Genomic DNA, 72,089 nt, shown 5'->3' with positions numbered 1-72,089 from the left:
TCTGTAATGATTCCACCTGCGGCACTAAAAACACGCTCTGACAAAACGCTAGCAGCAGGGCAGGCCAGGACTTCCAAGGCGTAGAGAGCCAATTCATGCCACGTGTCCAGCTTGGATACCCAATAATTGTAAGGCACAGAGGAATGTCGGAGTACAGTTGTTCGATCTGCAAGGTACTCCTTCAGCATCTGGGCAAACTTAGGATTTCTTGTGGCACTACCCCGCACCTCAGGGGCTGTGGTACGTGAGGGGCTGAGAAAACTGTCCCACATCTTAAAGACTGTTCCCCTACCTCTGGCGGATTGGACTTGTGCCTCTCTCGGCTGTACGCCTCGGTTGTCCACTGATTCATGACCTATGCCGCTAGCGTTTTGTGAGGGGAATGCTTTGCCTACTTCCGTGACTATGGCCTTCCGGAACTGCTGCATTTTGGTTGACCTCTCCTCCACGGGAATAAGAGACAAAAAGTTCTCCTTGTAGCGTGGGTCTAACAGTGTTACCAACCAGTAATGATTGTCGGCCAAGATGTTCTTAACGCGAGGGTCACGAGACAGGCAGCTTACCATAAAGTCAGCCATGTGCGCCAGACTCTTAACAGCCAGGACTTCAGTAGCCTGACCAACAAGATGACTGAACATGCTGTCCTCCTCCTCCTCCTCCTCCTCCTCATCTACCCTGTCCTCTGGCCAGCCACGCTGAACCGAGGATATGACTGGTGTGCATGTCATATCCTCAATTTGGCCGGAGAGTTGCTCCATGTCTTCATCCTCCTCCTCGTCATAGTCCTCCACTGCACGTTGTGATGAGACGAGGCTGGGCTGTGTGTTATCATCACCCACACCCACTACTGTTTCTTGCTGCAACTCATCGCGCTCCGCCTGCAATGCATCATGTTTGTTTTTCAGCAGAGACCGTTTTAGAAGGCAGAGTAGCGGTATGGTGACGCTAATAATGGCGTCATCACCACTCACCATCTTGGTGGAGTCCTCAAAGTTTTGGAGGATGGTACATAGGTCTGACATCCATCTCCACTCCTCAGGTGTTATGTGTGGAGTTTGACCCATTTCCCGACGGCTTAGGTGATGCAGGTACTCAACAACTGCCCTCTTCTGCTCACATATCCTGACCAACATGTGCAGAGTTGAATTCCAACGCGTGGGGACATCACACACCAGTCTGTGAGCCGGAAGATGCAAACTGCGCTGAAAGCCGGCAAGGCCGGCTGAAGCAGTAGGTGACTTTCGAAAATGTGCAGACAGGCGGCGAACTTTTACCAGCAGATCAGACAGCTCTGGGTATGACTTTAGAAACCGCTGAACCACGAGGTTGAGCACATGGGCCACGCATGGAACATGTGTCAGCTGGCCTCGCCTCAAAGCCGCCACCAGGTTCCGGCCATTGTCACACACGACCTTTCCTGGCTTTAGGTTCAGAGGTGTGAGCCAGTGATCTGCCTGCTGTTTCAGAGCTGTCCACAGCTCTTCTGCATTGTGGGGTTTGTCACCTATGCAGATTAGCTTCAGCACAGCCTGTTGCCGCTTCGCCGAGGCAGTGCTGCAGTGCTTCCAGCTTGTGACTGGTGTGGAGGGTACAGTGGATGAGGATGCGCAGGAGGAGGAGGAGGCTGAAGAGCATGACATTCCGGAGCTGTAGAGTGTGGGTGAAACACTGACTGAGGTAGGGCCTGCAAACCTTGGTGTGGGAAGGACGTGTTCCGTCCCTCGCTCAGACTGGGTCCCAGCTTCCACAATATTAACCCAGTGTGCCGTCAACGAGATGTAGCGGCCTTGCCCACAAGCACTTGTCCACGTGTCTGTGGTTAGGTGGACCTTGGGTGAAAAAGCGTTGTTCAGGGCACGTGTGATGTTTTGTGACACGTGGTTATGCAACGCGGGGACGGCACACCGGGAGAAATAGTGGCGGCTGGGGACCGAGTAACGTGGGACAGCTGCCGCCATCAGGTCACGGAATGCTTCTGTCTCCACCAGCCTAAAAGGCAACATTTCCAGCGCAAGCAGTCGCGAAATGTTAGCATTTAGAACTGTGGCATGTGGGGTGTTGGCAGTGTATTTGCGCCTGCGTTCAAAGGTTTGCTGAATGGATAACTGAACGCTGCGCTGGGACAAGGACGTGCTTGATGATGGTGTTCTTTCTGCGTAGGCAACTGCAGGTGCAGGAGTGGAGGAGGCTTGTTCGCAGGCAGCATGGACAGGGGATTGGCTCGCATGCACAACCAGCGAAGACGTAGCAGTGACATCAGCAAGCACTGCTCCTCGACTCTGTTGTACTTCCCACAAAGTCGGGTGCTTGGCTGACATGTGCCTGATCATGCTGGTGGTGGTCAGGCTGCTAGTTTTGGTACCCCTGCTGATGCTGGCACGGCAGGTGTTGCAAATGGCCTTTTTTGAATCATCTGGATCCAACTTAAAAAACTGCCAGACTCGGGAAGACCTAACATTTGTACAGGCACCTTGTGTCGTCGTGTTGTTCCGGGGAACGGTTGCCTGACTTCTGCCTGGGGCCACCACCCTGCTTCTTACTGCCTGTTGTGATGCTACGCCTCCCTCCCCCTGTGCACTGCTGTCCTCGCTCTGCATATCCTCCTGCCAGGTTGGGTCAGTTACTGGATCATCCACCACGTCGTCTTCCTCTTCCGCACCCTGCTCCTCCTCCTGACTTCCTGACAATTGTGTCTCATCATCGTCCACCACTTGTTGAGACACGTTGCCAACTTCGTGAGAACGTGGCTGCTCAAATATTTGGCCATCTGTACAGACGATCTCCTCATGACCCACTTCAATATGAGCTGGCGAGAGGCCAGAATGTGTGAATGGAAACGTGAACAGCTCTTCCGAGTGTCCAAGTGTGGGATCATTAATGTCCGAGGAGGACGTGTACTCAGCCTGGTGGTAGGAAGGAGGATCAGGTTCAGAAATGTGCGGTGCAGTATCACGGCTACTGACACTTGACCGTGTGGAAGACAGAGTGTTTGTGGTGGTGCCAATCTGACTGGAAGCATTATCTGCTATCCAACTAACAACCTGTTGACACTGGTCTTGGTTCAAGAGCGGTGTACTGCTGCGGTCCCCAAGAATTTGGGACAGGACGTGCGAGCGACTAGATGTGGCCCTTTGTTGTGGCGAAATTAGAGCTTGCCCACGACCTCAGCCTCTGCTTGCACCACCATCACGTCCACTTCCTTGTTCCTTGCCAATGCCCTTGCGCATTTTGCAATGCTGTGCACTGCTGACGTGTATATTCACTACTTGTGCGTTATATCAAAGTTTGTGGAAATTGCACACAAGTGCACCTGTACGCTGCCACCAACAGGCACACACGTGCGGTTTTAAAAACCAAGCACGGACGCAATAAGAACCTAACAGGTTTTTTTGGGGAGCGACAATTACAGACAAGTCAGACACTATCTGGACTGTTTTACACTGTGTACACCAGCCCCAGATATGATGAAGGCTGGTATACGGTCACCACTACCCTGCCTGCCTGCCTGTATACTGGTACAATAGTCCTGACAAGGACTCTTCTGGTCACTAGCCTGTATTCAGACCTGGCTATACCCTGCCTGTATATAGCAACAATAGTCCTGAGAAGGACTCTGCTACTGTACTCCGACCTGGCTATACCCTGCCTGCCTGTATACAACTAGAATAGTCCTGAGAAGGACTTTTGGTCACACTGTTTGCAGCCCTGCAACTGAAAAAGCTATAAAGGGCCGCAAAGCTTTCCCTGAATCAGCGACACTCTCCCTGCACTCACTGTCTGGATAGCTGTGAGCAGAGCACAGCGCGCCGGCCGGTATAAAGGCTCGGTCACGCTGTGCAGGCCGGCCAATCACTGCAATTCCACAACTAACAGGGCTGTGGCATTGCAGTGGTCTGCCAGCCAATCCCTGCATGAGGGCTGGCTCTCAAAAGAGCGCCAACATGCAGAAATGAAGACCACGAGTACAGCACGAGTATCGCGAGATTACTCGGTCCCCGCCGAGTAGACCGAGTACAGTGATACTCGTGCGAGTACCGAGTAGTAACAAGCATGCTCGCTCATCACTAAATGTAAATTCTTTCCACATTTTTGCAATGTTTTTCACCCATTCTAATAATAAGGGATAAAAGCATAATAAAAAAGCATAAAAACAAACACATAACTGCATCAAGTTCTTCCTGACAACCCCACAGCATTTCCAGCAGGCTTTTCTGCTACAAATACTGAACGTCTGCATATACCCTTGAATTTACTTTTTCTGTTTTCTCCTTCACTTCCATTTACTGTGTGCCCAATCTACACTTACTTCTTAGTTGTGGCACAAGATCTCCTTCTCTACTCCCCTTTCATCTCCTCTTCCCACCATCGCTTCTAAGATTTCTCCCATGCATCCCACATACTCTGGAATGCTCTGCCACAACATACAGTTAGGTCCAGAAATATTTGGACAGTGACACAATTTTCGCGAGTTGGGCTCTGCATGCCACCACATTGGATTTGAAATGAAATCTCGACAACAGAATTCAAGTGCAAATTGTAACGTTTAATTTGAAGATTTGAACAAAAATATCTGATAGAAATTGTAGGAATTGTACACATTTGTTTACAAACACTCCACATTTTAGGAGGTCAAAAGTAATTAGACAAATAAACCAAACCCAAACAAAATATTTTTATTTTCAATATTTTGTTGCGAATCCTTTGGAGGCAATCACTGCCTTAAGTCTGGAACCCATGGACATCACCAAACGCTGGGTTTCCTCCTTCTTAATGCTTTGCCAGGCCTTTACAGCCGCAGCCTTCAGGTCTTGCTTGTTTGTGGGTCTTTCCGTCTTAAGTCTGGATTTGAGCAAGTGAAATGCATGCTCAATTGGGTTAAGATCTGGTGATTGACTTGGCCATTGCAGAATGTTTCACTTTTTTACACTCATGAACTCCTGGGTAGCTTTGGCTGTATGCTTGGGGTCATTGTCCATCTGTACTATGAAGCGCCGTCCGATCAACTATGCGGCATTTGGCTGAATCTGGGCTGAAAGTATATCCCGGTACACTTCAGAATTCATCCGGCTACTCTTGTCTGCTGTTATGTCATCAATAAACACAAGTGACCCAGTGCCATTGAAAGCCATGCATGCCCATGCCATCACGTGGCCTCCACCATGTTTTACAGAGGATGTGGTGTGCCTTGGATCATGTGCCGTTCCCTTTCTTCTCCAAACTTTTTTCTTCCCATCATTCTGGTACAGGTTGATCTTGGTCTCATCTGTCCATAGAATACTTTTCCAGAACTGAGTTGGCTTCATGAGGTGTTTTTCAGCAAATTTAACTCTGGCCTGTCTATTTTTGGAATTGATGAATGGTTTGCATCTAGATGTGAACCCTTTGAATTTACTTTCATGGAGTCTTCTCTTTACTGTTGACTTAGAGACAGATACACCTACTTCACTGAGAGTGTTCTGGACTTCAGTTGATGTTGTGAACGGGTTCTTCTTCACCAAAGAAAGTATGCGGCGATCATCCACCACTGTTGTCATCCGTGGACGCCCAGGCCTTTTTGAGTTCCCAAGCTCACCAGTCAATTCCTTTTTCCTCAGAATGTACCCGACTCTTGATTTTGCTACTCCAAGCATGTCTGCTATCTCTCTGATGGATTTTTTCTTTTTTTTCAGCCTCAGGATGTTCTGCTTCACCTCAATTGAGAGTTCCTTAGACCGCATGTTGTCTGGTCACAGCAACAGCTTCCAAATGCAAAACCACACACCTGTAATCAACCCCAGACCTTTTAACTACTTCATTGATTACAGGTTAACGAGGGAGACGCCTTCAGAGTTAATTGCAGCCCTTAGAGTCCCTTGTCCAATTACTTTTGGTCCCTTGAAAAAGAGGAGGCTATGCATTACAGAGCTATGATTCCTAAACCCTTTCTCCGATTTGGATGTGAAAAATCTCATATTGCAGCTGGGAGTGTGCACTTTCAGCCCATATTATATATATGATTGTATTTCTGAACATGTTTTTGTAAACAGCTAAAATAACAAAACTTGTGTCCCTGTCCAAATATTTCTGGACCTAACTGTATCAGACTCTCACCTGCTTTGACAAACTTCAAAAGGAACCCGAAGACCTACTTCTTCCGACAAGTCTACAACCTGCAGTAACCCTCAGTCCACATAGCGTTGCATGACCACCTCCACCCTCACCTACTGTATCCTCACCCATCCCTTGTAGACTGTGAGCCCACGTGGGCAGCGTCCTCTCTCCTCCTGTACCAGTCTGAGTGAAGAAAATCTGTGATGACGTCAAACAATGCGCACCAATCACCTTTTTTATGGTTTTCATAGTATTAAGCAATTTTGTGTCTTTGGTTAGAAGCCTAATTTGCAGGCAATCAAATATGACATTTTTCAACTTCTTGTGTGAATGAAAAAGCATGAAATTTGGTACAGATGTATTTGAGGCACTCACCCTTTTTTGATCAAAAGCCCTAACAAACTGTTTCATGAGTTTCAATTTTATGTGCAGTAGGGGGAACAACACTTTCTGAGAATTAACAAGTGATTTATTCTTGATATTCTTTTCACTGATTGTAAATTTCTCTCTGGCGCACCCGAGCACCCCAATGCTCGATCGAGTATCGACCATTGGTGAACATGCTTGAATATCATTAAATATAATGTTCATGTCGTCACATAAAATCCAGCAATGATCAATATATTTGATTTTATGGAGAATGGTTCTCATTCATTCATAAGATTAGTTCATATTTACCGAGTAAACAGTAGGAAAGGAAGCTAGTTTATTGTTATTGTGATGCAACACATTTTAGAATTCTCTTTAAATGGCCAATAAAAAGCCTCCATTCTTCAGTTAGAGAACTATCACATTCAGTTGACTCAATAAGTCTTTGAGGTTGATGCAGTACACAAGCTCCTCGTCCATATGGAAATATTTCAGATCTTTCTCTCTATTATGATACATAAATGTGGTACTGGGAACCAGCAGGTTCTTTTCCTTTAGCCCTGAATCAAGTAACTCTGCTGATGACTTTTGCAGAACAAAAGCACTCAAAATTTTCCGTTTTTCTGATTTTTCTCTTTATAGGTATATTTTTGATTGAAGTGTAAAATGCTCTTTTATTCTATAAACTACTGGCAACCTGTCTCCGAATTTCTAAGCAATAAATTTTGTATTTATTTTCTGAAAATGAGAAATGGTCAAAATAACAAAAAAATGCAATGCTTTCAGACCTCAAATAATGTAAACAAAACAAGTTGATAATCATTTAGAAACAACAATACTAATAATGTTTTAACTCAGGAAAAGTTCAGAAATCAATATTTGGTGGTATAACCATGATTATTAATAACAGCTTTCATGCGTCTTGGCATGATTTCCACCAGTCTTTCACACTGCTTTTGGGTGACCTTATGCCCCTCCTGGTGCAAAAATTTAAGCAGTTCTTCTTTGTTTGATGGCTTGTGACTATCCATCTGCCTTTTGATTACATTCTAGAGGTTTTCAATGGGGTTCAGGTCTAGAGAATGGGCTGGCCATGACCGAGTTTTGATGTGGTGGTCCTTCATCCACACATTGATTGACCTAGCTATGTGGCATGGAACATTGTACTGCTGAAAAAAACAGTCCTCAGACTTGGGGAACATTGCCTGAGCAGAAGTAAGCAACTGTTTTTCCAGGATAATCTTGTATGCAACTTGATTCATACATCCTTCGCAAAGTTTATTCTGCCCAATTGGACCATAGAAGACTGGAGTAAGGTGATCTTCTCTCATGAGTCTACTTTTTAGCTTTGCCCAACACCTTGTCATCTAATGGTTAGACGGACACCTGGAGAGGCGTACAAGCCACAGTATCTTGCACCCAATGTGAAATTTGGTGGAGGATCGGTGATAAACTGGGGATACTTCAGCAAGGCTGGAATTGGGCAGATTAAACTGTGCGAAGGACGTATGAATCAAGCCGCATACAAGGTTATCCTGAAAAACAATTGCTTCCTTCTGCTCAGGCAATGTTCCCCAACTCTGAGGACTGTTTTTTCTAGCAGGACAATGTGCCATGCCATATAGCTAGGTCAATCAATGTGTAGATGAAGGACCACCACATCAAAACCCTGACATGGCCAGCCCAATCTCCAGACGTGAACCCCATTGAAAACCTCTGGAATGTAATCAAGAGGAAAATAGATATTCATAACCCATCAAACAAAGAAGAACTGCTTAAATTTTTGCACCAAAAAGCAGTGTGAAAGACTGTTTCCAAGTCTGGTGGAAAGCATGCTAAGACGCATGAAAGCTGTGATTAAAAATCATGGTTATTCCATAAAATATTGATTTCTCAACTCTTCCTGAGTTAAAACACTAGTATTGTTGTTTCTAAGTGATTATGAACTTGTTTTCTTTGCATTATTTGAAGTCTGAAAGCAATGCATTTTTTGTTATGTTGACTATTTCTTATTTTCAGAAAATAACTACATTGCTTGGAAATTCCGAGACATGTTGTCAGTAGTTTATAGAATAAAAGAACAATTTGCATTTCACTCAAAAAAAAACAAAAAACATATAAAGGGAAAAATCAGAGAAACAGAAAATTTTGCAGTGGTCTCTTAATTTTTGCCAGAGCTGTATATGTGTAAATGTCAAGCACACATACCATAGCATCTGAACAAAGTTCCTGATTGGATTGGGTGGCTTTTTAACATATCATGAGCTGGTGACATCCTACCAGTAATCATGAAGCATTAATAATTGGGAAATAAATATCATATTACAAAAGAATTCAACACTTAAACCTTTTATTTGCAGGTGTTTAGCAGGGGCTTACCCCACTCTCTCCACTAAAAATAAATTCACTCTTGTCGGGATTTATATGTTTAGTCTAACATGTTCCATGGAGTTTGAATACCTTTGCAGATTAGTATACTGTAATAATACAGTGGAACCTCGCTTAACGACTAACCCACTTAACGAGAATTTCCCTTAACAAGCAATGCTTTCTGTAAATTTGTAACACGGTTTACGAGAATGCTTTGCTGTACGAGAAAAATTCTCACTGCACACACTTCCGGTTCCGTACATCCACTGCGCTGTAACCCGCACTTGCAGTCCACACAAACACACACAAGCACGCACAAACACACACAAACACACATGCACATACACACACAGTATTATGCTCACCTTACCTTCCGTTCCACCGCCGGCCTCATGGTTCTTGTAGTCCGCCGGCTCAGTGCGACGTCCTCGCGACGAACTACTAGACCCAGGAGGCCGGCGATGGAACGAAAGGTAAGGTGAGCATAATATGTGTACCTTCAGTTCCATCGCCGGTCTCCTGGGTCCTGTAGTTCGTCGCTCCACTCCAGGCTGTACATCGGGAACCATAGCGACGAGGCAGGAACTTCGGCTGTCAGACGCTACTCAAAGGCAGCGTGCTGGCCAATCAGAGGCAAGCGGCTCCTGCCTTTGATGTGAGTGCTCTGGCAGCGGAAGTTCCTCCCTCGTCGTTATGGTAACCCGATACACAGTCCGTACCGGAGAACAGCAAGTCCCAGGAGACCGCCGATGGAACAGAAGGTAAGGTCAGCATAATATGTGCGTGTGCGTGCGTTCTTGTGTGTTTGTGTGTGTTTGTGTGAGTTTGTGCGTGTTTGTATGTGTTTGTACGTGTTTGTGCATGTGTGGAATGACACAATAGGGGACCTGAATGGGACATTTAACAAGTTGTGGAACGAATTGTCTGCATGACAATGATTTCCTATGGGAAATCTTGCTTTGCTGAACGAGTAACTTGGTTAACAAGCACACTCCCAGAACGAATTGTTATCGTTAACCAAGGTTCCACTGTTATATGCAATTATCAGATGTCAAGACAGATCTGAAGACCAGTGCTGGACTAGCTATCTGTCAAATTTTGGTAAATTCCAGTTCTGGCAGTGGGATGGATAGCCAGCAACATTTTTAACTAGATATGTGCCTCGAGATGCAGATTCTATTAAATACTGTGGTAGCTCTCTGTCCGCTACCTACTCCATCAGGTCCCATGCTGCTTCTGGCCTGTGCCTGTAAGAGGTCGGCACAAGCACATGACATCACTGACTGTGTTGAGTAGAAGACTGCAATAATGATAAGCATATCATCCACAGGGCACAATTAATTTTAAAAGAAGGTCCAGTAGGCAGTATTATTTTATAAGGTGGTTTATAAGGCACTATTACATAGTCCAAAAAAAACCAAAACATTTTTTCTCTTGGTGTCTTGGTTGTTAGGTCTGCCCCTGGGATTATTTGAGACGTCAATTCAGAAAATGACATTGGATAGACCACATCAGTTCTAGTTTCTTTAATATCATTGCTAGATCCACCAAGATGAATGGAGAGCATATTGTCATCTCTTTAGTCTTGGAAAAGATAAATGACCAGCATCAATGACTGATTTGTGTAGACTTGAAGACTGTTAATATTATACTTGGTCAACAAAGTGGCTATTTAAAGTACATTTGCTTTTTATGCCTTTGGGTTAGTGGAGTAAAAAATGAACACTGGATGACAAAATGTAATCAATGAACCTTGGTAGCATAAGATAAAATCATTATTTCTATTACAAATATGTTTTTTGCATTATGATTTATTTCACCTTTATACTAGTAGACCTATGCTGTTTTCTAAATATAATAGCTTTCCCTTTTTGGGTGCTTTATCTGCACATTATTGTCTCAACCCATGATGAATCAGTAGCAGCTAAGGTATATAAGCAGGGCCGGCATCAGCACCCAGCACATCTGGGCAAATGCCGAGGCCCTGGACAGCCGGGGGGCCCAGTCGCTTTTGTCAGTTCTGCTGCCCCCGGGCCGGGCCCACTCACCTTCAGTTCTGCTACCCCCAGGCCGAGTTTCGGGGACCGCAGTCCTCGGCAGGAATCTGCGGCTGCCGTCCCTTTAAGGCACGCAGACCACAGTGTTCGCTGCGTCCTCCTGGTTTTAACTTCATCCTGCTCCAGTGCCACAGATGAAGGAGGCGCAGTGCCAGCCAGCGACTCCAGCACAGCGCTTCCCTCCGGCAGTATGTGGGCCCCCTTTCCACTGTCACCTGAGTGGTATATGCTACACCCCTCCCCCCACTCGATCTGTATGTGCCCTCCCCACCCCCCGATTTATGGGCCCCAGTGAGCTGTATGGGCTTCTCCCCCCGAGATGTATGCCCTGCTCCCCCAATGAGCCGTATGTGCTTGTCCCTGGAGATGTGTTCGGGCCCCCCAAAGGCATGTGTGTGGGCCCCCCAGAGCCACGTGTGTGGGCCCCCAAGGGCCGCATGTGTGGGCTCCCAAGAGCCACGTGTGTGGGCCCCCAAGAGCCGCATGTGTGAGCCCCCAAAAGCCGTGTGTATGGGCTCCCAAGAGCCGTGTGTGCACATTTCTCAGCTGACCCATCATAAGCTACAACCCCTGCATTAAAAGGTGATAACTACAACACAGTGTGTCTGTCTGTATGTATGCAGCAGAGCTGTGTGTGTGTCTGTCTGTATCTATGCAGCAGAGCTGTGTGTGTCTGTCTGTATGTATGCAACAGAGCTGTGTCTGTCTGTCTGTATGTATGCGGCAGAGCTGTGTGTGTCTGTCTGTCTGTATCTATGCAACAGAGCTGTGTGTCTGTCTAGCTGTATGCAGCAGAGCTGTATGTGTGTCTGTCTGTATGTATGCAGCAGACCTGTATGTGTGTGTCTGTATGTATGCAGCAGAGCTGTGTGTGCATGTGTCTCTCTGTATGCAGCAGAGCTGTGTATGTCTGTCTGTATATATGCAGCAGAGCAGTGTGTGTCTGTCTGTATGCAGCAGAGCTGTGTGTGTCTGTCTGTATGCAGCAGAGCTGTGTGTCTCTGTCTGTATGCAGCAGAGCTGTGTGTGTCTGTATGCAGCAGAGCTGTGTGTGTCTGTCTGTATGTAGCAGAGCTGTGTGTGTCTGTCTGTATGCAGCAGAGTTGTGTGTGTGTGTGTGTGTGTGTGTCTGTCTGTATGCAGCAGAGCTGTGTATGTGTCTGTCTGTGTGTATGCAACAGAGCTGTGTGTGCAGCAGAGCTTTGTGAATATGTACTGTTTGGGCAGCACAGCAGAGCTGTGTGTGCAGCAGAGATGTGTGTATATATACTCTTTGGGCAGCAGAGATGTGTGTGTGTGTGCAGCAGAGCTGTGTGTATATATTTATATGCAGCAGAGCTGTGTGTGTGTTTGTGTCTGAACATATGCAGCAGAGACGTGTGCAACAGTACTATCAGGGTGTGTGTTTGTGTGTGTGTATAGCAGAGCTGTGTGAGTGTGTATGTATGGACCAGAGCTGTACGTGTGGCCCCCCATAGCCATCTGTGGGGCCCCCCCAGAGCACTATGCAACCCACCCCAGTAATGTGTATACCCCCAGAGCTGTTTGCTACTCCAGTAACATCCCCTCCAAAAATATCCATGCCCCCTGGCCCTGTTATGTATATATTGTAGCCCCCAGCCCCACCTGTGATGTATATTCAAAAGTGTAAGTGTGCACTGTGCACGGCCATGTCTGTTAGTTACGGCCATCATGCAGCACAGCCACATACCCAGGAGGAGCTGGATGGAGACAAGCGGGAATGTGCCTGTATGCATGTATGATGTGTATCTATGTATGTCAATGTACATGACTGTATAGATTTGTTTGTTTATATGTATTTTTGTGTGTTTGTCTCTAAATATGTATATGTACGTGTACGTATCTGTGTATTTGCGTGTATGCGTGTGGATGGGGCCCACTGAGACTCTTCCACCTGGGGCGCACAAAAACCTGGAGCCGGACCTGTATATAAGTGTTTTTAAGTTTATATCCATCATGTACCCATGCCAGCAACTAATCTCTAATTCAGGGGTCTCAAACTCGGCTGGGTGTATGGGCTGCACAGAGCAAAAAAATAATTTGGGGGGCCGCATTCTTTGCAGGACAAAGTGACATTTTTATTGGTACCATATATTTTTTTACATACCTTTGGATCACAGATTTTGAACATTTTTCATTTGTTTATTATAATAAATGTGCACATTCTTTGTTTAAATATATAAAAAAAAATGTTGATGGTAAAAAAAAGTCATGCCTTATTTTGTTTTTTTTTACATTTTATCCCTTTCGTGTAGCTTATAGTGTTACAATTATCACTATATAGAAATTTTGGCCAACATCTTTTAGTAATGTTCCCCATCTTGTTGTATTGTGCCCATCCTTGTCCCCTTGTAGTATTGTGTCCCATCCTAGTCCCCATCCTACAGTAATGTGCTCATCCTTGTCCCCATCCTGTAGTAATGTGTCCAGCCTTGTCCCCATCTTATAGTAATGTCCCCAGCCTTATCCCTATCCTATAGTAATGTTTCTCATCCTTGTCCCCTTGTAGTAATGTCCCTATCCTGTAGTACTGTGCCCATCCTAGTCCCCATCCTATAGTAATGTCCCCAGCCTTGTCCCCATTCTATAGTAATGTCCCCAGCCTTGTCCCCATCCTATAGTCATGTGCCCACCTTGTCCCTATTCTATAGTCATGTGCCCACCTTGTCCCTATTCTATAGTAATGTGATCAGCTTGTCCCTATTCTATAGTAATATGTCCCCATCCTGTAGTAATGAGTGGGGGGGGGGCAGTGGCGGTGGCTGCTGAAAGGGGGCAGGGGCGCTATAACTTACCGATCGCTCTCAGCTTCCACAGACGCTGGAGTGAAGCTGAGGGGGGCGGTCTCGGGCCCCAGATCCACAGTGATTGGAGAGATCGGTCACAAGGCCGATCTCTCCAATCAGAGCTGGGGGTAGGTGAAACTGAGGTCACTCAGCTCCAGCCAATGAGCTATAGCTGCACTGATCATGGCTGGATTTTAATGTCTCAACCATTTTCAATGGCTAAAACATTACAGTGGCTGTGATTGGCTGACAAACGCTGCTCAGCCAATCACTCAAGAAATAACGTCTGGAACACCATTCTGTGTCTGAACTGGGTGCAAAAACCTAAAAAATCTACACTATATGGATTTCTTGATTGATTTGTAGTCTTTCGTTTGTGAACCCGGGCCCACCCAATAGCCAGTCCACATTATACGCATATATAGCCTGGGTCTCAGCTTCCCATACACGGTAAGTTTTTTAACTGCATGAGAGGACACACACAAGCTAGGGACCCCAACGTATATGTTCATGGCAGTAATGCAGATTCCCTTTTTCACATATTCACTCTTACATATAGCTATTGGATTTTTCATGTCAGTAGTCACACAGCAGTTTCTGATTTTCATATATTCCCCTTACATAGTCACTGGTGTGCATACCTTCTCTCCATATAGTATAGATTTTTTAGGTTTTTGCACCCAATTCAGACTCAGAATTGGTGTTCCAGACGTTATTTCTTAATTGATTTGTACTCTTTTGTTTGTGAACCCGGCCCCACCACACCTATTGCCAGTCCACATTATACGCATATATAGCCTGGGTCTCAGCTTCCCATACACTTCCCATAGCTTCCCATTATCAGTTCCATTGTGCTCCATTGTGCTGCTGCTGTCATTGTGCTGTGTGCTGCTGATTCGTATCTGTGTTTTAGTGCATTAGGATCCGCTGCTGCTGCAACTATCCACACCAGCCACCTACCACAATATTTGCTGCTGCTGCAAGTGTCCACATCGGCCGCTGCTACTGCATCCATTCATCCTGAATTAATCCACAACACCGGCTGCTGCTGTTCCTACAACCTCTTTCACTGCCCTTTGTTGGCTACCTAGCAGCTACCTCCTCCAGGCCGGTAATCGCGACCTTCAGTCCAGTGGATCCACTAACCCAGTGCTCGCCCCACAAGCATAACACTAAGCTACTTATGAAAGTACACTTGTGAAGGCCACATGTGTACTTAATTCCGCAAGTCAGTTGCCTACAGTGGTCGCCTGTCTGGCAGTGCTACAGCAGCGCTTCCAAGTGACAGCTCACCGACTGGTGATCAATGTGACCAAGCGCTGAAATACCACATTACAAGTTATCAAGGCTTTGTAAGCAGCAGAGGGCAGTAGTTGAATAACAGCAACAACATGCCCATCAGTATTCCGATCAGCTTCCACACATAAGAACCAAGTGGGTGTGGATGTCTGACATCTGTGAAGTTCTACAGAACTTTGAGGAATCAACCAAGATGGTGAGCAGCATTGACACCATATTCAGCGTAACCATCAAGCTTCTGAGTCTACTCAAACTCTTGGTGCTTGCAATTAAAGAGGAAGCTTTGCAAGTAGAACAGGTGGAGATGGAGAAAGTACACAACGTGCAACATGCATGCATATCCTGACTGCTTGCCCTGGAAATGTTGCCATTTAAGCTTGTGGAACTTAATAGCGGCAGCCTGTCCCGCTGTACTCTATCCCTAGCCAACACTATATTTCCTGGTCTGCCATCTCAATCTACACCAGCATGTGTTCCATAACATCACCCGTGCCCTGACAAATGCAGTTAAATTGCAGCAGCATATCTACAGTGTGTCCATCCATATCCTGTCTACCGCCATTAACTTGAGAACGACAGCAGCTATAGGCATAGAAGTGGTGTCTAGGTATAGTAAAGTAGCCATGCGCTACACAATGAAACCACTTATAGCGCCACCTGGTGGAAAACAAAGGAGTTAGCATTTTTATTTCGAAAACGGAACGAGATAGAGAAAAAAAAGTGAATTACAAAGTTGTAGGGCATCATCAATTCAATACGAATCGACACCTTGCATACAGAAATGCTATTATTAGAACGTGTAAAACTCACAAGGCTGCGGATGTGAAGTGATACCTCATGGAGACCTTCCTACAAGTCATTGGGTATGGTGGCTGTGTGGAGTGGCCTCCACGCTCACCTGACCTGACCCCATTGGACTTCTTTCTGTGAGGTCACATCAAACAGCAGGTGTATGCGACCCCTCCACCAACATTGCAGGACCTACGACGATGTATCACAGATGCTTGTGCAAACGTGTCACCTACCATATTGCACAACATGCAGCAAGATACAGTATGCTGTCCGGAGTCCAGATATGCATTGCAGCTGATGGGGGCCACTTTGAGCATCAAAGTTAAATGAGCGCCATATGCGTGACCAGCATTCAATGTTTTGGGGGGTCATGGGTTTCATATCATAGCATTTCTGTATGGAAGGTGTCGATTCGCATTGAATTGATGATGCCCTACATCTTTGTAATAAACTTTTTTTCTCTATCTCTATCCGCTTTCGAGATAAAAATGCTACCTCCGTTGTTTTCCACCAGGTGGCGCTATAGGTTGTTTAATTGCGTAGTGCATGGCTACTTTCCTATACCTAGACACCACTTCTATGCCTATAGCTGCCGCCGTTCTCAAGTTAATGGCGGTGGACAGGATATGGATGGACACACTGTATACAAGGACTGTGAAGCAATATACCCTGCCTATGTGCCTCTAATCCAAAACTATTCCTCCTGCTGCACTTATCCCCACATTGAATGCAGCTAACAGCAGTATTAATTGAGATTAAAATAGATGTAGGAATGTAAACAACTTTTGGTTTTAGGTTGCAGCAGCAAGGTCTGTAAGGATAGAATCCTGTGCCTATATGAACTCTAATACACTATCCCTTCTCCAGCAGCTAGCCCTACACTAATTGCAGCTAAGGGCAATATTATTTGAGAATAGAATAGATTTAAATTGGCGCTGAAAATGAATTTTGGGTTAACATAGCAGCAGCAATGCTTGTAAGGCTAGAATCCCTGCCTACATGCCTCTAATACTCTATCCCTACTCCAGAAGCTAACCCTCCAATAACTGTAGACTAAGAGCAGTATTAGTGTAGAATAGAATTTATTTCCATTAGCCTTAAAAAGGACTGTTGGTTTAATGTTGCACCAGCAAGTACTGTCCTGATATAAGACACTGTCCCTTCTCCAGCAGAAACTCTACCTACACTATTTCCGGGTACAGTGTGGCGAGCATGCCATCACCGATGACGCTATGCGGCAAGCCAATCACAGTAATGCCAGCAGCCAACATGGCTACAGCACTACCGTGATTGGCAGACTATCCCCGTATGTTTAGTGGCTAAAATAAACCCCACAAAATATTCCAGATGGGGACTTGAGCATCTCGAGCCCCCAATACTCAATCGAGTACCGAGCAGTACCAAGCATGCTTGCCCATCTCTAGTAATCGCAATTATGTCTGTTGTCCGCAACTTGTTTGTGCATTGTAGTTAGAGTAGAGCAGGATGTCATTAAATCTCACACAGGATTAGCCTAGAACAGAAATGTAATGACAGCCTAATTTCACTGCAGAGTGATTACAAGCCATGCCAGCACAGGAGACATAAGTGTCAAAACTGGTGCATTACATTTGAAGTGACTTTGAAAGGCTTTGAAAATACCCAAAACGGACACCATTCTAAAATATGCACCCATAAAACTGCTCATAATCACATCCAAGAATTTTTTTCACCACTTTGGTGCTTCACAGGAACTAGAGCAATGTGGAAGGATGAATTCAAATTGTTACTTTTTCACCCCAAAATTATATTTCAGTCCCAATTTTTTTATTTTCCCAAGAGTAGCAAGAGAAAATGCACTGTAAGATTTATTGTGCAATTTCTCCTGAGTACATAGATATCCCATATGTGGTGGAAATCTACTGTTTGGGAGCACGGCAGGGCTTGGAAGGGAATGAGCACCATTTGGGTTTTAGAGCGCAAAATTGTCTAATATAGATAGAAGATGCGTTGTTGCTTTTAGAGAACCATTGATATGCCTAAACAGTGGAAACCTCGCCCAAGTGACCCCATTTTGCAAACTAGACCCCTCAAGAAATTTATCTGGATGTTTGATGAGCACCTTGAGGTGCTTCACAGAATAATGTTGATCTGTGAAAATGAAAAAAACACTTTTTTACCACACGTTTTTACTCCACACATGGTGTAAAACTACTGTATGAGCGCGCATCAGGGCTTGGAAGGGAAGGTGTGCCATTTGACTTTTTGAACTCAAAATTGTCTGGAATCGTTACCACATGCTATGTCACCATTGCAGAGCCTCTTATGTGCCTAAACAGTAAATAAAAAAAAACACAAGTGACCTTATTTTGGAATTTAGACCCATCAAGGAATTTATCTAGATGATTGGTGAGTTCTTGAACCCCCAGGTGCTTCACGGAATTTTATAATGTTTTGCCGTGAAAATGAAAACATACATTTTTACTATAAAAATGTTGCTTTGACCCCAAATCTACAAGAGAAAAAGGAGAAAATGCATAGTAGAATTTGTTGAGCAAATTCTCCTGAGTACTCCAATACCCTATACGTGGTGTAAAACTACTGTTTGAATGCTCAGCAGGGCTCAGAAAGGAAGGAGCACCATTTGACTTTTTGAACACAGAATAGTCTGGAATCGTTAGCGGACGCCATGTCGCATTTGGTGAGCTCCTGATGGGCCTAAACAGTGGAAACCCCCAAGACATTACTCTATTTTGGCAACTAGAGCCCTCAAGGAATTTATCTAGATGTTTGATGAGCACCTTGAACCCCCAGGTGCTTCACAGAATTTTATAACGTTGAGGCATGAAAATAAAAAATACGGTATATAATTTGACCACAAAAATGTTGCTTTAACCTTACATTTTTCATTTTCACATGAGTAGCTGGAAAAAATGGACTGTACAATGATTTTTGCAATTTCTCCTAAATAAGCTGATACCCCATATGTGGTGGAAAACAATTTTTGAGGCACAGTGCAAAGCTCAAATGGGAAGGAGCGCCATATTGACGTGCAGATTTTGCTGGAATGGTTTGCGGATGCTATGTCACATTGGTAGAGCCCTTGAGGTGCCAGATGAGCAGAAATCCCCCACAAGTAACCCTATTTTATAACTGGTACCCTTCGATGAATTTATCTAGTGCAGTAAGCATATTGACACCATAGGTGTCTCATAAAATGTTATAATATTGGGCGGTGAATAAAAAATCATTACATGTTAACCATTAAATTGTAGTTTTAACCACAGATTTCCAATTCTCAAGAGGGGAATAGGTAAAACAGGTCTCATAATGTGTGACACAATTTCTCCTCAATGTGGCAATACTCCAAGTGTGATTGTACAGTATTGTTTGGCTACACTGCAGGGCTCGGGAGGGCAGGAGCGCCATTTGACTTTTGGAGTACAAAGTTTGCTTAAATAATTTGCGGACTCCATTTTCAGAGCCCCTAAGTGCCAGAACAGCAGAAACCCCCTCAAGTGACCAAATTTTGAAAATTATACCCTTCTGGGAGTTCATCTATGGGTGTAGTAACATGTTAGTCTCTGGAAAACACTCCTGAAGTCAAAAGCAGTGAATGATGCAGAAATAAAAATTATAAATAAGCCGCTGTAGTGCCCAGTACATTGTAGTGCTCATAGATTGTGTCCAGCTTGTGCTTTTGGAGACACCGTAAATTAAGCATATCCTCACTATAACAATACCAGACATATGGATGTTATCTGTGGTTTCGATATATCGCAGTGCTCAGAAGGAAAGGGGGGGATTTGGATTTGGTAGCGCAGATTTTGCTGCATTTTTATTTGGGAGGAGCCATAGCACTTTTCCAAAGCCATTGTACTAACAGTTATGTGGACGTCATCTATATTTCTGTTAACAGATGACAGACCTGAGTGGGGACTTGTTTTTTTGTGGGTTCAGTTGAATGCTACTTGGTGGCAACTTGGGTACAGAACATTTTGGATCAGTTCACATTTATCCTGTGCTCAATGCTGTACACTTAAATTAGAGTTTCCATCTACATAACCAAAATACGTCATTCAGGTGAACCGCCAATGGATTCATTCACTAATGAGGTAGCAGAGTTACTCTGGATTATATTTGGGCTCTGTTCAGTGGCGTCCTTCTTTTCAGAGATGCACACAACTGTTGCTGATCAGTTTTATGCACATCTAAAAAGATGAAAAAAATCAAGATACCAAGCACTAGATGTGCACTACAGCACTAAAAATTCCAAGCTGTACTTATTATTAAAATTTGAGATTTTTGGCAAAAAATTGCAATTTATTAATCTAACACGCCACGTCACGGCAAATCTCATTGGGGCAGTCCTACTCTAAAATATTTTTGTATAAAATGTGCCATACGGCCTCACATATGAAAAGTAGAACTGTTTTTAGCAACACTTACTTGGTGTTTTTCAATCCTGTACCCATGGCTGAATCATGGCTGTGGCCGAGAAAGGCCCAAGCAAATGCTGCTTGAAGTAAATAGCCTGTGGACAGGGCCTGATGGCTGAATGTGAACAGCCACCAATTGCTATCTAAAAAGATGCATAAAAAGACAGACAATCCCGGACCGCAGGGCTGATGGGAGGTCAAAGTAACTTTCTCTTTTTTATTACAGTGAATTTTCCATTGGGAATTTTGTCTGAGTGAGGTTTTTCAGAGATTTACACCTAATCCCCAGTGTAAGCTCGCAGCGAAGAGCACAAGATAAATGTGAGCGCACCTTACTGCAACCTTTGAAAGGCATAATAAACAAATCAAACTAAGTATATGAATTGGCTTTACTACTATTTTTTATATATTTGTCTACCTTACGGTATAAGTGATAAGGTGACTTTATTCCTCAGGTCAGTACGATTACATCGATACCAGATTTACAAGTGCTTCTCATTAAATTAGAATATCATCAAAAAGTTAATTTATTTCAGTTATTCAGTACCAAAAGTGAAACACAAATTTTATATAGAGTCATTACAAACAGATTGATCTATTTCCAATGTTTATTTCTGTTAATGTTGATGATTATGGCTTACAGCCAATGAAAGCCCAAAAGTCATTATCTCAGAAAATTAGAATAACTAACACAAAACACCTGCAAAGGCTTCCTAAGAATCTAAAATGGCTCCTTAGTCTGGTTCAGTAGGCTACACAATCTTGGGGAACACTGCTGACTTAACAGATGTCCAGAAGGCAGTCATTGACATACTCCAGAAGGAGGTTAAGCCACAAAAGGTTATTGCTAAAGAGGCTGGCTGTTCACAGAGTGCTGTATCCAAGCATATTAATGGAAAGTTGAGTGGAAGGCAAAAGTGTGGTAGAAAAAAAGTGCACAAGACACCGGGATAACCACAGCCTTGAAATAATTGTAAAGAAAAAGCCATTTTAAAATTTGGGGGAGATTTACAAGGCGTGGACTGCTGCTGGAGTCAGTGCTTCAAGAGCCACAACACACAGACATATCCAGGACATGGGCTACAAGGGTCGCATTCCTTGTGTCAAACCACTGATAACCAATAAACAACACCAGAAGTGTCTTCTCTGGGCCAAGGAAAAACAGAACTGTACTGTTGCTCAGTGGTCCAAAGTGTTTTCAGATGAAAGTAAATTTTGTATTTCATTTGGAAATCAAGGTCCCAGACTCTGGAGGAAGAGTGGAGAGGCCACAATCCAAGCTGCTTGAGGTCTAGTGTGAAGTTTCCACAATCAGTGATGGTTTGGGGAGCCATGTCATCTGCTGGTGTAGGTCCACTGTGTTTTATCAAGACCAAATTTAGCACAGCCATTTACTAGGAGGTTTTAGAGCACTTAATGCTTCCCTCTGTTGTCAAACGTTTTGGAGATCAAAATTTTATTTTCCAGCAGGACTTGGCCCTGCCAACACTGCCAAAAGTACCAATACCTGGATTAATAACCACAGTATCACTGTGCTTGATTGGCCTGCAAACTCGCCTGACCTAAACCTCATAGACATTCTATGAGGTATTGTCAAGAGGAAGATGAGAGACACCAGATCCAACAATACAGACAAGCTGAAGGCTGCTATCAAAGCAACTTGGGCTTCCAAAACACCAGGCTGATCACCACAGGCTGATCACCTCCATGCCACGCCGCATTGATGCAGTAATTCATGCAAAAGGACCAAGTATTGAGTGCATTTACTGTACACACTTTTCAGTAGGCGCAAACATTTCTGAGTTTAACCCCTTCAGCCCCAAGCCTATTTTGACCCTAAAGACCAGGCCATTTTTTGCAATTCTGACCAGTGTCACTTTATGAGGTTATAACTCTGGAACGCTTCAGCGGATCCCGCTGATTCTGAGATTGTTTTTTTGTGACATATTGGGCTTCATGTTAGTGGTAAATTTAGGCCGATATTTTTTGCGTTTCTTTGTGAAAAAAACGGAAATTTCGCAAAAATTTTGTAATTTTCAAACTTTGAATTTTTATGCTCTAAAACCAACGAGACATATGACACAAAATAATTAATAAATAACATTTCCCACATGTCTACTTTACATCAGAACAATTTTGGGAAAAAAAAAAAAAATTTAAGGAAGTTATAGGGGTTCAAAGTTTATGAGCAATTTCTCATTTTTACAACAAAATTTACAAAGCCACTTTTTTTAGGGCCCACATCACATTTGAAGCGATTTTGAAAGGTCTACATGACACAAAACACCCAAAAGTGACACCATTCCAAAAATGGCACCCCTCAGGCTACTCAAAACCACATTCAAGAAGGTTATTAACCCTTCAGGTGCTTCACAGTAACTAAAGCAATGTGGAAGCAAAAAATGAACATTTTACTTTTTGCAACAAAAATGTTAATTTAGCCTCAAATATTGCATATTCACAAGGGTAGCAGGATTAAATGAACCCCCAAAATTTGTTGGGCAATTTCTACTGAGCACGCAGATACCTCATATGTGGCGAAAAACCACTGTTTGGGCGCACGGCAGGACTCGGAAGGGAAGGAGCGCCATTTGACTTTTTTGAACAGAAAATTAGCTGGAATCGTTAGCCGCACCATGTTGCGTTTGGAGAGCCGCTGAGGTGCCGAAACAGTAGAGCTCCCCCACATGTGACCCTATTTTGGAAACTAGACCCCTCTTGGAATTTATTTAGATGTTTATTGAGCACTTTGAGCCTCTGGGGGCTTCACAAAAGTTAATAGAGTTGAGCCATGAAAATAAAAAAAAATTTTTTTACCACAAAATTGTTACTTCAACCAGGTAGCTTTTTTTTCACAAGGGTATCAGGAAAAATTGCACCATAAAATGTATTGTGCAATTTCTCCTGAGTACACAGACACCTCATATGTGGTGGGGAGTGGGAGGTGAGATTGGGGATAGTTACCCTACAGCAGACCTGGGCAAGTGGCGGCCCGCGGGCCACATCCGGCCCGCCTGCTCTCTGTGACCGGCCCGTCCGTCTTCAGCCGGTGCAGTGGAGCCGGGCTGCAGCGTGCCAAGCAGGGAGAGATCCTGTGCAGGTCTGCACAGTCAGTGCAGGCAGCGGAACGCAGGAGTCTTTCCTCTGTTCCCTGCCGGCACTAATTGTCAGTGACACACGCGCGCGCTCTGACGTTGTCAGTACTGCGCTGCGTGTGTCATTTCAAAAGTTCCCGCCAGGCAGGAGAAGAAGCAGCAGCACAGCAGACGGAATAATTCATCCTGCACTTCAGGACCTGCGATGATGTCACGCCCATGTGACTGTGTGGGAGGAGACACAGCAAAGCAAAGATACTGAATCCTGAAGGAGATGTGGACACATAATGACTGGTAATGAGAAAAGAGGGGACATGAGGGGGAGGGGGCTGCAGGGTGAGTGCATATGAGGGAAGATGGAGTTGCAGGGTGAGTGGCATATGTGGGAAGATGGAGTTGCAGGGTGAGTGGCATATGTGGGAAGATGGAGTTGCAGGGTGAGTGGCATATGAGGGAAGATGGAGTTGCAGGGTGAGTGGCATATGTGGGAAAATGGAGCTGCAGGGTGAGTGGCATATGTGGGAAGATGGAGCTGCAGGGTGAGTGGCATATGTGGGAAGATGGAGTTGCAGGGTGAGTGGCATATGTGGGAAGATGGAGTTGCAGGGTGAGTGGCATATGAGGGAAGATGGAGTTGCAGGGTGAGTGCATATGAGGGAAGATGGAGTTGCAGGGTGAGTGGCATATGAGGGAAGATGGAGTTGCAGGGTGAGTGGCATATGAGGGAAGATGGAGTTGCAGGGTGAGTGGCATATGAGGGAAGATGGAGTTGCAGGGTGAGTGGCATATGAGGGAAGATGGAGTTGCAGGGTGAGTGGCATATGTGGGAAGATGGAGCTGCAGGGTGAGTGGCATATAAGGGCTGCAGACTGACAGAAGGATGTGAAGGGGTGCAGAGTGTTTGAGAGGGGTAAGTTGGGGTACAGGCAGGGTGAGATATGTGGGCAGGGTGTGTGACATATGGGGTGTAGTGTGTGTGATATGGGGGTGCAGGCTGTATGGGGTGTAGTGTGTGTGATATGGGGGTGCAGGCTGTATGGGGAGCAGGGTGTGTGACATATGGGGGTGTAGTATATTACAGGTGTGCTATATGGAGGTGTATATAGTGGTGTAGTATATGGGGGTATAGTGATGTAGTATATTACAGGTGTGCTATATGGAGGTGTAGTATATTACAGGTGTACTATATGGAGGCGTAGTATATTACAGGTGTGCTCTATGGAGGTGTAGTATATTACAGGTGTGCTATATAGGGGTGTAGTGATGTAGTATATTACAGGTGTGCTATATGGAGGTGTAGTATATTACAGGTGTGCTATATGGAGGTGTAGTATATTACAGGTGTAGTATAAGGGGTGTAGTGATGTAGTATATTACAGGTGTATATAGGGGTGTAGTGATGTAGTATATTACAGGTGTACTATATGGAGTTGTAGTATATTACAGGTGTGCTATATGGGGGTGTACTATATTACAGGTGTAGTATATGGGGTGTAGTGATGTAGTATATTACAGGTGTACTATATGGAGGTGTAGTATATTACAGGTGTGCTATATGGAGGTGTAGTATATTACAGGTGTACTATATGGAGGTGTAGTATATTACAGGTATACTATATGGAGGCGTAGTATATTACAGGTGTGCTATATGGAGGTGTAGTATATTACAGGTGTACTATATGGAGGTGTAGTATATTACAGGTGTACTATATGGAGGCGTAGTATATTACAGGTGTGCTATATGGAGGCGTAGTATATTACAGGTGTACTATATGGAGGTGTAGTATATTACAGGTGTACTATATGGAGGTGTAGTATATTACAGGTGTCCTATATGGAGGTGTAGTATATTACAGGTGTACTATATGGAGGTGTAGTATATTACAGGTGTGCTATATGGAGGTGTAGTATATTACAGGTGTACTATATGGAGGTGTAGTATATTACAGGTGTACTATATGGAGGTGTAGTATATTACAGGTGTACTATATGGAGGCGTAGTATATTACAGGTGTACTATATGGAGGCGTAGTATATTTCAGGTGTACTATATGGAGGTGTAGTATATTTCAGGTGTACTATATGGAGGTGTAGTATATTACAGGTGTGCTATATGGAGGTGTATATTACAGGTGTATATAGGGATGTAGTGATGTAGTATATTACAGGTGTATATAGGGGTGTAGTGATGTAGTATATTACAGGTGTACTATATGGAGTTGTAGTATATTACAGGTGTACTATATGGAGTTGTAGTATATTACAGGTGTGCTATATGGGGGTGTACTATATTACAGGTGTAGTATATGGGGTGTAGTGCTGTAGTATATTACAGGTGTAGTATATGGGGTGTAGTGATGTAGTATATTACAGGTGTGCTATATGGAGGTGTAGTATATTACAGGTGTAGTATATGGGGTGTAGTGATGTAGTATATTACAGGTGTATATAGGGGTGTAGTGATGTAGTATATTACAGGTGTACTATATGGAGGTGTAGTATATTACAGGTGTACTATATGGAGTTGTAGTATATTACAGGTGTGCTATATGGAGGTGTACTATATTGCTGGTGTAGTATATGGGGTGTAGTGATGTAGTATATTACAGGTGTAGTATATAGGGGTGTAATGATGTAGTATATCGGAGGTGTATTATATAGTGGTGTAGTATAATACAGGTGTAAATGGGGGTGTAGTATATTACAGGTATATGGAGGGAGTGTAGTATAATACAGGTGTAGTATATAGGGGTGTAGTGGTGTAGTTTATTACAGGTGTAGTATATGGAGGGGGTGTAGTGATGTAGTATATTGGGTAGAACTGAGGTAATTATATTAGTCCGGCCCTCTAAACCAATCCCAATTTCTCATGCGGCCCCATGGGAAAATTAATTGCCCACCCCTGCCCTACAGGATGGATCTAGGCAGCTGGATCACAGGAGATGAAGGAGGCAGCAGATCGGGGAGGGTGAGAGGTGGGGTAGGGAGCGCAGCGCAGATTACGGAGGAGACAGGTGAGCAGAGCACAGATCACGGGGGTGAGAGGTGAGGGAGAGCAGACAGCAGATCACGGGGTTGACAGGTGAGGGAGCACAGATCACGGGGGTGACAGGGGAGTGAGCGCACATCACGGCGGTGACAGGGGAGGGAGCGCACATCACGGGGGTGACAGGGGAGGGAGCGCACATCATGGGGGTGACAGGGGAGGGAGCGCACATCACGGCGGTGACAGGGGAGGGAGCGCACATCACGGCGGTGACAGGGGAGGGAGCGCACATCACGGCGGTGACAGGGGAGGGAGCGCACATCACGGGGGTGACAGGGGAGGGAGCGCACATCACGGGGGTGACAGGGGAGGGAGCGCACATCACAGCGGTGACAGGGGAGGGAGCGCACATCACAGGGGTGACAGGGGAGGGAGAGCACATCACGGGGGTGACAGGGGAGTGGGCAAGTAGCCGATCACGGGGGTGAGAGGTGGGGGGGAGCGGGCAGCACATAACGGAGGAGAGGGGGCGGTGCCGGGCAGCACATAACGGAGAGGGGGCGGGGCCGGGCAGCACATAACGGAGGAGGAAGCGGGCAGCCGATCTCGAGTGGAGGGGGCTGGCAGCACATCACGGAGGTGAGGGGACGAGCAGCCGATCACGAGGGAAAGGGGCCAGGCAGCAGATCGGGGGGGACCGGTGGCACTGTGGCAGATGGAGGGCGGCGGATCGGGAGGTGTGGGGGTGAGGGTGCGTGCATCAGATCGGGTGGCAGATCGCAGAGGGCAGCGGCGGATCGGGAGGTGTGGGGGTGGGGATGCGGGCAGCAGAACGGGTGGCAGATTGCAGAGGGCAGCGGCGGATCGGGAGGTGTGGGGGTGGGGGTGCGGGCAGCAGATCGGGTGGCAGATCGCGGAGGGCAGGGGCGGATCGGGAGGTGTGGGGGTGAGGGTGCAGGCAGCAGATACGAGGGGTGGGGGTGCGGGTGGCAGATCGCGGAGGGCAGCGGCGGCGACGGATCGGGAGGCCGGTTTCATACAGTGCAATGGCAGCGCGGCAACTTCCGGGTCCCATGCTCCGGTCCCATAACAGCATGGGACCGGAGCTTGTCGCCCTGCCATTGCACTGTGTACACTCACTGTGCTGCAGGCCAGGGAACGGGAAGTGAAGCTGATGGGGCGGTCACCGGCAACAGGTCCACTGTGATTGGAGACAGCGGTCACAAGGCCGATCTCTCCAATCAGAGTTACTGGAGCTGGGGGAGGGTGATCCAGTGAGGTCACCCAGCTCCAGCCAATGGCCAGTGCTATAGCTGCACTGGCCAGGGCTGGATTTCAATGTTTCAGTCACTTTAAGTGGCTGTAACATTACAGTGGCTGTGATTGGTTGAGCGGCGTTCGTCAGCCAATCACAGCCTCCGTAGGTCCGGGGAGGAGGCACCACCCCTCCTAAGGTCAGGTACAGGTCCCCTCCTCCCCGAATCTGCGGTTTGTGTTAACCGATCGCAGTCACCGGAGGCTCCGGTGCCGCGATTACGCCATGACGGAAAGATCCGTCCTTGGTCGTTAAGGCCCAGGGCACCATGACGGATCTTTCCGTCCATGGTCATGAAGGGGTTAAAATAATTTTTTCAGTTGGTCTTATATAATATTCTAATTTTCTGAGATAATGACTTTTGGGTTTTCAGTGGCTGTAACCCATAATCATCAACATTAACAGAAATAAACACTTGAAATAGATCACTCTGTGTGTAATGACTCTATGTAATATGTGCATTTCCCTTTTTGTATTGAATTATTGAAATAAATTCACTTTGATGAATTTCTAATTTATTGAGAAGCTATTGTATTGCTTTTTAATTTTTTTTTACATTACGCTACTCTCACACTAAAAAACACGGTTTTCTATAAAGTAAAGGTTTTTCCATCACAGTATTTTGAAGGCTATGTGTTTTTTTTATTTTTCTGTTGACAGTCATGTAAGGGCTTGTTTTTTGAGGGATGAGTTGGAGTTATTATTGGCACCATTTTGGGTCACTTAATATTTTTTAATCGATTTCTATTCCCTTTTTGTGAGGCAGAATCAAGAAGAAACAACAATTCATGATTTTTTTTTAACATCATGTCGTAAAAGTGAAAAGACAACTTTATTCTTCAGGTGAGAACAATTACGGCGATGCCACATTTATATTGGTTTTTTTTTATGTTATGCTGCTTTTTCACCATAAAATCAATTTTCTAAAAAAAACAAAACAGTTTTTGCTATTGAAATTAGAGGGTTAAACAGCCATGGGCGGAGCATTGATCATCCCTGGTTGTGAAAACCGAGCTCCCGACAGCGATCGCGCAGGCAGAGCTCTTTTGCCAGCATGATCGCCAGGTCGTATTGGTGCATCTGGGGTCATGAAGGTGTTAAAATAACACAAGTTTTATTCCGCACTGCAGCCATTATTAAATTGTGTGTCCACTTCAATATGAAAAATTTGTTGAAAGGTCCTCTTTAAAGGGTGTTACTGTGTGGGACCAAATAGCAGGGTATTTTTTTCTGTGTAATGCGGAGGAGGCACTATTACGGTCTAGGACACTATGTGATTTCTGTAAAGGTAGGAGAATGTGTGCAAATGTGTTCAAAAAGTGATAAGCCAAAGATGTCTGTGTTACATTCTGCAGAGACGAGTCATGGTTAGAGATGTGGTCATTGTGGTCTGGGCCAAATGGAAAAAAAAGGAAACATAAGTGAATATGATCAAAAAGAATGTCAGTGATGATATGTACAGTGGTCAGCTTAAATGAGTAGAAGTTGAGACAAGTTGAGCATCACTCTCCATCCCGCATCTGGGCTCTAAGAGTGATCACACTTGAAGAAGGGAAAAAGATAGATGTTGTATTATGTCTCCATCTGTACAGTTCTTATATGCACATTGTACACATACAGTCTTCGGAGCACCAGTAAAGCTGGGTTCACACATTGCGACAGCGACAACGACGTCGCTGTTACGTCACCATTTTCTGTGACGCAACAGCGACCTAGTAAGTCGCTGTTATGATCGCTGCTTAGCTGTCAAACACAGCAGAAGCAGCAGCGATCATAACGACACGCGTCGCTGTGGAAGCCATGCTGCACTTGGTAACTAAGGTAAATATCGGGTAACCATTACCCGATATTTACCTTGGTTACCAGCGCACACCCTTAGCGCTGGCTCCCTGCTCTCCTAGCCAGGGTACCGATCGGGTTAATTACCCGATGTGTACTCCGGCTCCGGCTACGTGTGCAGGGAGCCAGCGCTAAGCGGTGTGCTCTCACGCTGCCAGTGCCGGCTCCCTGCTCACGTAGCTGGAGTACACATCGGGTAATTAACCCGATGTGTACTGTGGCTAGAAGAGCAGGGAGCAGGGAGCCGGCACTGGCAGCGTGAGAGCGGCGGTGCTAGTAACTAATGTAAATATCGGGTAACCAAGGAAAGGGCTTCTTGGTTACCCAATGTTTACCTTGGTTACAGCTTACCGCAGCTGCCAGACGCCGGCTCCTGCTCCCTGCTCGCTTCAGTTCGTCGCTCTCTCGTTGTCACACACAGCGATGTGTGCTTCACAGCGGGAGAGCGATGACCAAAAAATGAAGCAGGACATTCAGCAACGAGGGGCGACCTCACAGCAGGTGCCAGGTTGTTGCTGGATGTCACTGTGTGCGACACCACCTTATAGCACTGAACTCTACTATCAAATGGTTTCTATATAATGGTAACTGTCTTTAGGGGCATTTACACTACAAGATAATCATGGGAGAGTTGTTAAAAACGCTTGTTTCAAGTTTATCTTAAGTGTAGGCTGCCAATCAAAATTACATGTTATGCAGCATAAAATATCATCCTTCCCAGGTAAACAGGAGTGGCACTTTAAAGAACAGTCACCTATGCAGCTAATTTTATAAACTTTACTTTCTTAGATTTCAAAGCCTATACATCCGAACTGAGCACTACAGGTATGTATAGAGCCAGCCTGATAGTGCCAGTATAGCACTGGTTTTAGCTTATATATGAAAATCCTGGGGATTGGTTCCCTTTACATTTTTAGGTCTTACATCTGGTTTTACATATTTACTGTAACTAACTTTGGGCTATCCAGGAAAAAAACAAGCACTTCTGAGGAAAAAGGAAGGGCTGAAATACTTAGGTATTGTTAACGTGGCGAAAAATTGCTGCTGTCTTATGCTGAGGCGTGTCCCTCTTCAAATCAGTCTTGCCAGTCTGCAGTACCTCTTAGGGCTGCTTCTCACTTGCGAGTTTCTCGCAGTAGAGCAATGTGAGAAAATCTCGCATTGGAATCGGACACATGTTAGTGAATGATTCAGCTCTCATCTGCGATTTTTTTCTCAGTCCGAATCGGACTGAGAAAAAAATCGCAGCATGCTGCTTTTTTGCGAGTTTCTACTGCGAGTTTCTCCAATGCAAGTCTATGGGAGCGTGTAAAAAATCGGATGTCACGGGACGGCACTCACACCATCCTAGTGACATCCGATTTTCTAAATACATTTCTCGCATGTTTCCTAAAACACTGGAAACGAGCGGTCTCCAAATGTCTGTCAATCACTATTCTCTGTCAGTCGGTCTCTCCCTCTCGGTCTCTATTCTCTCTCTGTCGGTCCGTCACTATCTCTGTCCCTCTCTCACAGTCTGTCGGTCATTTTCCCCTCCTCTCTCATACTCACCGTTCCCCGATCATCGGCGCCGCGCTGCACTGCACGGCATTCACACTGCTGCGGCGGCTTTTACTATTTTGAAAAAGCCGGCCGCTCATTAAACAATCTCGTATTCCCTGCTTTCCCCGCCCACAGGCGCCTATGATTGGTTGCAGTGAGACACGCCCCCACGCTGAGTGACAGGTGTCTCACTGCACCCAATCACAGCAGCCGGTGGGCGGGTCTATACTGTGCAGTGAAATAAATAAATAAATAATTAAAAAAAATGGCGTGCGGTCCCCCCCAATTTTAATACCAGCCAGATAAAGCCATACGGCTGAAGGCTGGTATTCTCAGGATGGGGAGCTCCACGTTATGGGGAGCCCCCCAGCCTAACAATATCAGCCAGCAGCCGCCCAGAATTGCCGCATACATTATATGCGACAGTTCTGGGACTGTACCCGGCTCTTCCCGATTTGCCCTGGTGCGTTGGCAAATCGGGGTAATAAGGAGTTAATGGCAGCCCATAGCTGCCACTAAATCCTAGATTAATCATGTCAGGCGTCTATGAGACACACTCCATGATTAATCTGTAAGTTACAGTAAATAAACACACACAGATGAAAAAATCCTTTATTAGAAATAAAAAACACAAACAAATTCCCTCATTACTAATTTAATAAGCCCCAAAAAGCCCTCCATATCCGGCGTACTCCACGGACCTCCAGCGTCGCTTCCAGCTCTGCTGCATGGAGGTGACCGGAGCTTCAGCAGACACCGCCGCTCCGGTCACCTCCAAGCAGCAACTGAGGTGAGAAGCGCGATCGGCTGAGCTGTGACTGAGGTTACCCGCTGTCACTGTTGGAGGATCCAGCGGTGGCCGCGATTAACCTCAGTGACAGCTCAGCTGATCGCGCTACTCACTTCAGTTGCTGCTTGGAGGTGACCGGAGCGGCGGTGTCTTCTGCAGCTCCTGTCACCTTCATGCTGGAAGCGACGCTGGAGGTCCATGGATTACGCCGGATATGGAGGGCTTTTTGGGGCTTATTAAATTGGTAATGAGGGAATTTGTTTGTGTTTTTTATTTCTAATAAAGGATTTTTTCATGTGTGTGTGTTTATTTACTGTAACTTACAGATTAATCATGGAGGGTGTCTCATAGACGCCTGACATGATTAATCTAGTATTTAGTGGCAGCTATGGGCTGCCATTAACTCCTTATTACCCCGATTTGCCAACGCACCAGGGCAAATCGGGAAGAGCCGGGTACAGTCCCAGAACTGTCGCATATAATGTATGCGGCAATTCTGGGCGGCTGCTGGCTGATATTGTTAGGCTGGGGGGCTCCCCATAACGTGGAGCTCCCCATCCTGAGAATACCAGCCTTCAGCCGTATGGCTTTATCTGGCTGGTATTAAAATTGGGGGGGACCGCACGCCGTTTTTTTAATTATTTATTTATTTCACTGCACAGTATAGACCCGCCCACCGGCTGCTGTGATTGGGTGCAGTGAGACACCTGTCACTCAGCGTGGGGGCGTGTCTCACTGCAACCAATCATAGCGGGGAAAGCAGGGAATACGAGATTGTTTAATGAGCGGCCGGCTTTTTCAAAATAGTAAAAGCCGCTGGAGCAGTGTGAATGCCGTGCAGCGCGGCGCTGGGGATCGGTGAGTATGAGAGAGGGCTGCTAACTTCAGTCACTCGGGGGATTAGTGGTCACCGGTGAACCCTTCACTGGTGACCGCTAATCAGGACGCGGCACAGACAGTCGCAGCATGATAATGAAGTCGGGTTAAGTTCACCCGAGTTCATCCTGATTGTGCGGCTCTGTCTGTGTCTGCTGTCATCTGCCATTCAGCTCTGCTACATGGCTGTCTGTGTCTGCTGTCAGCGGCCATGTAGCAGCGCTGAATGGCAGATGACATAGTAAAAAATACGCATTACACACGCATTACACACGCTAGTAAAATCATTAATTTATTCAGAAATAGCATCGTACTTGCGTTGCACTCGCACCTAACGTGAACTAAAATCAGCCGTGTTTTTTTCAGCCCAGTCGGACCGATTTTACTCACATAGATGTGTTTCCACCCTTACAATGACTGTGTAGTCCTAGACATCATGGACGACTTCTAACGTGGTAGAAAGACCATCTTAAGTCAATCTTGGACACCATTTTTTTTTTTTTGTTTGAACACGAGACTTAAAAAAAAAAAAAAAAAAAAGGCAGCATAGTAGTGAGCAATCTTCATTACAATTCTCTTGCAGTTTTATGTCCACAGCATCCATGCAAATATTTATGTCTCCATGGCAACATGCTACAAACAACGCCTGTTCTGAAGTCATGCTCCTATCTACCTTAATTTTTACTACTGTACATTGTGTTTTTCAGTAGAAACTTAAAACTTATAGACTGATGCATACCTCCCAACATTTGAAGGACAAATTCCTAAAGAAATTTTGCGGCGCTCATGGCAGATGTCAGATGGGCGGTGGCAGTGAGGGACATTCAGCAGGCGCCCGAGACTGCAGGGTGTAATACCGAATCCAGGGCTGTCCCACTGCGTCCAGGAAGGTTGGGAATAGAGATGAGCGGATCAGGTCACAGGATTCTAGTCAATCACCCCAGTCAGTGGTACGTGGCAGCTGGATGGAAGGCTGAAAATCTCTTACCTACCAATGTCCTTGGCACGGCTTTTGATGTTCCAGCGCTGGTGCAATGTCATCTGTGCGTTATGCTCATTTCTAGTTGGGACCTATGGATTTATTTTTTGCTTTTTCATTCATAGTTGTAGTAGCCAGAATGTTCTCATGTTTAAGTAGCTTCACAATATCATATGTTGCTTTTTTGTGTCTGTAAGGCAGTGTTCAAACGCTGCGTTTTTTGTTGTCGGCATGCGTCTGCACCGGCAATACAATAACAATATTGCCTGATTAATGCATTGCTTGTTGCATTTTATGCCTTTTCGCCAATATTTGATGCATTTTTGGTGCAGATGTGAAGTGACATTTAAGTGTTTTTATAGTACAGAAAAGCTTTAATTCTACACTTAAAAAAAGTAACTGCAGTTTTTTTACATGTGGGTTTTTAGGCTCCACATAGAAACTTCTAGAGAAAGAAAAAGAAAAGCACCAAAACTGCAGAGTTCAAGCATGTCTATGGGTGAAGTGCTCATGAAATCACATCCACTTTAATTGAATAGTTAAACACCGCAGAATTTTTTATAATTAATTATTATTATTAATAAATATAGCGCCATTAATTCCTCATGGAGACCTTCCAACAAGTCACTGGGTATGGTGGCTGTGTGGAGTGGCCTCCGCTCACCTGACCTGACCCCATTAAACGTCTTTCTGTGAGGTCACATCAAACAGCAGGTGTATGCGACCCCTCCACCAACATTGCAGGACCTACGACGACGTATCACAGATGCTTGTGCAAACGTGTCACCTACCATATTGCACAACGTGCAGCAAGATACAGTATGCTGTCCAGAGTCCAGATGTGCATTGCAGCTGACGGGGGCCACTTTGAGCATCAAACTTAAATGAGCGCCATATGCGTCACCAGTATTCAATGTTTTTTTTTGGTGGGGGGGGGCCATGGGTTTCATATCATAGCATTTCTGTATGCAAGGTGTCGATTCGTATTGAATTGATGATGACTGATGCCTCACAGTACCTGTATAATCTGCTTCTAGGTTCACTGCCTGCCGTACAGCTAAAGTATACCAAATCCTATCTTCCTCACTGTGGGCTGTGGCTCATAGTAAGGCCAGGGACTCGTGTGACTCGTGCAAGTATCAGATCAGACTGCCCAGACCAGCCACGGCTTTCATGACAGGAGCGGGTCAGCATCATAGAAATACATACAGCGGAGCGGCTCCTGTCAGAAGAGAAGCCAGCCGGTCCGGGCAGTGTGATCAGATATTCGCATAAGTCACACGCAAGTGTGACTCCAGGCTTAGGCTGGAGTAACACTAGCGCATGGCATCTGATGCGAGTGCATTGGATACGATATGCTAATGATCATTGGCTCCCACTTTGCTGCCAGCGTGAGCTAAGTGTTATGGAACTGTGATCCTATCAAAGCTGCGAAGGAGAGGGCGGGTTCTGCGGAGGAGAGGGAGGGATTATTCTCCCCATCTCCCCCATTGTCAGCTGATGAAATTATCGCACTGCACTCGGATGTCATCCGAGTGTAGTCCAATGTTTCACTTGCACCCATAGACTTGTATGGGTGCAAGTGACACCTCTCTCGCTGACTATGGCAGTATGTGATTTTTTTCCACAGTCCGATTAGGGCTAAGGAAAAACATGCAAATGTGAACTGCAGCATTGTCTTACATGGGGCCGAGAGCAATGCGAACGTTTTTCTCATTACACTCGTGTGAATCACCATCGTTTAAGCGTACCCTTAGGCCGGTGTCCCAGTTGCGATTGCCTCACGTGTATCTCGAGCGAGTTTCGCAGTGCATAACCCGTCACTGACTCACACTCTGCTCACAGGAGCAGGTCGGCTGCATTTAGAATCATGCAACCGACCCGCTCCTGTGACCAAAGAATGAGTCCGTGACGGGTGATGCACCGCGAAACTCACGCGACATACACGTGAGGCAATTGCAAGTGGGACACCGGCCTTAGAGCTGCTGTCTGCAAGCATGGAGGTCATAAATTCAAGTCTTGATGAGAGCAGAGAAGAAGAGAGTTGTTTATTTAAATTATGTGCATGCTGGGACATGCAGGCCCCTCCCCCAAGGAGGAGGAGCTATGGAGGTAGCAAAGAGTGAGGAAGTCGTGACAACCCTGATGTAGCGGGACTGAGCCCTCAAATCAGGACACTGCCCCTGAATCCCGGATGGTTGGGAGCTATGGACTGAACTAAAGAAACATTGCTGCAGGATTAGAATGTACATGGTCTGTTTGTAGTGTTACCATGGAGACATAAACATCTGCATAGGAACTGTGGACATATAAACCAAGATTTTTTCTTTGATTTAAAACAGGACCATATGCCAACTATTCATACTAGATGCATTGGGGAAAAAACGTTAGAAATATACAGCTATCCTTTAATCAACTGAGGAGGACTTAGTCAATTTTGTATTTTCACTTTATTAAAAAGGTAAGCAAGAAAAATAGGGCATGGAAACCCAGTGTTACATACAAATAATTTGGGACTTTGTAGATTTCATACACTTTGAATGTAAAAAAACAGACTTTTAGGCTTTATAATACTATTTACAGTGAAATAATATAACGAAAGGAACAATAATAGCGTCAACCTAACGCCAATAGGCTAGACTTTTATTACAGTCGTTCTGGATGTCAACCAATGCCTTTAGCTAGGGTTCAGAGGAGTGTGTAATATATATATATATATATATATATATATATATATACATATATATATATTAGATCCTTTTCCTCTATATTCCACCTGTATGCAACATTGGTCAGGGGCTGTATACACCTGGGAAGTACAATACGCTGATATGAACAAGCCCTAACACATAAAACACTACTGGAGATATACAGCAACATTTGTGCAAAAAAACAAACAATTGTATTATTAACGTTTATATATGTGCTCTACGTGAGATTCCATAAAGGCAAATATATATTAAGGTTTCAACCCCCTGAAACGTTAAAGGGCTATCTTCTGTTTAGAATCACTATCCCTCAATTATTACTGTGCTGCCATAATTAGCTCCTATTGCTATGTAATCTAACAAAACATCTAATAAAAGTAATGGTGCCTTATACGCTAATAGAGCAATGTGGGAACATACCATATACAAGCCTAAAAAGGTGTAAGAAAAAACAGTAGCATGTCATTTTGGAGAGCGGTGTGGCAATATCAATGCATATTTGACATATTCCTTATGTACCTTTTACTTCACTTAATAAAACAACAGCAAAACAAGCTTTAATCCCAATCACCCTACAAGCAAAACAGCACAAAGAAAAATAATAAAAAACTATAAAAAAAAACCAACTATTAAAATAGTATTACAGTATGAAACCTCGGTAGTGGTGTATTCTAAGGTGGATAGTCACCAGGTTTCAGCTTTCTCTAGATATTGTGCATAAAGGAGGAATCTGTCAAAAATTTGGGGGGGTAGAAGGGGGCTAGGGCAGAGACCCTGACTTGAGCTATGTGTCACTTTACTTGTTGTTGAAGTAAAAACTATTTTGCCTACTGTAGATCTACAGGTTCTTGGAATGCTGAGCCCTGTGTAGTCCCACCCACCCCACTGATTGACAGCTGTTTACTATGAAAGCTGACTGTGGTGGGGGCAATTATACAGAGCGCATGAATATGGAGGACTACATGCAGCAGGTCAACTAGTCCTCTGATGATAAACTCCTGCTGATAAAACAGTAATTTTATACTTAAAAACACAAAGTCCAGTGACACCATTGGAATCAGGGTCGTCTGCGAATCATGTTGCTCTAAGATTAGGTAGCAAAGACCTGCTAACAGATTCCTTTTAAGCTTTTACATAATTTTATTAAAAACAGTTACTAATAAGATGTCATTTTTTTTCTGCTTACTATAACATATCAGTGTCCACTGAATAGACTACAGGTGACCATTACGATTTTTGCAGGTCATTTGATTTCCTTGTGGAGATACCTGGGGGTACGAAAGTCAAGTTGCCCCCCACTCCTGTATCAGAACTCTCTGTATGTCTATGTAATATAAGGTTACATGATCACAAGGCCATTAATGGAAATATTTACTCCCACTACTTTAAGAGTCACTTCCCGCTGGAGAACCCATTAAAGAATAACTAAACGTTGTTATTAATAATTTTGTTAAGCATGAAAAAAAAAACGTTATGAAACTTTGCAAATCTTGAATTACTTTTAAGAAACTTAAAATCCCCAGTCTTTGTGACGTCCTCCAGCTGGATTGATGTAAGAACATACTCATTTGGAGTACAGATGCTGGCAGTGAGAGGGTCTGTGCCTGTGTCTCACTGCCCTGGGGATATGCTGCTGCAGGAGATTGTTCTGACAAGCACAACCCTCAGAGGAGGAGTCAGCTGCTGACCCTATCACTGCCATCACCTGTACTCCAAATGAGTACACTCTGATTTCAATGTAACTGAAGGCAAAATGGCCTAGAGAAAAACAGGGGTTAGGAAGCCACTTACGGTATTTGTCTTCATTCCAGTAAAAAAAAAAAAATCTAATAAAGTGATTCAAAAGTCGCAATTTTCCATGGTTGACAACATTCTAAAAAAATAGTTTACAAAGTTTTAGTTTAAAAAGATTGCTCTTTAAGGATTTCTATCTAAAGGGCTAATTATCTAAAGTATTAAGATGATAATCTTCTATGCTAGGCGTCATGCGCTCACTAAAGCACTCAGAAAATGCCATACATCTGATACTTGGTACTAGATGCTGACAGTAAACCAAGTATCAGATAATAACTACACCATGCTAAGGCTATCTGCTGGGACAATAGAATTTTCTAGTCAAGTACAAATATCAGTTGTAGAAAAAAATATATATATCTAATTGCGTCAAATGTACAAAGAGAAGTAGCAAATGGAATTTGTAAACCCAATAGGCTGGGATCACTCAAAATATGACAGTCTCTTTCCAAAGCACGAGCATATAAAGTTACAGTCTCTATTTTAGGAGGATGTATAGAAGTATTTGGTCTTGACATTTCCCAGTAGTTCATCCTCAAAATTGGGAAGACAACAGAAGAAGACTCCACAGCCGAACATGATGATTGTACTGCCCCAACCAAAGCCATAAGTCCAGCTGTACAGGTAGTTCTCCAGATTCACTGCAACATCGGAGGTGTATCTCACGGGGTAAATCACCAGGGCGCATATCTGTATGATAACTGAAAATGGCAGAAAGGTTAATGTACGTCCATGTAAAAATCCTTCTATACATTTCTCTAAGCTCTTGTGAAGATGACACCAAGGCTGTGCCATGTTTACAGTGCACGTTACAAAATAATATGTAAACTGGGGTTGATAGGGGCATATCCAAGATCTAAGTAGTGACCACTCATTCCAATTGAATTGGTTAAGGTCCCATGTAATGCCTGCTGTCCCTAGATGTCCTTTCCCCCAAAAGATCAATATTTTACGACATACGAAGAGATACGTCTCCTTATAACCTGCCGAACATTTAAAGAAGTGGTTCACCTATATTAATTATTGGCCACAACGATATGTTGAGAAACAACGCACGTCACAGCCCAGCGTGTCTCCTGCTTGTGCGCTCTGCAAGCGAAGGAGTGAGCAGGGAGGTGCTGCGCTGTGACGAGCGGGGAAAACTCTGCCCCCAGCCCACGGACACTGGGGCCGGCCGCGGGGATGTCATGTGAGCAGGAAGTTGACTTGAAATCACCGGATCCTCGAGATCATGCGAAGGGGAAGACCGGTCCACAATAGCGCCGCTCACAGGCATGATTGGCAACACAAGGTATTTGACAGAAACCTTGTTTCTCAACATAATATCGTTGTGGCCAATAATGGATATAGGTGAACCACCCCTTTAATGTGTATAGGATCATCATTTTCATTTTCCCCCCAAAACATGATGTTGGGGAATACGACTGGGAAACACAAAAGGATCCTGTAGACAGAACCAGATACTTCTGACAGCCCTCTATTCCACTCTCCCCATAGAGAACACATCAATGTGCAGCCGAGCATTCACGTGTATGGGGAGTTGGAAGAAATAGCTTAACTTTTGTCCTCAAGTTCAGGCAGCAGTCTCTAACAAGCACATTCAGTTCAGCTATAGACTGCATGTTATGTCAGCAGAGGGTGTAGGAATGAGTCCTGTGTGGACACCCTCAGGGAGAATAAAATGTTTCTAAAAAAAAATAGAAATCCAACACTACTGTTCTACATTGTCATCCTATGGCTGGTTTCACACATCCGTTTTTCGCCGTCGGGCACGATCGAGTGAAAAACTGATGCGACAGATCCGGCGAAAAAAATAGATCCGTTGCATCAGATTTTTCCATGTGTTTCTTCCGTTTGACGGTTTCGTTGTGATACTGAACATGCTCAGTTCAAAAAAACGGATCTGTCCTTGGATTCCGTCATATGCGTGATCCGGCGCGCCCATAGTCTTCCAGTACACAACATGCTGGATGGCGCCGAATCCGGCGTGGTCCAGTTTTTCACCGGAGACAAAAAAAGTTGCATGCTGCGTCCTTTCCGGCAGCCGGACAAAGACATTTCGCCGGATCCGGCGGTCGCCGCATGCAACGCAAGGCCATCCGACGCTAATACAAGTCAATGGGGAATAAAACGGATCCAGCGCCGGATCAGTTTTATCCGCATTTCGCCGGATTGTGCCCGACGGCAAAAAACGGATGTGTGAAAGCAGCCTAACAAACATCTAGCGGGGTCTGGTCTGTAACTCCCCATTAATGACATTATGTTATATCCTAGGTGCCTATAAAGGGTGACTCACCAACAGTACCCAAGCTTTTCCTTAAAGGGAACCTGTCACCAGGTTTTCCCTATTAAACTAAAAGAATCCCCTTCTGCAGCTCCTGGGCTGCATTCTATGAAGGTGCACCTTGGCCCTGACTCCCCTTCCAGACCCCAAAAATAACTTTATAAAACCTGACCGTTAGGTATGCTAATTACCTATGTTGGCCAGATGGGCAGGCTCATTTTCTGATCCTGTCCCCCCTCTTGCCTCTGATCGCTGTCCTCCTTTCCTGATTGACGTGATGACGCTGCGATCATCCTCCTCGTTGCATTTTGAAATCTCGCACCTGTGCAGTTCTGTCGGCTCGCGCAGTTCGCTCTGCCATATCGCGGGCAGAGCAAAAAACTTAGCTGCCCTCGCTCACACCGGTGAGCTTAATGCGCAGGCGCGATATTATGGTCGGGTACGAGGATGATGCTGGAGAGGTCATGCAGAGTACCGACCATAATCTCGCGCCTGCGCATTTAGCTCACCGGTGCGAACGAGGACAGCTATGTTTTCTGCTCTGCCCGCGATATGGCAGAACGAACTGCGCGAGCCGACAGAACTGCACAGGCGTGAGATTTGAAAACGCAACAAGTGTCATAACGTCAATCAAGAAAGTAGGACGGCAATCAGCGGCAGGAGAGGAGACAGGATCAGAAAATGATCCCGCCCATCTGGCCAACACAGGTAATTAGCATACCCAACGGTCAGGTTTTAAAGTTATTTTTGAGGTCTGTAAAGGGTGTCAGGATCAAGGTGCACCTTCATAGAATGCAGCCCAGGAGCTGCAGAAGGGGATTCTTTTAGTTTAATAGGGAAAAATCAGGTGAAAGGTTCCCTTTAAGCCAGCCTGGCTGTGCAGGAAGTAGGTGATAGCAGCACACTAACCACTGTAGAGCAGAGGTCAACGCATAGTCTGATGGCCTGAAAACATTTGCAATAACATACAAAAGATAGAAATCTAAATTTAGATATGGAATGTGTGCCACATAGAAAGCCATAAAAAACATATATTCAAAAGTGGTTATTCTTACCAGCCAAAAAGAGAAGGGCCCCGATTACTCTGAGCAGAGAGATGCGTGGTACACACAGTCCAACAAAGGAGAGAATGAAGCAAATGATGAGGATGATGATGCCGATGATCATTAGTGCAGCAGTTGCTCTGCCCCAGGCTGGAATAGAAGAACAAAGAACATGCAAATTATTGGCAGCTAAGGAAAACATTGAGAAACAAAAACACCTCTAAAACTGCAAAGTTTGGAATGGAAGTGGTGATGGAAATAACCATAACCCACCGATTTTCTTACAAATCATCCAGATAACAGCTGCTAATCACAGCTCACCATAATGATGGCAGAGGGCTGCGATTAGCTCTTCTAACCTGTAGAGATGAAAAGGAAACCCAAGGAACTATTCAAAATCAAAGGGATTTGTGATCACAAGCTCTAATGTATTTATACTCCCATGCCCCACCCCCTCACCCCCCTGTAATGTTTTTATAGTCTTTTACGTCTTCCCAAGATCTATTGATTAAAATGAACTTTAAGGCCCTGTGCGCACTAGGCGTTTTTACCCGCAGTTTTGCTGCAGAAATTTCTTGAGAAATGTTTGTAATCTTCCTGCAGACATTTCCCAGCAAAACCTATGGGAAACAAATAGCTGTGCGCACGCTGCGTTTTTTTCTCAAGAAAATTCTTTCTGAAGATTTTGAGAAAATTTCTTGAGAAAATGTGCATGTCACTTCTTTTCCGCAGGTACCTGCAGTATACCCCCGGAATTTCACTCCATTCACTGTAATGTAATCGCGAAATTCCGGGGGTATACCGCAGGTAGCAAATGATGTGCAGTATACCCCCGGTATAGCCGCGATTTACCTGCGGTAATGTTCATCGCTGCCTGCGGTTTTGCAGGAAGTGATGTCATTATGACGGAAGAGGAAGCGGAGCAGAGTAAACACACACGTCAGACTCCATGGACGCCGCACAGAAGCGCTTCCGTGTGACCTCCAGGTGCCCGTGTAGTCTGTGTCCTGCTCCAGCCCCGCGGCTGCACGCACAGCAGTGTCAGTGTCTGCCCGCAGTATCAGCAGCTTGTCGTGCTGCAGCGCAGGCAGACACTGACACACAGCAGTGCGTGCAGCCGCGGGGATGACGGGCGCTGCTGTCAGGAGGTGAGATGAGATCATTAACTGCTGTGATGATCTCCTGCCTTTTGACGTCAACGCGGTCACTGCTGTCTATGCCCGTCGCGCGAGCGGCCCAAGACTGTCACTAGCGGTGACATCACGGGCGATACTGCTGAGAACGCGGCGGGCATAGAAGGCAGTGACAGCGCTGATGGCAGGACTGCAGGAAATCATCACAGCAGGTAATGATCTCAGCTAACCTCCTGAAGTCAGCGCTCGTCATCCCCTGCAGTGACCTGGGCTATTGATGTTAACTCAGGTCACTGCATTACTCTCCCAGCCAATGGGGAACATTCTGTTCTTCATGGACTGGGACAGTGACTATGATATGGATCGCCGTGGGACCCCCCCCCCCTTATTGGATTACGCCGGACCAGAATTTGATTGTCCTTGTCAATAAATTTGTGAAAGAGGGAATGTGGGGAGTGTTTGTTTCAAATAAAACTTTTTTTGTTGTCTATTTTTTATTTCTTACTGACTGGGTTGGTGATGTCGGGTATCTGATAGACATGTGACATCACTAACCCCAGGGCCTGATGCCAGGTGACATTACACATCTGGCATCAACCCCATATATTACCCTGTTTGCCACCGCACCAGGGCAACGGAATGAGTTGGGGCAAAGCGCCAGGATTGGCACATCTAATGGATGCGCCACTTCTGGGGCGGCTGCAGCCTGCTATTTTTAGGCTGGGGAGTGTCCAATAACAGTGGACCTCCCTAGTCTGAGAATATCAGACCCCAGCTGTCCGCTTTACCTTCGCTGGTGATCTAATTTGAGGGGGAACCCATGTTTTTTGTTTTAAATTATTTATTTAACGTAAAATAACAGCGTGGGGTGCCCTCTGCTTTGGATTACCAGCCAAAGTGAAGCTGCCAGCTGTGGTCTGCAGACTGCAGCCGTCTGCTTTACCCTAGCTGGCTACAAAAATAGGGGGAACCCCACGTCATTTTTTTTTTAATTATTTGTTTATTTTTTGGCTAAATACAAGGCTAGGCACCCTTTAGTGCCACATGAAAGTCACTAAAGGGTGCCAGCTTAGAATATGCAGGGGGGTGGGACATTATATAAGTTTTTCTCATCTATCTATCTCTCTATCCATTATCTGTCTATCTATTGATTATCTATCTATTATCTATATTATTTATTGCAGTTCAGCATAAAAAAACGCAAGGACCAACGTGCGAAAAAAATGCGGCAAAACCGCGGCAAAAAAGCATGCGTTTTTACCACGGATTTGGTGCGTTTTTTTACCGCAGGTGCGGTAATCTTCAACTCCCAGAAGTTTCTCAAGAAATTTTCTTGAGAAAAATCACTTGTCTAGTGCGCACATAGCCTAAAGGGTTCTCTCACACCGACATATAAAATGGGAGAGTGCAATGTGAGAAAAAGAAGAAAAAATAAAAAAAAAAATAAACACTTTGCACTCCAACTAATGTTAATCAATGAGTCAGGTCACATGTGCGAGTTTTCCCTCGGCTCAAATCAGACTGGGGTGGGGGGGTGGGGGGCGGGTTGGGTGGAAAAAAAAATCACAGCATGCCGAGAATGTCCGTGTATATCGGATGAGACTCGCCAATGTGTATAGATTCCAGTGGGGCGAGGACAATAGCTGAGGCTACGTGAACCATCAGTATGAAGTCCATTAACCATTCTGTAGCATAGAAGATCGTAAATGGTCCTGTAAATGATTGGCAATAATAGCCGCTTGGGGAAAAAAAAAACAAAACAAAAAAAAAACAACAATATACAAATGTCATACGGATGCTAGGAAAGAAAAACAAAATCTCACACTCTCATAGCTCTCGCATGACACATGGAATACCAAATGGATTTCAGTTGACCAACTTTTCTGGATGAGAATGGGACCAATTTTTTTATACACAAATGTGAGTGTACCCTAAAATTAACTTTCTTTATTGGAAAACCCTGTTAAGCCATCGGCTGAAAAGTAGTGCTCCAAGTAGATGTGATTCTGCATTAATACATGTAGTGGAGCTACTGCGAGTGGATGGGACATGTCCCCAAATCCGAAAGTATGTGAAATAAAATCCAAGGGTTCTGCAGTCCTTCAACAGCAAGCTGTGAAATAATACCAAGGTTTAGTGATACTAAAGGCCACATTTTACCATTCAATGAAAACAGGTTCTAGGTAAACCAAGCCAGGTTCTACTGTTATTCCATGCAGATGCAGCTGCATTAAGCATAGCGATCCAATTCAACATACCTGCCACCGCTAATATTGGCTGATGATCTATGCAGTTTTGGTAAGATGTTACCTGTCCAATGAATGATGTATATTATGTAGAACCACCAAATAAAATATAGTGGTTTATTGTGAATACTCAAAAGACATTTTAAACAGCACATATTTAAAAAACATCCATACACAAAGGACACATTGGACAAAGTGACCATCGTTGTCATAGGGTGGCTGCATAGGGATGTTTTTAGCATATGTGCCTTCTAATATGTCTTTTGTGGGTATTTTCAATAAACCACTATATCTTTTTTGTTATCTGGTCGTTCTACACAATATACTTCATTCGTTGGACAGGCAACAGCTTTCCAGCTTGGATCATCAGGCAATATGCAACATGTGGCAGGGAAGTTGAATTGGATCTCTATGCTGACTGCAGTTGCATCTGGATGGGACAATAGTAGAACCTGGCTTGGTTTACCTGGACTGTAAAATCATGGTGCTTGACATCACCAAACTTTATGATTTCACAGCTTGGTGTTGAAGCACTGGGGACTTCTGACTCTCAATCCTAAGGCTATGTGCGCACTTACCGGATTTTGCCGCGGATTTTCTGCGGTTTTGCTGTATGTTTCGCTGCAGAAAATGTTCATAACATCTCTGCAGTGAATCACCAGCAAAACCTATGGAGAAAAAAAATCCTGTGCGCACTGGGCGGAATTTGACAGCTGCATGTTTTGCTGCGGGAATCCTGCAGCAAAAACAAGTGCATGTCACTTCTTTTCCGCACGTCGCTGCGGGATTTCACTCCATTGACTCCAATGTTAATCGTGAAATCCCGCAGGGAATAACGCAGGCAGCAAATTCTGTGCGGTTCACTGCGTTTTCCTGCGTTATTCCCTGCGGTATTTCGCGGTTTACATCCGGTAATGTACATCGCCTGTCTGCGGTTTTGCAGGGAAGTGATGTCATTACAGGACGAGGAAGCGGAGCAGAGAGTAAACACACACATCACAGACACACACAGACATCACAGACACAGACACATAGAACACACATAGAAAGCAAACGAAAATATAGAAAACAAAACACGTGGGCTCCGCTGTATATTTACTGTCCAGCCGAGCTAAGCACACAGCGGCGGCCCGGTATTCTCAGGCTGGGTAGGGAGAGGGGCAGGGTTAATGTCCCCCGCCTCACTCCCACCTCCCACAGCCGAGAATATCAGCCGCAGCTGCCCCGGGACTGTCGCATCCATTATGCGGCAGCAGCGGCGTGTCCCCGGCTCTTCCTGCCGCCGTGTAGCAGTGGCGGTCAGGGTAATACAATGGGTTAATGGTGGCAGATCGCCGCCATTAACTCCAGGATTGATCATGGCAGCGTCTATGTGACAGCTGACATGATCAACCCGTAAGTAAAGTTAAAAAACACACACAGAAAAATCCTTTATTTTAAATAAAACAAACAAGCCTCGTTCACCCTCTTATTAACCCCTCCCGAAACAAAGCTCCGACGTAATCCACAGGTCCTGCGCTGCTTACATCCAGCCGCGACTGTCACAGACACAGCGCTGAATGAATGCAGCAGACAGCAGAGGTAATTACCGGTCATTTCCCACGGCCGGTAATGTGAACTCACTGCCGACCGTGGGAAATGCAGCGATCTGTCCTCTATCTATCTATCTATCTATCCCTCTATCTATCCCTCTATCTATCCCTCTATCTATCCCTCTATCTATCCCTCTATCTATCCCTCTATCTATCCCTCTATCCCTCTGTCTCTTTATCTATCTCAGAGTGAAATGACTTTTTTTTTCTTTTTTCAATGTGCTTTATTGCATTGAATGCAATAAAGCACATCCCAACCCGCACGCGGCAAAACCGCGGCAATACTGCGAACAATACCGCGGTAAAACCGCGGCAAACCGCATGCGGTTTTCGGGTGCGGTTTGCCGCGGTTTTTTACCGCGGGTGCGGTAATCTTTGAATACCTGCGGAATTTTCTTGAGAAAATTCCATTTTCCAGTGCGCACATAGCCTAAGGCTCTTGTATTCTTCCCCACGTTCAGGGGTCCAGTCTGAGCTTACGTCTGAACACTCCGTAAAAGGGTACAAAATACAATGTTATTACTTGGTAACTTACGTTACACAAAAAAGGAACGTAAGTTACCAGGTAACAACATTGTATTTTGTATTTAATTTCTATTGTTGAAAAATCAAACTGTGAAATCTATTAAGAATAGTTCAATGTACAATATACATTCACTCATTTTTGTGCCTGCCTTCAAAGAACAGTCTGTATCTATTATAAACTCAGTTTTTGGCTTGTGAATATAACGTAAGTTACCATGGAATGACCCAAAACATGTTTCAGAAGTGTACGCCGACAAGGGCATTGAGTGTAATGGCGCAGACTGACTCACTGTGTGCTTTGCCATGCACCATGTTCGGACGTATACACCTACTGGAGGCAGACACCCAGATGCAGTCTACTACTTGACTTAACTGCATTCACACATTACTGACGCATTTTTGTAATAGAATTGCAGCAGAAAAAAAACACTGCAGCTGCAATGTGTGAATGCAGCCTTATGGTGCATTTAGAAGAGCTCGTAAGAACGCCCATACCGGATTAAGTAGTCGATCTCCTGCCCAACAAGCAAAACATTCATTGGCTGAATGTATTTTTTCTTATGGCATAAAAATCATCGTTATTGGCAGTACACCAGTGTAAACGAAGGATGTGCTGCTGATAACATGATACTGCATGGAGACTGGGCAATCATATTATCAACTGTTTTGGCTACTTTCAAACTTGCGTTCAGCGGAGTCCGTCACTATGGAGAATAGCGCAGTCCGTTAACGCACTGCGCTATTCTCCATAGACTTGTATGGATGACGCACTGTAACGCAAGTGCCAGCGTTGCATTCGCTGGACGACGCAGCGTCGTTATTTTGACGCTGCGTCAGGCGGAAGGAATGCAGCATGTAACGTTTTTTTGAGCAGCGGAATCCTTTGGATTTCACTGCGCATGCTCTCTCTGGCTCCCTCCACCCGTAACCAGGGTACACATCGGGTAACCAAGGAACCCTGGTTACGTGTGCCGGGAGCCCGACACTTCCCCGCTCGGCTCCGCCCCCTCCCGCACTCTGTATGTATACACACACATACACTCACCTGTCCCCCAGCGATGCAGTCCCCGCGGCACTGACGTCCTCAGTCATGGCCTCGCTCGGCTCCACCCACTTCGCCCCCCGCTCCCGCCCCCCCGCACACATTGTCGGCGACCGAACGATCAGCTGATCACCCGGCGGCCAGCTACTGGGAGTGATCAGCTGATCACCCGGCGGCCGGCTACTGGGAGTGATCAGCTGATCACCCGGCGGCCGGCTACTGGGAGTGATCAGCTGATCACCCGGCGGCCGGCTACTGGGAGTGATCAGCTGATCACCCGGCGGCCGGCTACTGGGAGTGATCAGCTGATCACCCGGCGGCCGGCTACTGGGAGTGATCAGCTGATCGTTCACAATAGTCTGCCGACGGTAACTGTGGGAAAAAAAAAAAAAGGAATTGCGTTGTTTTGCAGCATCCGTTGTGCCACTATATGCAACGCATCCGTTGCATCGTCACACAACGCAATGCAACGGATGCCGTTCAACGCAAGTGTGAAACTAGCCTTTGTTCCAAACAGTAATCACACGCCTCAGTAATCAGGCCAGTACCAATCAACTTTTCTCTAGTCAATTGCTGAGAGTTAAGATACATTGATGGGCTGAAATACACCATCTATATATATAATTGCCTTATTCTGTCTGTCTGTCTGTCTGTCTGTCTATCTGTCTGTCTGTCTGTCTGTCATGCTCCGAAATTGTGTCCTTACGGTGACACAAAGCTGATTGGCCGCTGGGCTCGCCATGGCCCCGCCCCCCCACACGGATTGGCCTCTCGCCCCGGCTCTCTGCAGGCCCCGCCCCCCTCACGCAATGCACGCTCGCTGTGGCCCAACTGACACGGGGCTCCGATTCCCAGGTGAGTACACATACACATCAGATCACACTCACTCTCACACTCACTCTCACACACACCTCACACATCACAACATGCTGGGATATCGCTTGCTTCTACACCGGCTCCGTCAGGATCCCGGCAGCGCCAGACATAACCTTGCGATGCTGGGATCTTAACGGAGGCCGTGAAAGCTGGTAACCATTATACACATCGGGTAACTAAGGCCCCTTGGTTACCCGATGTGTATCATAGTTACCAGTGTACACCGGCTCACACTCACACACACATCACATCGCATCCACACATCAAGGTCCTGCAGCTGCAGAACATACATAACATAACAGCACACACACACACACACACACACACACAAATCAGATCACACTCACTCACATACACACATCACATCGCATCCACATACTCACAACATCCTGGGATATCGCTTGCTTCTCGGCAGCGATACTGTGCTGTTGTGAGCTTCCAGGACCTGCCGGGAGGATCACATGGCCAGAAGCATGTGATATCCCCGGATGTTGTGAGTATCAGCGCGTATGTGCAATATCGTCAGTGTCTGTGTGTGTGAGTGTATGCGATCGGGTGTGTGTGTGAGTGTATGCGATCGGGTGTGTGTGTGAGTGGATGCGATCGGTTGTGTGTGTGAGTGGATGCGATCGGTTGTGTGTGTGAGTGGATGCGATCGGTTGTGTGGGTGAGTGGATGCGATCGGTTGTGTGGGTGAGTGTCGGCAGAGGAGCACGGCGTGCTGGAGGAGGCTGGGAGCAGAGAGGCTGATCTTGGGGAAGGCTGGGAGGGGGGGGCTGATGCTCAGGGAGGCTGGAAGGAGAGAGGCTGAGCAAACGTGCTCCATCCGCCATACTGCGCACTCCCCATCGTGCTGCATCCCCCATGCTGCGCACTCCCAAACGTGGTCCATCCGCCATGCTGCGCACTCCCAAACGTGGTCCATCCGCCATGCTGCGCACTCCCAAACGTGCTCCATCCGCCATGCTGCGCACTCCCAAACGTGCTCCATCCGCCATACTGCGCACTCCCCATCGTGCACCATCCGGCATGCTGCGCACTCCTAAGCGGATGGAGCATGATGGGGGGTGCGCAGCATGGCGGATGGAGCACGTTTGGGAGTGCGCAGCATGGCGGATGGAGCACGTTTGGGAGTGCGCAGCATGACGGATGGAGCACGTTTGGGAGTGCGCAGCATGACGGATGGAGCATGTTTGGGAGTGCGCAGCATGCCGGATGGTGCACGATGGGGAGTGCGCAGTATGGCGGATGGAGCACGTTTGGGAGTGCGCAGCATGGCGGATGGAGCACGTTTCGGAGTGCGCAGCATGGCGGATGGAGCACGTTTCGGAGTGCGCAGCATGGCAGATGGACCACGTTTGGGAGCGCGCAGCATGGCGGATGGAGCACGTTTGGGAGTGCGCAGCATGGCGGATGGAGCACGTTTGGGAGTGCGCAGCATGGCGGATGGAGCACGTTTGGGAGTGCGCAGCATGCCGGATGGTGCACGATGGGGAGTGCGCAGTATGGCGGATGGAGCACGTTTGGGAGTGCGCAGCATGGCGGATGGAGCACGTTTGGGAGTGCGCAGCATGGCGGATGGACCACGTTTGGGAGTGCGCAGCATGGCGGATGGAGCACGTTTGGGAGTGCGCAGCATGGCGGATGGAGCACGTTTGGGAGTGCGCAGCATGGCGGGTGGAGCACGTTTGGGAGTGCGCAGCATGGCGGATGGAGCATGATAGGGGGTGCGCAGCATGGCGGATGGAGCACGTTTGGGAGTGCGCAGCATGGCGGATGGAGCACGTTTGGGAGTGTGCAGCATGGCGGATAGAGCACGATGGGGAGTGCGCAGCATGGCGGATGGAGCACGTTTGGGAGTGCGCAGCATGGGGGATGCAGCACGATGGGGAGTGCGCAGTATGGCGGATGGAGCACGTTTGGGAGTGCGCAGCATGGCGGATGGAGCACGTTTGGGAGTGCGCAGCATGGCGGATGGAGCACGTTTGGGCGTGCGCAGCATGGCGGATGGAGCACGTTTGGGAGTGCGCAGCATGCCGGATGGTGCACGATGGGGAGTGCGCAGTATGGCGGATGGAGCACGTTTGGGAGTGCGCAGCATGGCGGATGGAGCACGTTTGGGAGTGCGCAGCATGGCGGATGGACCACGTTTGGGAGTGCGCAGCATGGCGGATGGAGCACGTTTGGGAGTGCGCAGCATGGCGGATGGAGCACGTTTGGGAGTGCGCAGCATGGCGGGTGGAGCACGTTTGGGAGTGCGCAGCATGGCGGATGGAGCATGATAGGGGGTGCGCAGCATGGCGGATGGAGCACGTTTGGGAGTGCGCAGCATGGCGGATGGAGCACGTTTGGGAGTGTGCAGCATGGCGGATAGAGCACGATGGGGAGTGCGCAGCATGGCGGATGGAGCACGTTTGGGAGTGCGCAGCATGGGGGATGCAGCACGATGGGGAGTGCGCAGTATGGCGGATGGAGCACGTTTGGGAGTGCGCAGCATGGCGGATGGACCACGTTTGGGAGTGCGCAGCATGGCGGATGGAGCACGTTTGGGAGTGCGCAGCATGGGGGATGCAGCACGATGGGGGGTGCGCAGCATGGGGGATGGAGCACGATGGGAGGTGCACACCTCCCCCCAACACACACACACACGCGCACTGCACAACACACACACACTAGGAATCACAAACAACGCCCTACACAGACACCCACACACACAGGCAACGCTGCACACACAAATATACGCACATACTGCACAACACACACATTGCTCAAAACATACCTCCCCCCAAAACACACCACACCCACACAAACCGCACAACACACACACACACACAACGCTACAGACACACAGCGCTCCACAAACCGCAACACACGCAACACACATACAACACCGCTCTCACCCCCCGCGACACTCAGAACATGTACAGCGCCCTACACAAACACTTGGTAACTACACACAACAACATCTATATATATATAACAAAAATCATACATGAACTACACAATACGTAAATTCTAGAATACCCGATGCGTAGAATCGGGCCACCTTCTAGTTAGTTTATAATATACTACTAGCTGTAGTACCCGGGTGTTGCCCGGGATAGTAACTGTCTGTCTCTCTCCCAGTCTCTGTCTGTGTGTCGCAGTCTGTCTCTCTGTCTCTTTCCTTGTCTGTCTGTGTCTATGTCTCTGTCTGACTATTTCTATCTCTGTCTGTATTTGTATCAGTCTATCAGTCTCCATCTCTGTGTCTGTCTCTATGTGTGTGTCTGGCTGTCTCTTTCCAGGGCTGTCTCTTTCCAGGGCTGTCTGTCTTTTTCTGTCTCTCTATCCATCTCTCCACCGACATCATATTACCTCACGCATAAGCTTTAACTAACAGTTTATTTTGTTCCTATAGCAACCACTGACAGTTGCTATTAATAACCTATAGCTCCCACTTCCATTCAGTTTAATGGAGGCAGGATTGTAGAGACTAACTGTAAAGCACGAGGTTAAATTTTTCTGTCAAAACAGTCTATGACGCTCCATGGGTCACATGGGGCGTCTGTGCAAAAGTTCGTGATTGTAAATGCGACGGTGCGGATTCCTTTAGCAGACATACACAAACACACACACATACATACACTCAGCTCTATATATTAAGCTAGTTTATATAGTATCAACATACTCTGCAGCTAATTAAAGATATTATCATCCCGATCAGTATGTCTTTGGAGAGCGGGAGGAAACTGGAACATCCAAGAAAACTCACACAAACAAGGGAAGGACACACAAACTGCTTGTGACGGTGTCCTTGGTTATATATGAACCCAAAACCCCAGTGCTGCAAAGCAATAGTGCCAACTTCTGAGCCAGCCAGCTGCCACAAGTCTTCCCCTCAAAGACATGTAATCTATGAATATTTACATATTACGTTATCATTATAAGGTGCTATTTAAAAAAAAAAAAAAAAAAAAGTCTAACTGCTGTAAGAAACAAATGTCACTTAAGTGAAAAGCAGTGTACGAGATTTACACACAGGTTTCTACAAGACAAGGATGGGCCGTCCACTCTACACCTAGCCCTCCAGCACTCTAGGTCTCCACCCATATGGTGGGGCTGGGACATAATGTACGTGGGTGGACAAGCATGATGCTATGCTGCTTTGTGAATCATCTGGTAATTGTGCTGACGCTGGCTTTATACAGCTTAACCATATATCACTATACAAGGGCTCTGCTTTATAAGGAATGCAGGCCATGGGAACACAGCACGGACATACACAAGAAGTGAAATACATGCAATTCCGGCTGTGCAGATGGAGGAAATATTACATTTCAGTGGGAATTAGAATTGACCCAAAATATTTTATTTCTTTATGGCTTGTACATGTCCAATAAGAAGGGCTTTTAGTAGCGATTACCTACATGAGCAGCTGCGGGTTAAAGTGAAAGCCCTCTATACTACATGCAGGCCCTTCCTATAGAGTGCGCATGCACAGGGAAGGGAAAATGAGTGACCAGCCAAGAATTGCTCCTCTGCTTCTGGTATCAGCAAGAGCTCCAAACGTCCTGCTCTAAATACCAAAACTTTCACTAGCTCACCTGGAACCATGAATTTTATCATTTAAGGGGAACAGGCGAAACCACAATAGTACCCATCATCAATCATGGACAGTAAAGCACATCAGCAAGGGTTTTAATCTGTGAACCACCACTGGGATCTCCATAGATTTTCATATCAGTAGTGACGGGAGAGCAGCACAATACTCGGTACTCGTAAGGAATAGTGACGGGAGAACAGCACAATGCTCGGTACTCGTAACGACTAGTGACGGGAGAGCAGCACAATGCTCGGTACTCGTAAGGAATAGTAACGGGAGAGCAGCACAATGCTCGGTACTCGTAAGGAATAGTAACGGGAGAGCAGCACAATGCTCGGTACTCGTAACGACTAGTGACGGGAGAGCAGCACAATGCTCGGTACTCGTAAGGAATAGTGACGGGAGAACAGCACAATGCTCGGTACTCGTAACGACTAGTGACGGGAGAGCAGCACAATGCTCGGTACTCGTAAGGAATAGTAACGGGAGAGCAGCACAATGCTCGGTACTCGTAACGACTAGTGATGGGAGAACAGCACAATGCTCGGTACTCGTAACGACTAGTAACGGAAGATCAGCACAATGCTTGGTACTCGTAAGGAATAGTAACGGGAGAGCAGCACAATGCTCGGTACTCGTAAGGAATAGTAACGGGAGAGCAGCACAATGCTCGGTACTCGTAACGACTAGTGACGGGAGAGCAGCACAATGCTCGGTACTCGTAAGGAATAGTAACGGGAGAGCAGCACAATGCTCGGTACTCGTAAGGAATAGTAACGGGAGAGCAGCACAATGCTCGGTACTCGTAAGGAATAGTAACGGGAGAGCAGCACAATGCTCGGTACTCGTAAGGAATAGTAACGGGAGAGCAGCACAATGCTCGGTACTCGTAAGGAATAGTAACGGGAGAGCAGCACAATGCTCGGTACTCGTAAGGAATAGTAACGGGAGAGCAGCACAATGCTCGGTACTCGTAAGGAATAGTAACGGGAGAGCAGCACAATGCTCGGTACTCGTAAGGAATAGTAACGGGAGAGCAGCACAATGCTCGGTACTCGTAACGACTAGTGACGGGAGAGCAGCCCAATGCTCGGTACTCGTAAGGAATAGTGACGGGAGAGCAGCCCAATGCTTGGTACTCGTAAGGAATAGTGACGGGAGAGCAGCCCAATGCTCGGTACTCGTAAGGAATAGTGACGGGAGAGCAGCCCAATGCTCGGTACTCGTAAGGAATAGTGACGGGAGAGCAGCACAATGCTTGGTACTCGTAAGGAATAGTGACGGGGAGCATCACAATACTTACTGCTCGGTACTCGTAAGGAATAGTGATGGGCGAGCAGCACAATGCTTGGTGCACAGTATTCGTGATGGGCGAGCAGCACAATGCTTGGTACTCATTATGAGGAGTGATAGGTAAGCAGCACAATGCTTGGTGCTCAGTACACAACAAGTAGTGGAGGGCGAGCAGCACAACGCTTGGAAATCTGTACTCATAACAAGTAGTTACGAGCAAACAGTACAATGCTTGGTACTCATAACAAGGAGAGATATGAGCGAGTAGTACAATGATGAGCGAGCTGTACAATGCACGGTACTTGTAACGAATAGTGATGGGCAAGCAGCACAATACTTTGTGCTCGGTAGCTGTAACGAGTAGTCATAGACGAGCCGTAAAATGACTGCTACTCATAATGAGTAGTGACAGCCGAGCAATACAATGCTCGATATTCATACAGAGTAACGACGGGCCAGCAGCAAAACACTTGGTGCTTAGTACTCATAACGAGTAATGAAAGGCGAGCAGCACAATGCTTGGTGCTCGAAATGATGGGCTACAATGCTCGTATGTTCGTTACTTAAGTCAAGGAGGTCAGATGCTCTGATGGGCTCGACTTAAGCATACACAAGTATAATGGAAGTCAATGATTGGGGGGGGGGGGTCAGGTTTCTGCGCATATACATCCAGATATAAATAAAACATTGTGGGTAGTGTTTTTTGATGTTTTTGGACACTGCATCTGAAAACGTTTTTACCTCAGTAAGAGTCATTCAGAGACTACAAGTGGTTCTCACTTGCGTGCCGGCTCCCATCATTGACTGAAGGAAGTCGTCTCTGTGTTCGACGTATCACTGTCGACACAGCCGAACACCTGCGATACTTGGCAGAGCACCACAAGTATCCAAGCACCACGATGCTCCATCGAGTACTGAGCAGTGGCAAGCATGCTTGCCCATCATTAATGACGAGCAATTGGATACTCGGACGGGGTTCAACTTGAACACCTGAGTATAATGGAAGTAAATGGGTGACTCAAGCATTTTTTAGGGAAATCTTTTGTAAAAATGCTTGAGTCCCCATTGACTTCTATTATACTCAGGTACTAAAGTCAAGCTCGTCTGAGCATCCAACTGCTCATTACGAGTACCCAAGCATGGTAATGCTCACTCATGAATACACATCAGGAAACTTTTATTCTGGTTATTAAATCTGGTGGTATGTTGGACATCCGACTGCCACTCCATTGATGCACCATGGCACTGCCAGAAAAGGCCAAGCACTGCCCCATAAGGAATGAAGACTGCAACATTTGAGGATGAGCATTGTTGCTACATTCGATAACAGTACAAAGATTCCCTGAGGTTGGACCTCCACTGATCACTAAGATTTCCTGAGGTTGGACCTCCACAGATCACTAAGATTCCCTGAGGTTGGACCTCCACTGATCACTAAGATTCCCTGAGGTTGGACCTCCACTGATCACTAAGATTCCCTGAGGTTGGACCTCCACTGATCACTAAGATTCCCTGAGGTTGGACCTCCACTGATCACTAAGATTCCCTGAGGTTGGACCTCCACTGATCACTAAGATTCCCTGAGGTTGGACCTCCACTGATCACTAAGATTCCCTGAGGTTGGACCTCCACTGATCACTAAGATTCCCTGAGGTTGGACCTCCACTGATCACTAAGATTCCCTGAGGTTGGACCTCCACTGATCACTAACTCTCCTGTGGATATGGGATTACTTTTTTCACTGGACAACCCCTTTAATGTCTATCCTATGAACTACATGGCAAGAAAGTGTACAGAGCGGCTAGAAAAACATATTATGGGCTGTGACTCTAATCTATTCCTAGTTGTGCTGAGAATTATGCTCCGAACAATAGACCTAGACACATTGCTTCCAGTGAGAAGATTTCACCAAGGACACAAGAAGAAAGCTTCATCTTTTAGGAATGTCAGAAATGTTACAAGCCTGTGACCTAGAGGGAGTGGAGGGCGGACATACTTTGCATCCTAAACTCACTGTCCACAGCAAGGACACCATGATATACAGTGTGTCAAGTCAAAAGGATGGACACAGCAAACATGGAGGACACAAACTAGCTGCAGGGATCAATGTATATAAAGATGACTGATTAGGTGTACTTATTTTACATTTTCGGGTAAGTTCCTGTACACATTTGGCTATAAATGGCTCAGGTATAGTACAGTCTACTCCAGGCATTGAGACCTGGTTAGCTAGATTAGGTATTTTGTAGGAATCCTGGTCAGACCTGAAATTTTACAGGCCCATATCAGTGCATGCCTTTATAAACATCCAGGAAATATAAAAGGTCAAATGTAGTAGGCAGGAAAAAAGAAAGTACGCAAACATCCCTTAATAATCAAACAAATTCATATACAGAATGTGTGCATGATAGTGAGTGGCCAAGTCATTGCCTGAAAACTAGGCAACCAAAACTGGTGGTTTCAGAACACATTTCTCTCATCTTAGGCTACTTTCACACTTGCGTTCAGCGCAGTCCGTCACTATGGAGAATAGCGCAGTCCGTTAACGCACTGCGCTATTCTCCATAGACTTGTATGGACGACGCACTGTACCGCAAGTTTCAGTGTTGCATCTGCTGGACAACGCAGCGTCGTTATTTTGACGCAGCGTCGGGAGGAGGGAACGCACCATGTAACGTTTTTTTGAGCGGCGGAAACCTTTATTTTTCACTGCGCATGCTTTTTTTTTTTTTTTAAATCACAGAAACTATTTTGTTTCTCGGTGGCCGACCGTTCAGCCGAGCGCCCGGCCGCCGGCATGTGAGAGCGCTCAGCCGAGCGCCCAGCCACCGGCATGTGAGAGAGCTCAGCCGAGCGCCCGGCCGCCGGCATGTGAGAGCGCTCAGCCGAGCGCCCGGCCGCCGGCATGTGAGAGCGCTCAGCCGAGCGCCCGGCCGCCGGCATGTGAGAGCGCTCAGCCGAGCGACCGGCCGCCGGCATGTGAGAGCGCTCAGCCGAGCGACCGGCCGCCGGCATGTGAGAGCGCTCAGCCGAGCGACCGGCCGCCGGCATGTGAGAGCGCTCAGCCGAGCGACCGGCCGCCGGCATGTGAGAGCGCTCAGCCGAGCGACCGGCCGCCGGCATGTGAGAGCGCTCAGCCGAGCGACCGGCCGCCGGCATGTGAGAGCGCTCAGCCGAGCGCCCGGCCGCTGGGTGATCAGCTGATCGTTCACAAGTCTGCTGCCAGTAAAACTGTAAAGAAGAAGAAAAAAAAAAGCTTTTCGTTGTTTTGTACGATCCGTTGCATCCGTTGTGCCATTATATGCAACGCATCCGTCACACAACGCAATGGATGCCGTTCAACGCAAGTGTGAAACTAGCCTTACAGGTAACCTTCCATGAGACGGGATCTGTCATGTGTAAGTGGTGCCTGCGAGTAGCTAAAGCTGCCTATTTTCTTCTACTAACCCCCACTACTCACCATGTACACAGAATATTTAGTATTTTTGCAGCTGCTGGCAGTAAAATTCAGTCTTAGCTGGATTTCTATTTTGGGCGTATTCCAAAAAGAGAAAAAAAAAAAAAAAAAGAAGAAACCCAGAAAGAAAGGGCGTACAAATCTAACATTACAATCACCTTTTGTTACATTGTATAAGCGTGGCATATTTAATAGACATAGTCGTGAAATACCTCTGATCAGATTAGTGAGCTTTGTAAGCCCAAAGCCATATGGAGGTTTAAAGGGACTCTGTCACCAGTTAATGCTGCCCCATCTGACAAATGCTGATAGCAGGGGCAGAGACCATGATTCCAGCACTGGGGCACTTATTGGGCTCCTTGCTGTGGCTTTCATACACACATATGCTAGTCCTCTCAATGATCAGCGCCTACTATGTAGATTTCCATGTTGAGGAGTTTCTCTGCTCCATTACATAGGTGATGGGGACATAATGAAAATCAGGGTCCCTATCGGGATGGAGCCGTGGAGGTCTTGACGTTCTTAAGTAGTAGAATTTCTGGATCAGAAAATAGGGCAGTTTCTTCGGTGTGGGCACATATCCTTCCCTATACATGTGAACACAATAGGAAGAGGAGAATAATCCGCTGTCAGGGTCTGTAGGTGTCCTAAGAAATGTGGGAACAAAGGATCAGCCATGTTGACATCCAACATCTGCTTTTAGTGGCAGAGTGTGGTGCCATTATGTGGATGGGCCATACCTGATGTATATTGGTAGGTAACAGTAGTGTCCACTAACAGTTTCTCCATACTCCCAATTAATGCTGGGTAAAATGATTGCAAGCACCCTTGTGCAGGGCCACATTGGTAGTCCATGGCAGCCATATCAGAGCCCTATGTGCCAGCATCTTCTGATTAGAAGGCCCCGATAGTTACTAGTCAGAATAGGTGCCCACAATGCTGGCACAAGGAGGTTCGCAGCCACAGACTAATATGGCCAGGGTCCTGTAAACCATTCTCCTAGCCCATACATGGTCCATAAATACCCGCCCGTGACGTCCCACAAGTCATGGCCTGTGTGTATATCGTGCTGGTCGGCCTTTACTACATGTGCAGTTGTCACTGTTTCTGTGATCATGGTGACACCAGAGACTGCTGCACTTTGCTCCCTAGAAGTCCCACCCAGAGAATGTCCCGGGCCTACAGTCAGGAGGGCGCCTCCAGCAAATACCTGATGTAGCAGAGCTGAATGTGTCACTGGCCTGTATGTAGGGCAATGCCATGGAAAATCAGGGCACATGCCAAGCTGGGCTCTGCTACATCTGGGAATAGTTTTGTGATAGTGTCTGATTGGCACCACCCATGACAGGTGGGTATCTGTCTATGGTGATCTCGGGCACATACATTAGTGCCAGGTGCCCCCGTGCCCAGTGCCCGGCCTGCACTCACCATAGTCCATGAGAGACGTGCAGGTCCCGCTGCTCACCAGGCAGCGCTCCCACAGAGACGCGTACTCCCGGCCGGACTCCGTCTCCACCCAGCCCTTCCCGGCCAGGGCGATGATATCAAAGATGATGGCGCACAGCAGGAGCAGCGGCAGGATCCATTTGCACCGGGGATAGGCGATGCCGCACTTGAACATGTTGGCGTTAGATACAACACTGGCGGGCAATGGTGGGTGAGCTCCGTGTAGTGTCTCGCCACAAGTGAGGGCTCGGGACGGGCACAGCCGCTTACAAGAGAAGAGCCGCACCTTGCTGCCGGGCTGTGACTCACACGGCGCTGTACAGACCTGTTGTGTCAGGGGTGGAGCTGAGGTGGGGCTGGGCCCGGCTCTGACTTCACTGCCCGTGTCTGGGACTGGTAAACAAACCTCAGCTCAGGTTACAGCACTCCTGCCTCATACTGGGAGGACTGGGAAAGAGGAGGCGGGCGGGCTGGAGCCTGAGCTCTGAGGTGGCAAGTGCTCGAAATGCAACAAGTTCCTCAGCCATTAGGGTATATTCACACTGGGAAAGAGGAGGCGGGCGGCCTGGAGCCTGAGCTCTGAGGTGGCAAGTGCTCGAAATGCAACAAGTTCCTCAGCCATTAGGGTATATTCACACTGGGAACAGTAAAGCGGATGGGAGACTGCTCTCTGACTACAGACTGTTCTCTCAGGTGCCAAGTGTTCCTCAGCCATAAGGGTATATTCACACTGGGAACAGTAAAGCGCATGGGAGACTGTTCTCTGACTGACTACAGACTGTTCTCTGAGGGGCCAAGTGTTCCTCAGCCATAAGGGTATATTCACAATGGGAACAGTAAAGCGCATGGGAGACTGCTCTCTGACTGACTACAGACTGTTCTATGAGGTGTCAAGTGTTCCTCAGCCATAAGGGTATATTCACACTGGGAAGAGAAAGCAGACAGGAGACTGTTCTCTGACTGACTACAGACTGTTCTGTGAGGTGCCAAGTGTACCTCAGCCATTAGGGTATATTCACACTGGGAACAGTGTAGTGAGTGGCCAGGGGCGCCATCGGCCTTGTAGTCGTGGCCTTTGTTGATTCAAGGCTCACCCCTGGCTCCATCACTACTTCAAAACCGGGAGATGACTCAGTGGGGCAGAGTGTGGTGGTGTAACGATCATCCGGCGCATAAACACGCTTCAGGCAGGGTTCAATGCAAATAAACGACATGTTTTATTTTCACACTTCTTCTCCAGAAAACAAACAGTGCAGTTATGGATACCGGGTACACTTGCTTGAGCTGGGGGACAACCTGCCCTGACGTACCCTCCAGTGAGGTGTGACCGGTTACTCCACTTCGCCGGGCGCCCACTAACAGCTACCCACAGGCCGGACCCACACCGGCTGCTTCACTCGCTGAGGTTCCGTCTCCTCCTGTCTTCTCCGGCGTCCCCTATCAATTCAGCTCCCACACTCTGCCCCTTGTTGTTCACTCGCTCCTCCCGGGCCCAACTGCCACTTTCTACCCCACACACACTTTTTATCCTCCCCTGGTTTCTGCCGGCTCCTCCTCCCTCCTGTGGCGACAGCCGTCCCACCCGGCCACTAGGGGGTGCCCTAACACAATACAATATCAGTAAAACACTTTTATTAAAGCAGCATTAACATTTCCGGATAACTATGTTTCCTTTTGTAGGGGTCTGCTCACCCACTACACACATCCCCTCTTAAAACCCGAGCCTCCCGGCACGGCTCAACTATAAAATAACACACATATTTAAAACTACGAACCAGTTCAGCGCCCAACGTGGGGCTCCCGGTCTTTGGTGGTGCCCGGAGGCGGTCTTTGGTGTGCCCGGAGGCCAACGTGGCACTCCCGGTCTTGGTCGTTTAAACAAGAGAACCACAGTACTTAAACAACACTTCTTCCTTTCGGCAACGCGGAGGAGCCCCTGGCTCAGTCCAGCCGCAGACTCCTTCCGGACTTAACACAACTTCTGCCGGTCAAACAACAACACCGGTCTTCGTACGAGCCGATCAGGACGCTTTACGCTGGAGGCCAGGCTCGCTTCCATTCGGCTCTTTGTGCCTGGATGTAGTCGGACAGGGACTGCCCGGGCTGTCGACGTAACCTTCGAAAAGGTTCAGGAGCAACGGCGGCCTCGGATGTCGTGATCTCTTCATTCCCATGTGGAGGTGATGGGGTTGCTCCCCGGGGTGGCTGAGGCACGTCCAGAACAATCACCGGATGGTTGGTTATGCTCTGATTGACCGCCAGCACCGCCGGGGTCTCTCTTTCCGGGCCAGGAGTCGGTGCGGGCATCATCTCCGGGGCCACCGCTAAGGTACGTCGGGAATGAGAGGCTTCAGCCAGCACCGGTCTTGACTGGGTCCGCCGCCGGCTTTGATGTTCCTCCCACTCTATCTCCTGCTGCCATTGAGCGGCTTCTCGTGGGGTCGGCGTTCTGGTCACTCCGACCGAGAAGAGGCCGCGGCTTCCCGCCTCAGGTAGGAACTGGACTTTCTCGCCCGGATAGAGTGTGTGTAGGCGCTGTGGCAAACCTTCCACATCGAGATGTACCCGGTTGTAAAAGTAGTCGTCTCCGGTTGTCTCTTCCCGGATAAAGCCGTAGCCCTCTTGTTGATTAAACTTCACGACTATACCCGTGGTGAACTGTAGCGACAGCTCTTCGCCCCGGGGACCGGCCATCATCTCCCGGGCGATGGTCTCAGCAAGCAGCCGCTCCTGGACGGGGTCTGGTACCGGGGACAGAGCCCTTGGGTAAGGTATGGGAGACGGTTGTACGGGGTCCCAGAAAAAACCCCAAGGGTCTTGTTCCAGCTTCCGGGCGGTTTCTTCCTCCGGAGCCTGCACGGGGACGGATGGTGCTGCGGCCGCGGCTGCGGGCAGAGGTGTCTCCAGGACGGGATAGGAGATCCCCAGGGGCCGATTCCCCAACGGTAACTGGGTGGCATAGGTCGCCCGTACTTCGGTGGTAGTGCCTCCGGTCGCAGCGTCCCAGGTGGTCAGCCAGGTCACCTTAGCCGGACGTTCTGATCCTCCTGGCGCGGCCGGGATGTCGAGAGGGGACACTTCTGTAGCTGCAGCAGGTTTGGGACGCCCTCGGCACAGGCTAGTGAGTGCCAAAGCGGTCACTATGTCCTGCTGTTGTCCGGAGGTCTCCATCTCATGAGCTTGCTGCGTCTCTAGTAATGGCGGCGAGGTCAGTGGAGATGCTGGAGGAAGTGGAGGCGGGCCTATTTTTCCCGCTCTTGGACATACTCCACCCCCAGTCTCACACATAATCTTGACCCCTCCGCGGCGGTTCCTCTTTTTCTTCCACACACCGCCCACTTCATATGTCTTTCCTTGTGCCCTGGGACCGGCCCCTCCCCTCTTTGGGCGGAGTACTCCGAACTTCTTTTTCGGCACCGGCCAGCCCCAGGCTCTTCTTTTGGCGCCAACTTTTCGCGCGCTTTCTTCATCTTCACAGACGACGGCCATCTTGCCGCCATCTTGTGCCCGGTCCAACGCTGCAGGCACTGTTTCTTCCTCCCACCATGGGACTGGAAATCTTCTCTCATAGTCCGGACCCTGTGCCCTAGGCACCACTTGATCTCCGGCTTCTCGGGTCCCTGGCAGGGAATTCGCATCCTGCCGACTACGCCACATGTAGTGAGTGGCCAGGGGCGCCATCGGCCTTGTAGTCGTGGCCTTTGTTGATTCAAGGCTCACCCCTGGCTCCATCACTACTTCAAAACCGGGAAATGACTCAGTGGGGCAGAGTGTGGTGGTGTAACGATCATCCGGCGCATAAACACGCTTCAGGCAGGGTTCAATGCAAATAAACGACATGTTTTATTTTCACACTTCTTCTCCAGAAAACAAACAGTGCAGTTATGGATACCGGGTACACTTGCTTGAGCTGGGGGACAACCTGCCCTGACGTACCCTCCAGTGGGGTGTGACCGGTTACTCCACTTCGCCGGGCGCCCACTAACAGCTACCCACAGGCCGGACCCACACCGGCTGCTTCACTCGCTGAGGTTCCGTCTCCTGTCTTCTCCGGCGTCCCCTATCAATTCAGCTCCCACACTCTGCCCCTTGTTGTTCACTCGCTCCTCCCGGGCCCAACTGCCACTTTCTACCCCACACACACTTTTTATCCTCCCCTGGTTTCTGCCGGCTCCTCCTCCCTCCTGTGGCGACAGCCGTCCCACCCGGCCACTAGGGGGTGCCCTAACACAATACAATATCAGTAAAACACTTTTATTAAAACAGCATTAACATTTCCGGGTAACTATGTTTCCTTTTGTAGGGGTCTGCTCACCCACTACAACAGTAAAGCGGATGGGAGACTGCTCTCTGACTGACTACACTGTTCTCTGAGGGGCCAAATGTTCCTCAGCCATTAGGGTATATTCACACTGGGAAGAGAAAGCAGACAGGAGACTGCTCTCTGACTGACTACAGACTGTTCTCTGAGGGGCCAAATGTTCCTCAGCCATAAGGGTATAGTCACAATGGGAACAGTAAAGCACATGGGAGACTGTTCTGTCTGACTACACTATTCTCTGAGGTGTCAAATGTTCCTCAGCCATAAGGGTATATTCACAATGGGAAAAAGAAAGCGGACAAGACACTGCTCTCTGACTGACTACAGACTGTTCTCTGAGGGGCCAAATGTTCCTCAGCCATAAGGGTATATTCACACTGGGAACAGAAAACGGATGGGAGACTGCTCTCTGACTGACTACAGACTGTTCTATGAGGTGCCAAATGTTCCTCAGCCATAAGGGTATATTCACAATGGGAAAAAAAAGCGAATGGGAGACTGCCGACTGACTAAAGACTACGCTCTGAGGCAGTGGCGTAACTAGAGTTTGATGGGCCCCGGTGCAAAGTTCGGACCTGGGCCCCCCTCTATGTACACAGACATTTGTGGTATAGGATATTGACGCTGACACTTGGCTCTTTCCCTCAGCACCCAGCTTCCCTATGTTCTGATATCCATCTTGTCCTCAGCACCCAGCTTCCCCATGCTCTGCTATACATCTTAACCTCAGCACCCACCTTTCCCATATCAGAGCATGGGAAAGCTGGGTGCTGGGAGATGTATAGCAGAGCATGGGAATGCTGGGTGCTGAGAGAAGAGCCTTTTTCCCTCAGCACAAAATGTTCCCATCCCCTGCTTGTATCTTTGTCCCCCCTTGTATATAGTTTTCCCAAATACTATAATGGCCCACACATAGCCTTCCATATAGTATAAAGGGTCCCACATAACCCTTCATATATTAGAATACACTTCCATAGTCCTCCATGTATTATAATGCATTTCCCATAGTTCTCCATGTATTATAATTCACCCCATAGTACTCCATATATTATACTGCGCCCCATAGTCCTCCATATATTATAATTCACCCCAGGCCTCCATGTATAATGCAGCTAGTCCCCCTTTGCTCCATGTATAATGCTGGCAGCCCCCCATGCTCCATGTATACTGCTGGCAGCCCCCCCATGCTCCACGTATACTGCTGGCAGAACCCAAGCTCCATGTATACTGCTGGCAGCCCCCACGCTCCATGTATACTGCTGGCAGCCCCCACGCTCCATGTATACTGCTGGCAGCCCCCCATGCTCCATGTATACTGCTGGCAGCCCCCCCCATGCTCCATGTATACTGCTGGCAGCCCCCCATGCTCCATGTATACTGCTGGCAGCCCCCCCCCCCCCATGCTCTATGTATACTGCTGGCAGCCCCCCATGCTTCCCCCCCCCGGGTATGCACTGATTTTTAAAAAAAAACAAACAAACAAGTTTTTACGTCTCTCCTCGTTCCCCCTGCTGTCCTCACGTCTCCTGGTTCCCCCGCTGCTCCATCATCTCTCCTCCGTTCCCCTGCAGCTGCGGTCGGTGTCCTCCCGCCCTGCGCTCTGTGCTCTGAGTCTGAGCACAGCAGACGCACAGGAGTGATGTCACCGCGCAGGCACAGAGGGAGAATGAAGGAGCATGGAGCTGCACAGGCATCTTCAGTGTTGCTGTGCGTGATGACGGGAGAGGAGGACCCGGTGCCGCCGCCGCTGACAACGGGTAAGAGGGCCCGGTGTCAGCGGCGGTGGCACCGGGTCATATAGCGGTCGCGTGGTCTGCGCCAGATCAGCGCAGCTCCTCTCACAGAAAGGAGCTGCCTGCTGATCTGCAGAGCGGGCCACTAAGCTGCTGGGCCCGGTCGCAGTCGCGACCTCTGCAACCGCGGTAGTTACGCCGCTGCTCTGAGGTGTTCCTCACCCATAAGGGTATATACACACTTGGAATAGAAAGCGGACGGGAGACTGCTGACTGACTAGAGACTGCACTTTTAGGTGTCAAGTGTTATTCAGCCAAAAGGGTACGGTATATTCACACTGAGAATTGAAAGCGGAGAGGAACCTGCTCTCTGCAGTGCTGCCACTAGAAATTTCAGGGCCCCATACACCACCCCTCTGTATAATACAGTGCCTAGCTATGAGTAAGGACTCTCCAGTCTGAAACATGTAAGCGTTTTCCACATTGGTGAACCATATGTATTTTATACATGATATCTGTTTTAAATTTTTTGGAATAAAAGTCTTTGATTTTATAAATCCTCTGGTCGATGTTGCTGGAATACAGTTAGGTCCAGAAATATTTGGACAGTGACACAATTTTCGCGAGTTGGGCTCTGCATGCCACCACATTGGATTTGAAATGAAATCTCTACAACAGAATTCAAGTGCAGATTGTAACGTTTAATTTGAAGGTTTGAACAAAAATATCTGATAGAAATTGTAGGAATTGTACACATTTCTTTACAAACACTCCACATTTTAGGAGGTCAAAAGTAATTGGACAAATAAACCAAACCCAAACAAAATATTTCTATTTTCAATATTTTGTTGCGAATCCTTTGGAGGCAATCACTGCCTTAAGTCTGGAACCCATGGACATCACCAAACGCTGGGTTTCCTCCTTCTTAATGCTTTGCCAGGCCTTTACAGCCGCAGCCTTCAGGTCTTGCTTGTTTGTGGGTCTTTCCGTCTTAAGTCTGGATTTGAGCAAGTGAAATGCATGCTCAATTGGGTTAAGATCTGGTGATTGACTTGGCCATTGCAGAATGTTCCACTTTTTTGCACTCATGAACTCCTGGGTAGCTTTGGCTGTATGCTTGGGGTCATTGTCCATCTGTACTATGAAGCGCCGTCTGATCAACTTTGCGGCATTTGGCTGAATCTGGGCTGAAAGTATATCCCGGTACACTTCAGAATTCATCCGGCTACTCTTGTCTGCTGTTATGTCATCAATAAACACAAGTGACCCAGTGCCATTGAAAGCCATGCATGCCCATGCCATCACGTTGCCTCCACCATGTTTTACAGAGGATGTGGTGTGCCTTGGATCATGTGCCGTTCCCTTTCTTCTCCAAACTTTTTTCTTCCCATCATTCTGGTACAGGTTGATCTTTGTCTCATCTGTCCATAGAATACTTTTCCAGAACTGAGCTGGCTTCATGAGGTGTTTTTCAGCAAATGTAACTCTGGCCTGTCTATTTTTGGAATTGATGAATGATTTGCATCTAGATGTGAACCCTTTGTATTTACTTTCATGGAGTCTTCTCTTTACTGTTGACTTAGAGACAGATACACCTACTTCACTGAGAGTGTTCTGGACTTCAGTTGATGTTGTGAACGGGTTCTTCTTCACCAAAGAAAGTATGCGGCGATCATCCACCACTGTTGTCATCCGTGGACGCCCAGGCCTTTTTGAGTTCCCAAGCTCACCAGTCAATTCCTTTTTTCTCAGAATGTACCCGACTGTTGATTTTGCTACTCCAAGCATGTCTGCTATCTCTCTGATGGATTTTTTCTTTTTTTTCAGCCTCAGGATGTTCTGCTTCACCTCAATTGAGAGTTCCTTAGACCGCATGTTGTCTGGTCACAGCAACAACTTACAAATGCAAAACCACACACCTGTAATCAACCCCAGACCTTTTAACTACTTCATTAATTATAGGTTAACGAGGGAGACACCTTCAGAGTTAATTGCAGCCCTTAGAGTCCCTTGTCCAATTACTTTTGGTCCATTGAAAAAGAGGAGGCTATGCATTACAGAGCTATGATTCCTAAACCCTTTCTCCGATTTGGATGTGAAAACTCTCATATTGCAGCTGGGAGTGTGCACTTTCAGCCCATATTATATATATAATTGTATTTCTGAACATGTTTTTGTAAACAGCTAAAATAACAAAACTTGTGTCACTGTCCAAATATTTCTGGACCTAACTGTATCTCTAAAGAATTGTGTCTACAAGATTATCCGGAATCCAAATTCCCTGCACCACCTAGGATTGATTGAACTCCTCCAGACGCTGCATGTGCTATGGTTCGGTGAGCTGACATATTTTGTTTTTTCTATATGAGTGCCTTGCGAAAGTATTCGGCCCCCTTGAATTTTTCAACCTTTTCCCACATTTCAGGCTTCAAACATAAAGATAAAAAATTTCAATTTTATGGTGAAGAATCAACAAGTCGGACACAATTGTGAAGTTGAACGATATTTATTGCTTATTTTAAATTTTTGTAAAAAATAAAAAACTGAAAATTGCTGTGTGCAATATTATTCAGCCCCTTTAAGTTAATACTTTGTAGCGCCACCTGTTACTGCGAATACAGCTGCAAGTCGCTTGGGGTTTGTCTATCAGTTTTGCACATCGAGAGACTGAAATTCTTGCCCATTCTTCCTTTGCAAATGTGACGCCCCTGGACTATTCAGATCGTCACAGGGTACTGCACAAACTGTCCTACCCCTGCAGTATTCAACCCCCCATGGTTCTGGGTCTCTATCCTGCAGTGCTGCCTCCATCAGCATTCCCAAATCCTAGATACACTTTGCACCACACCTGTCAGCCACACCAGTGGGCTGCTTAAGCAAGAAAAGGGCCACCCACCTAGGGGTCAGACAGGGAGGTGTCAAGGTCAGTTAGTTGAGTGGTGAACCTCCAGCTGTGAGGAGGTCTGAGGAGGCTGGGAGTTGGAGCTCCCAGGGGAGAAGTAAACTAGGTCGCAGACGGTGGTCTGGATCTACAAGAGTCGGACCCCCGGTCGCAGGGGATTGAGACTAGGTGCCTGGAACCCGTCGAGGAGGACGGCCGGCAGCCTGGTCCTTTCACCTGTATGGGACCGAAGGTACGACTGGGTACACGGACCCTAGGTCGGGGAGAAGCTTCAGGCAACCCGGCAATTAACCTGAGGAGAACAGGGCCTTTATGGACTGTTCCCACCAGCTCAGAGATCAGGGGCACTAGTGCAACAAGGGGGATAGGGTTTTCCTTGCAAGCAGCCCACTGAAATCCCAAGCGTGAGCTCCTGAGAGCAGGTTCCCTCATTTAGCCACAGTGGGAAGCGGGGCCCGGATAGCTCCAAGCTACCGGACCACAACGGACAATCTAAAACTTAGTGCCAGGAGGCAGGTTACAGACCACCAGCAGCACGGCAGGAGACGGGACCCGGACGAGCTCCCCTTGAGAGGCAACGGCGTTCAGCGACTTGGTTTACCCTGTTGTCAGCGTCTGCTTCATTGCTGAGTGAGTACCCAACTGACCCCTGCAATGCGTCCCCGCATCACCATCCAGAGTCCCTTGGCCTGTCCCTACCTGTGGAGGGCAACGTCACCTAGCTGCCCCACTCCATTACCCTGGGTACTCCCAGCGTCAGCGGCGGTATTCCCAATTACCGCACACCACAGGTGGCGTCACAAACTATAAATCCCCTGTAAATACTCCCTTTTACATTTGAGTGTGGCCCCTAAGCCCCCAGGTCCAGAGACCCTCGAGCCACGAACGGACACCACCCCTGGATCCGAGTGGTTCGATCCACTGCTGGGGCGGCACACAGATAGCTCGAGCTGAATGAGGTTGGATGGAGAGCGTTTGTGAACAGCAGTTTTCAGCTCTTTCCATAGATTCTCGATTGGATTCTCAATTGTGTATCCTGTTATCGAATTCCTGTTCATCAGCTGAAAACCCCCATTGTAGTGCTGTCAGTGAATAGAAAGCTTCTGTCGTAGTCTATCCAGGTTATCACTGAGGAACTTGTCCAGTGTTTGGGAATGCTGCATATTGTCACGCTCCTGGTCCAACCATGCCGCTCACCACCTGTTGCTCTAACCCCTCTGGTCCACGCTCCTAGCTGAGCCCGCTGTCCTGCTACCCTGTCCATACCTTTTCCCCGTTGGTCTCGGCACCGCACCGCTCACTCACTGCAGCCATCTGCACCCAGCATCCTGCCTCTCCTGTGATCTCGGCTTTGACTTCCGGGTTGCGGCCCTCACACATGCACACTAGGGGGCGCGCGCATGCACTCTCCTTAATTTAAAGGGCCATCACAGTCGTCCAGAATATCACTAATAAGTACCTTGGGTATTTAAGACTTGCTACACCCCATGGCCAGTGCTTGTTCAACGCGTCCCTGTAGCTTGTCTGTTGTAGTAGTTGTTCAGGTCCCTTTACGCCTGTGCTTAGTGTAACTCTGTCTCTGCTTGCAGATCCTGAGTACTGTTCTGAGCACACACTCCAGCCTGATCCCAGTAACCTGCACCAGTCTCTGGTTCTGGACTTCAGCCTGATCTCGTTAACCTGCACCAGTCTCCGGTTCTGGACTTCAGCCTGATTCTGTTAACCTGCACCAGTCTCCGCCTCTGGACTTCAGCCTGATCCCGTTAACCTGCACCAGCCTCTGCTCCTGGATTTCAGCCTAACTCCTGTGACCTGCACCAGTCTCAGTTCTGGACTTCTGCCTGATCCCGTTAACCTGTATCTGGTCCATATCGGATCCTTCATCCAGTGACTCTTGCTGATCCCGGCTTCTATGCATCTAGGCCCTCTGCGGTTACGCCCAACAGTCCCTGTATAGGGGTTCGCTCGAGATGGCGTCGCAGGGGAGTCTGCTGCACGGTCCAGTGGGTCCACTCCCAGAACTTCCCTTACACATACAGTTAGGTCCAGAAATATTTGGACAGTGACACAATTTTCGCGTGCATGCCACCACATTGGATTTGAAATGAAACCTCTACAACAGAATTCAAGTGCAGATTGTAACGTTTAATTTGAAGGTTTGAACAAAAATATCTGATAGAAATTGTAGGAATTGTACACATTTCTTTACAAACACCACATTTTAGGAGGTCAAAAGTAATTGGACAAATAAACCAAACCCAAACAAAATATTTTTATTTTCAATATTTTGTTGCGAATCCTTTGGAGGCAATCACTGCCTTAAGTCTGGAACCCATGGACATCACCAAACGCTGGGTTTCCTCCTTCTTAATGCTTTGCCAGGCCTTTACAGCCGCAGCCTTCAGGTCTTGCTTGTTTGTGGGTCTTTCCGTCTTAAGTCTGGATTTGAGCAAGTGAAATGCATGCTCAATTGGGTTAAGATCTGGTGATTGACTTGGCCATTGCAGAGTGTTCCACTTTTTTGCACTCATGAACTCCTGGGTAGCTTTGGCTGTATGCTTGGGGTCATTGTCCATCTGTACTATGAAGCGCCGTCCGATCAACTTTGCGGCATTTGGCTGAATCTGGGCTGAAAGTATATCCCGGTACACTTCAGAATTCATCCGGCTACTCTTGTCTGCTGTTATGTCATCAATAAACACAAGTGACCCAGTGCCATTGAAAGCCATACATGCCCATGCCATCACGTTGCCTCCACCATGTTTTACAGAGGATGTGGTGTGCCTTGGATCATGTGCCGTTCCCTTTCTTCTCCAAACTTTTTTCTTCCCATCATTCTGGTACAGATTGATCTTTGTCTCATCTGTCCATAGAATACTTTTCCAGAACTGAGCTGGCTTCATGAGGTGTTTTTCAGCAAATTTAACTCTGGCCTGTCTATTTTTGGAATTGATGAATGGTTTGCATCTAGATGTGAACCCTTTGTATTTACTTTCATGGAGTCTTCTCTTTACTGTTGACTTAGAGACAGATACACCTACTTCACTGAGAGTGTTCTGGACTTCAGTTGATGTTGTGAACGGGTTGTTCTTCATCAAAGAAAGTATGCGGCGATCATCCACCACTGTTGTCATCTGTGGACGCCCAGGCCTTTTTGCGTTCCCAAGCTCACCAGTCAATTCCTTTTTTCTCAGAATGTACCCGACTGTTGATTTTGCTACTCCAAGCATGTCTGCTATCTCTCTGATGGATTTTTTCTTTTTTGTCAGCCTCAGGATGTTCTGCTTCACCTCAATTGAGAGTTCCTTAGACCTCATGTTGTCTGGTCACAGCAACAGCTTCCAAATGCAAAACCACACACCTGTAATCAACCCCAGACCTTTTAACTACTTCATTGATTACAGGTTAACGAGGGAGACGCCTTCAGAGTTAATTGCAGCCCTTAGAGTCCCTTGTCCAATTACTTTTGGTCCCTTGAAAAAGAG

The 72,089-nt window shown here is 47.0% G+C and overlaps 1 protein-coding gene across 1 annotated transcript; it reads right to left on the bottom strand.

The window, feature by feature from the left end:
* Nucleotides 1-36,055: 36,055 nt before the first annotated feature.
* PERP (p53 apoptosis effector related to PMP22) lies at nucleotides 36,056-59,996 on the bottom strand. Its single transcript, XM_075339834.1, has 3 exons — nucleotides 59,631-59,996; nucleotides 41,466-41,603; nucleotides 36,056-38,827 (listed from the first exon to the last, which is right to left on the bottom strand). The coding sequence occupies exons 1-3, from the start codon at nucleotides 59,821-59,823 to the stop codon at nucleotides 38,610-38,612; spliced, it is 549 nt and encodes a 182-aa protein (XP_075195949.1). The 5' UTR covers nucleotides 59,824-59,996; the 3' UTR covers nucleotides 36,056-38,609.
* Between the last annotated feature and the right edge of the window lie 12,093 nt (nucleotides 59,997-72,089).

This window comes from Anomaloglossus baeobatrachus, chromosome 3 (assembly GCF_048569485.1).
Source record: "Anomaloglossus baeobatrachus isolate aAnoBae1 chromosome 3, aAnoBae1.hap1, whole genome shotgun sequence".
Classification (NCBI taxonomy): Eukaryota; Metazoa; Chordata; class Amphibia; order Anura; family Aromobatidae; genus Anomaloglossus; species Anomaloglossus baeobatrachus.
The sequence above is the reverse complement of the archived record's forward strand: the minus strand, read 5'-3'. Positions and strand labels throughout refer to the sequence as shown.

Bases quoted from the DNA above. Each gene is read 5' to 3' on its own strand.
- PERP (XM_075339834.1), bottom strand. From the start codon at position 59,823: ATGTTCAAGTGCGGCATCGCCTATCCCCGGTGCAAATGGATCCTGCCG. The intron at 41,604-59,630 runs GTGAGTGCAGGC...CTTCTATTCCAG, and splicing joins CACGTCTCTCATGGACTATG to CCTGGGGCAGAGCAACTGCT. The intron at 38,828-41,465 runs GTAAGAATAACC...TGCCATTTTCAG, and splicing joins GGCCCTTCTCTTTTTGGCTG to TTATCATACAGATATGCGCC.